The sequence below is a fragment of the Gymnoscopelus microlampas genome (assembly GCF_963454915.1).
Source record: "Gymnoscopelus microlampas genome assembly, chromosome: 3".
Lineage (NCBI taxonomy): Eukaryota > Metazoa > Chordata > Actinopteri > Myctophiformes > Myctophidae > Gymnoscopelus > Gymnoscopelus microlampas.
In genome coordinates this window covers 8,350,721-8,422,809 of record NC_139940.1, presented here as the reverse complement: position 1 = coordinate 8,422,809, position 72,089 = coordinate 8,350,721, and the positions used below count along the sequence as shown (strand labels likewise).

Below are 72,089 nucleotides of genomic sequence, written 5' to 3'. Positions count from 1 at the left end.
TAAATAAATAATTCTGGCAGCCAATGTGTTGTTAAAGTAACACACAAGGACTAAAAGAGTTTTAAATGTGTTTATTGAGGCTGTTGACCCTGTGAGGAAGTTAAATGATGTGTGGGTCACGCGTCTCTCCTCTGCAGAGCTGGTAGGGTAATCCTGTTGATTGGGAAAGGGCTGTAGAGCGTTGGTTCTCAGAGTGGTGTCCGGGGACCCCCAGGGGTCCTTGGGGGGGTTCCAGGGGGTCCCCAGCAAAATGTGTTAATATAGAATCACAATCATTTCATTTGTAACCACTTTAACCTTTTATTATTTGGCTATTTTAGAAAAATCGTGAATATTTGTGCAAATCTTTGAATATAATATTTTTTAAAGCAAACATTTGTAACTCAATTCTTTGCTTCTGGGGGTCCCTGGAACAAAATATTTTGAGATGGGGGTCCGCGGCCAAATACATATCATTTTGGGGGTCCTTGACATGAAAAAGTTTGAGAACCACTGCTGTAGAGAAGGAGGAGGGATGTTCATATTTGTATCATGTTTTGTCTTTTTATAATGTGTGAATGAACTGGGCCTGTGTGTGACATATAGTGGGATTTGTTTGGAAATTCCTTTATGATTAAGAGTCATTGTGTTGATAACATAATAGTTGAGTTAACCCATTCAATCCGGGAACGCATCTGTGTCATTTTAAGATTTCTTTGGCTATTCAAAAACAGCAGATGTACAAGGTCATAGCGTGGCACCGAGTGCCGCGCTATGACCTTGTAGATCTGCTATTTTTGAAAAAGAAATTGTGAAAAATTTTCAAATCTTTGAATGATTATGTATTTTTTTGAAAAGCGAAAAGTCAAATCTTTGCTTCTGGGGGGTCCCTGGAACAACACGTTTTGAGATGGGGGTCCGCGGCCAAATACATATAATCTTGCGGGTCCTTGAGAACCACTGATATAGAAACATAGATTTTTCAAAAAACTGTTAGGATTTAGAAGACATTTGTAGAATCCGCCAGAAGCAAAGATTTGAGTTACACATGTTTGCTTAAAGAAATATATATATACATTCAAAGATTTGCTCAAATTTTCAAGATTTTTTAAAAACAGCAGATCTACAAGCTCGTAGTGCGCACTCGGTGCCGCGCTATGAGCTTGTAGATCTGACCCATAAGGGACCATTTGGTTACATTTGTACACTCTCAGAGTTACAGACCCATAAGGGTCCATTTGGTTACATTTGTACACTCAGTTACAGACCCATAAGGGTTCATTTGTTTACATTTGTACACTCAGTTACAGACCCATAAGGGTCCATTTGGTTACATTTGTACGCTGTCAGAGTTACAGACCCATAAGGGTCCATTTGTTCCTAATCTAACATTTAGCTGGGGACCCCCTGGAACTCCCTCAAGGACTCCTGGGGGACCCCTGACCCCACTTTGAGAACCAATACACTAGGCTGTGTATGTTCGCTCACTTGAATTAATTAATTCTTTCTTTCTTTCTTTCTTTCTTTCTTTCTTTCTTTCTTTCTTTCTTTCTTTCTTTCTTTCTTTCTTTCTTTCTGTCTTTCTTTCTCTCTTTCTTTGTTTCTCAGAGTGGAGACACAGACTGTGCTGAGGTCGTTCTTGTGTACTAAATGCCCAGAAGACTGAGGTTCGATTGCTGCTCGATCAGATTTCTGTCGACTACGGTGGTCTCCACTGGTGGTCTCCGCCAAAGACCTCGGCCCGGCGGGGGTTTCCTCTGAAGACACCTCATAGTAGGACCTAATAGTAGGACCTAATTTTAGGAACTAATGTTTCCTTTTCCTTTGCTGGATGCTGCAGTTGCTTCATGCTGCAGTCTGTTGGATGGTGCTTGTGGCGTATGCATGTTGGATGCTGATTGAGTCGTATGTGTGCTGATGTGGTTAAAGATGTTGCTCTGCTGTTTTTTTTTCCAGGTTGTGGAATCGACAATTGTATATGTATTTATTGTTTTCAGGTTGAATCTACAAGGTAGTTTTTTTCAGGGTGTAGTACGACTATGTTGGTAGTGTAACCCTAACACGCTTCTTTCAGGTTGTAGTACGACTATGTTGGTAGTGTTGTGGCTGTTATTTTGTGTGTGTGTGTGTGTGTGAGAGAGAGAATTTGCATTCAATATATTTTTAGACATAAGCCTCTGTAAATCCAGGCCTGGACCTGGTCATTTCGTTCCGTTCACACTAATCACATGACGCTGCTACATTTTAATCAAGACAATCTACGTTTTTCATTTAAAAGTTTAATTTCTTGCCCGAAGAAGAACAAGATCAAGATCACCATGTTGATGTATTTCATCAACATGGTGATCTTGATCAACAACGAGATGCACATTTTGAATGAAAAATTTCTACCCAATGGAGCAACTATTTTTGATTGCTCGCCCACATTTGGAGTTACATCATGGCAAGGTAACTATACAATCCAAAATCAGAATGTGGTTGAATCTGAAACACAATTTTATACAATATATAATAATAGAGGGGGTCCTGCTTCATCTTTCTCTCAGCTAGGGGGTCCTTGGCCTGAAAACGTTGAAGACCCCTGCCTTAAACAATAGCCTCAACCTGGCTGTTATTTCTCTCACAATGAGAGACAACAGTCTCTGCACTGTAGTAGAGAGTGTCCAACACACACACACACACACACACACACACACACACACACACACACACACACACACACACACACACACACACACACACACACACACACACACACACACAGTTGGACCACTAGCTGCATGGACCGGAATCACTTGCACAATTTACGCATATAAAAAAAACCTTAAACAAACACATGACCCTGTGTAAAGATGTTCTGTGCCGCATATGAGTGTTGTGTTGCTAAGCACAAGGGGTTAAATCTTACTCTCACATTGTCAGTGGTGGGAAAAATACTCACATGTTAAAAGTATCAATACTGCAATGTAGAAATACTACATATATACTACTGTTAGGACACGGTCACACCAAACTTTGTCAATTCAAGGTAATAATAATAAAAATCTACAAAGTAACTAGTAACTAAAGTTGTCAAATAATCGTAGTGGAGTAAATGTACAATATTTGCCTCTGAGATGTAGTGGGTAGAAGTAAAAGTACTGATAATTGGAAATAATCCAGTAAAGTGAAAAAAATACTACAAAATTGTTAGTTACTTTCCACCCCAGCACGTTGCTTTTACAGTGCAAATAGATAGGCATACTGTTGTAGTAGCCCATTGTTTTGTGTCTGTGTGTCTTCAATTCTTCAATTGAGATCAAATTATTAAATTACAGAAACTAAACTGCTTGTCTGCACATTCATACGAATAGAGGTGTCAGAGCCCCATCTAGTGGAGAAATAGAAGGACTACACCAGGGCGTCAGACTCATTCCAGTAGTGTTTCACTTTATGGATTTTGTTTCTTATGAAACTATTGCTTGATCTAGCAACTGAAATGAAGACATACATTGGCAACAATGGAATAGTCAGAGAATACACACAAATCACAAGATTATGACCCTCAATATTTAATGTGCATGGGTTGTAGCCAGGCCTATAGGCCTGAAACAGGGGAAATCTATTACACATGCATCTGACAGCATCCAGACAGCTGACCATTCTTGGCTTTAACCAGCCTATCAACATTAGGTGATATTTCTGGACAGTTCCGGATACCTCTTCTCAGAGGCCGGTCTAATGTCATGGAACTCCATATGTGGGCACCGATCCATATTTGGTCAAGATTTACACAGAACTCCATATATGGGAGTAGTGATGACGCAAGGATCAAAGCAGCTCAGCTTAAAACCAGCCTGCTTACACAGTGTTACTGAGTACGGTACAAGCAAGGTCAGGTTTTTATCTCTATGAGAGAACTATTAGAGTAGACATTGAAAGGAAAGCCTGAAAACCATTATTCCACTTGGTAGTTACGCTATAGCCAGTTAACAGTTAACCAGTTTTAAGTATTCTTTCTACAATTATGATGTTAATAATATTTAAAATTGTAATATTTTCACTATGTACGAGTTGCTTCATTTGGACATTGCTGGCTAAGAGTTCTAACACTAGGACACTGGTCACGGCTTTTTTCACAACGCCACCAAGCCGTCTTTCAGTGGCCTGCAACAACTTTTCTTTGTCTCTGTTCAAACAGCTGACAAAAAATAACAAAAAAGGTAATGTTTTCTACTCTCCTCTCAGCATCTCCTCCTCTCTGGCCATGGTGTTGCTGGGAGCCCGCGGCAACACAGCCACCGAGATGACAGAGGTCCTGCACTTCCACAAGTCTGTGGATGACGTCCACCTGGACTTCTCTAACCTTATGAGTGACCTAAACAAGCCAGGGAAGTCCTATGCCCTCAGCCTGGCCAACCGCCTGTATGGAGAGCAGACCTACCAGTTTGTCGAGGAGTTCTTAAAAGCAACCAGACAACACTATGATGCACAGTTGGAGTCTGTGGACTTCAAGCGCAATGCAAAGGGAGCCACGCTGAAAATCAACAGCTGGGTGAAGAAGCAGACACAAGGTAAAATCAAGGACGTGCTTGCCTTGGGTGCGGTGGATGAATCGACCAAAATGGTCTTGATCAATGCCATCTACTTCAAAGCCAAGTGGGTCAAGTCATTCCATGAGGACAGCACGGTGAATGCTCGGTTCAGACTCAATAGGATTGAAAGCAAGCTGATCAAGATGATGCACCAGATATCCGAGTTCCCTCTTGCTTTCATCCCTGAGGTCAACTGTCAGGTCCTGGAGCTGCCCTACATGGGGAAGGACCTCAGCATGCTCATCTTTCTGCCCAATAAGATGGAGGACGATACGACAGGCCTGGAGAAGCTAGAAAAGGAGCTAACCTATGAAAAGTTTGTGGACTGGACCAATCCAGGCATGATGAATATGATGAAGGTTTTCCTGGGCCTGCCTCGTTTCAAGATGGAGAAGACATATGACATGACAAAAGTCTTGATCAAGATGGGCATGGTGGACGCCTTTTCCGATGGACAGAGTAACTTCTCTGGGATGTCTCCATTCAACGACCTGGTGCTTTCTCAGGTGATGCACAAGGCTTTTGTGGAAGTGAACGAAGAGGGCACTGAGGCAGCGGCTGCCACTGCTGGCATTTGTGTCAACATGTCATTGAACCATTTTGCAGAGACCCCTGCTCGCTTTGTGGCTGACCACCCCTTTCTCTTCTTCATCCGGCACAACCCCACCATGAGCATCCTCTTTGCAGGCCGATACTGCTCTCCTTGAGCTGGTTCTCAAAACTCAACTCTGGTCCTAAAAGAAAAAATCACACCCTGTATGAAGAGAGTGGTGCCTTTGATGAGCCCCGTGTTGATGTTGTCATCAATGTTTGTTTATTGGACAGACATACATACATACGGACACACGGACAAAGTCAGATATAGGAGTGGTTGGCACCACTCAAAAATCACACCCTGTGTGAAGAGAGTGGTGCCTTTGATGAGCCCCGTATTGATGTTGTCATCAATGTTTGTTTATTGGACATACATACATACGGACACACGGACAAAGTCGGATATAGGAGTGGTTGGCACCACTCAAAAAAAACCCTCAAAATGGTATCAAAGGCGCCGCTACCTTCACACAGGGTGTGATTTTTTTAACTGCCAGTCTTGACTGAGGGGTCGATGTGACTTTAAAACTATTTTTTGCACTATTTAACTTTTTTTTGACCGATTAGTCAGATTAGTTCTTTTTTCATCTAAGAACGAGCAACAATGAACAAGCAAAGTACAAAGAAGTCCCGTTGTCAACTCACCGACCGTGCTAAGTCCCAAACGCCAACTTCTCCTGGGGAGAGTGGGGGTACAAGTACAGTACTTGAGTAAATGTACGGGGAGGATTAAATATGCTATGGAGAAAATATATTTCTATTTATTAAAAGTGACGGCTGTGGATGGTAACGCAATGGAAATTAGTCTTACCAGTTTCTCCACAGCAACTAGTTGGTTGTGTGCCAACACACGACACAACAGCTTTCATATATTTGAAGGCAAGCGACCGAGTGTAATGACTATCCTAGCAAAGAAAACCTGTGCACCTTCAACTCCAGATAAGACGTCTCCACTGTTCCAGTCACGATGAGCACCAGACACCGTTGGCTTGAGTGATACATAACGTTTTACAATACATCTGTGTCTACAACCCACAATAAACTGCACTGATCTGCATGAAACTTGTACGCACGCACACTCCCTAAAGGCTAAGGAAAAACCTTTGCCCTGCATTTTTCACATCTGCCATTTAGAGCGCCACTTGACTTTTGTCAAACAAATGTTTTCCTCTTACTCCTCCTCCTCGGCAAATCGGTACACAGTATCTCTATAGTCATGTGATCAAGATGGATGTGTCCGAGATTTCATATTCCATCCTACTTGCCTAACATTGGCTTCCAAAATGTGCATGATAGGTCAGTTTTGAACAAAATTCCTCAGATCATGAACGCAGTGTGCAATTTCCGTGAACTTTTGTATACACATTCCCACTAGGCCGAGGAAGAAATGTCCCCCCTTTCACATTGGCCTGTTATAGCGCCACCAGCAGGTCTAATTTAGCAAACCACATTTTTGGAACAAGATGCCTCAAATCATGAATGCAGTGTCCGATTGCTGTGAAAGGCCTAAGAAGAAATGGCACCCTTTTCACATTGGCCTATTATAGCGCCACCAGGAGGCCAAAATAACCTACCTGACCTGGCGGAGAAGTGTGCTCCGAGGAGCACTTTTTCTAGTTCACCTTCAGGTACACCAAATAAAAGGCAGTGCAACAAACAAAGAAACTGGCCAAAAATAAGAAGGAACACTCAAAAGTTGACTAAGGAAACACAACAAACCAAGAACTCAAGATAACTATCTTTTACCATCAAAATCAATTCCAATCTGACCCATACATTCAAAGACACTCAAAACCAACATTTACCTTAACCCATGAAACCAAACACCCCTCCTCCTCTACAGTACTTGGCACCTTCCAATTAACATTTTTGAAAAATATTTGCAGTACTTCAACAATTAACAATGCAATGAATGCATGCAGTATGTACAAATGATAATGTCTATGGGGCACAGGCTGCCCTGTGACAGTTTCCATTGTGAAGAAGCACTGTGGAACCTTGGGCTTACAATCTGCTGAACAAATAAACAGAAACTTGACAGAGAAATTATGAAGCTACAATTTGTATTTTTTTTTACCCATACAGCCTTGCCATATCCTCATCATGCATCACTGTGTTTCAACAAAGAATGATAAGAGTGGATTATAATTGTCCAAATTATAATTTGATTATCTTGTCTTTCAGTGAATTGTTACTTGGAATGAGGGGGGGGGGGGCAAGAGTAGACACCGTGTGTGTAGCCAATAACTGAGCATCCTCAGATGCACATTATAAAACCCTCTATACATTTATTAACAGGGAATGACTATAAAACAACTATCATCTGACAATCATGAATATGTGTTCTACATGAAGAGTCTTGTTTTTATTAATGTAGCTTATTATCTTTTATTATCATCTAGTTGGTTTAGAATGTTTATACTGCAATACTGGCTTCAGAATTGGACCAGTATGTGATAATTCTCAAGTCTATTTAGCTTTTCATATGGCGAAGTCCATTGTGCCATATCCTTTCATGATTGATAGATTTATGTTTTTATGAACAACAAAAGCATACATGACCATGTAGCCAAACATGTATGACAGCACTCACCAAATAACTTGGAAAAAAAGGACAGAGACAATGCTTCAGTTTCACCAGTTTATTTTTGGAAACATACAACTTGTTTTGCTTTGATGTAATAATAAAGAAACCTTGAACATTGGAAAGCCTTGAAAATAGCACACACATGTTCAATTTGGCCCACAAATATATAAACTTTGCCAGTGCAATGGATGGAGGAGTTGGATTCACCTTTTTGTAAAGTAAAAACCTATTTGGTACTAAACCCATACTTTAAAAAAACATTTTTTTGTAAAAAAAAAAAAACAACCAAAAACTCAATACAATTATTTGGTTAAAAAAACAGTCTTAGTGTGAAACTTGAGCTTGTTTTGCTGAACACAGAGTTTGTATCCTGGCTGAGACTGATGACAAGCAGACACGGAGCTCCTGGTCAACTGCTCTCAGGTTCCCTCTGTGTTTATTTTTTATGTAAGTCAGGCTTGAAATGCTGTGCTCACACAGGTAGGCTGTAGAAAAGGGGAGCAACACTGCCATTGCACTGTCTGAGATGGCTGGAAATTCTTTTCCAACAGCCAACCAAAAACTGTCCAAGCTTAGATTGCTGAATTTCATTTTCAATCCACGGTTCACCCTTATTTCCACTAGCTGCTCTTGCTCCTCAAATGGGCTGTTCTCGTTTTCAGCAGACTCGTTGAATGGGTCACGGACCCAGTCCAAGTCTTTGGTGGAAGCTGCATCCAACACAGCTGACAGGTCTTTTGGTAAAGTCTTTGCAACCAGCGCATCACAGTGTAAAAAACAATGTGTACCCATGACGTCAGGATTATTCTCTTTCACTAGGCATACAAATCCCTTGTATCGCCCGGTCTTAGATGCGACCCCATCAGTGCACACACTGACACACTTTTCCCAGCTTAAGTTCCATTGCTCGAAATACTCTGATGTCACCCGGAAAACCTCCTCTCCTGTTGTTTTCCCAGGCAGTTGTTTGTAAAACAGATAATTCTCTCTGATGGCGTCACCATCAATGAATCTCACGTTTGTCAACAGCTGTGTGTGTCCACTTGCATCTGTTGATTCATGAAGCTGCAGTGCAAACTTTCCACTAGTCACAATCTTTTGTATGACAGCACTCTCAATGTCTGCAGACATGTCTTCAATGCGTCGGCCAATTGTCATGTTTGAGAGCGGCACCTTATCGAATTCCGCTGCAACATCTGGTCCCAACATTACGTTAGCCAGGATTTTGGCTCCTGCCAACATACATGTTGCTGCTGTATGTGGCAATTTTAACTTCGCCACAAGCTCTGCAATTTGGTAGCTAGCTTCCAGAGCTCTGTCATTCACCTTGGTGCTGGTGGTACTGCGTAACAATGCAGTTGTCTGTTTTGCGTTCTGTCTCGCCTTAGTAGCTTTCAAACTCACAAAATAGTCTTTGTCCTTTGTGGCGATTTCTCCATGGTGGGTCTCAAGGTGACGTTTCATCTTACTGGGAACCATACCACTGTTTGCGAGCTTGTCTCCGCACACGATGCACAGTGGAATAGCATTAGATGGGTCCCCCATAAAAGTGAAGCCAAACTTCATGTAGTCATCACGGTACAGTCTGGCTTTAGTCGTCTTGCTTGTCGCCGTTGCTGTTCCCGGCGGCACGGCAAGGACGCTGGCGGCGGCGGTGCTGTTGTGTGTGCTGCTGATGCTGCCCAGTGTGGCCAGCTCGTCGGCAGGTCCAGGTGGCCCGGATACACCGGCACCGCTGCTTGCAGGAGGATCTGGCGGCGGCAATGTCTTGCTGATGACGGCGAAATTTAGCGTCTTCTGGCCCTGAGTGCATCTCTTCTTTGCTGGTGGAGCTCTCGTCATCTTGTAGTAATAATACTGAGTGCCAATGCATGTACCCTGTGCCCCTTTTATACAGTACCAGGTAGGACAACATATTTGCATTCCCATGGCTGATGGTCGCTACACTGAATGGACTCGGGCGTGGCTGTGTGTAAAACGGATGATGGCCGTATCGATTGACGGACGATCACCGCTATTGTTCTCGAGGGGCTGGGTTCACACCTTCTTCAAACGGAACACCCCAGCAGTACTCCCGGCACAAAATTGGGCCGTTTGCCGCTACAGTGATAAATAAAAACAATGCATCACATTCTAATGATGTTGCTCATTTTATTGTCTTTGCTGCAAGTATGGACATTGCATTTTTTGTATTCAATTACATTCCCTAGCCAAAATAATATGAATATTACTTGTGTTTTGTCAGCTGCAGGTGATCACCACATTACATTAACCAAAGCCTGCAGGCATTGTAAATGCACATTGTAGAACAAACCAAATGGCCCAATGCACTTCATCATATGATACTAAATGGTTTGGAAATTCACTTATATTGTGTATATGACTTTTGAAAAGCTCATTTCGGTTTATTATCATTAGGTGTTGATCATAATGTAGTGGGTTCAGCTATACCCCCTAGTGCTACTACCGCTAATCAACCCTATTCTGTATACAGACAACCAAAATACAACCGTGACATTCAAGTAAAACTACAGCAGCATCAGCTATAGTGATAAAGAAGAACAATGCATCATGATATTGATTATTTTATTGGCTTGGTGGCAAGTTCGCAAGTTCCAGGGAATTGAATATGCCAAATTCAGTAAGGAATAGTCTTCCAAGTAATCCATGTGTGGATAGTGCATTTTTTGTATTCAATTAAAATTTCCTAGCCAAAATAATAAAGATAAATGTGACTTGTTTTGTCCAAAGCAAAGTGTAGCAGCTTGTTGTCTGATTTCAATGGTTGAAGACAAATGTGGGGGGAAAATAATCATTTGAATGCAAAGTGAAATGACCTGAGACAAAGCTGGATGCAGAGGTGATCTTCACATTACAGAGAACAATTAGCACAGACATTGTAAGAAAAACAAACTATTAGGAAATGGCACACTTGACTTCTCCATATGAAAAGCTAAATAGACTTGACAATTGTCACCTACTGGTCCAATTCTGAAGCCAGACAATTACACATTAGCAACCTTATTGAAACTATTTTCACACACCTGAGTGCTGCAAATTCCTTCAGAGCAATAGAATGTTCCTTCATTGTCTTGTTTTCCATTTCAATGACTCAATGTCTTGAATTATAGACCACATTTGTTTGTTTGGCTGATTTGTATCTTCTCACTGGAATTGATTAAAAAATAAAACGTGTACTTACTTAGCTTAAGCTCTGGTGACATCTGCTGGACACGTTACGATCTTACACAGAACTCAGTGGAACTTCACTGTGTGAAATAAAGATAAACCAAATAAAGAAAAACAGAACAACAGTACCACAGTTTTTAATGATTACATATAGTATTGCAGATACAAATAAAATGACCAGGACACAAAAGAAAAAAACAATTTATATGTATCTAATTATATAATTCACTCTTTAAATGCCATAATTATTATTTGTCATTCTTTTGTGTTGTATTTTCATTAATGTCAATATTATTTGTTTCATGGATGTTGTTTTGTTTTGTGGCAGACATGGAAACTTTATAAGATTTTTCTTTACACTCTTTACAAGAGAACGTGAAGCAGGAGATAAGGTTTGTTTGTTCTAACTTTAAATGTTATATTCTATTGTTATTGAATGAAGGGGGATATAATTTCATGGATACTCGGCTTAGGCTTTATCACGAAAAGTGGACCATTGTGATGTTTGTATGTGTTGTTCTTTTTGTGCCTATAGGTTTATGAAGTTGTGTGTTGTGTAGCATTAAACCCATTTATATGTTGACTGTTTTGTTTCTTTCTACCATAATATTTAATATAAATGCTTTATTTTGTATATTTGTAAGTATTAACAGTTCGACCGTGTATTGATAATAAGGAAGATATGATTGAGCCAAAATAAATCCATCATAGATGAAGAACAATAAATTGTGTTGTTTCCCCTGGAATGTGGTGATACACTATCTCACCTGTCTGAGTGCTGCACCCTGCTTACGTAACAATAGAGCAGGGACACAGGAGGGGGGTGAACATACTCAATTACATTGGGGGGGGTATCCTCCCCACTTTCAGCTCTAAAATGCCCTCTGCGTCCCTGCAATAGAGGATAACCACACCCACCCGCTTTGCATAAAGACCATTAGGTCCTCAACTACGTCCTCACACACAATATAAATAACACACAGTGTAGTACTAGGCCCACACTACACTGTAGCTACTTACAATGAGTGAGCCTCCGAAAAAGAAGATGTTTGTCCAAAGCAAACTTAGCTTTGTGAAGAGGCCAAGGCCTCCACCAGTATCCCTGCCAGTGGAAGCTCTGCTGTCAGTTGTGGAGGAGAAACCACCACCACTGGAGGACAGACATGATGATGACAACACAACCAGAAAAAGAAAAATAGCATCAGTTTTTCAGCTGTCTGAGGAAACAGTCAGCAGCAGCACAGAGGCAAGTAAAACTACTGATAAGTCATTGTGTGTGGTAATACTTCCTATGAAGCTGTTATGCATATATGTATAATGCACTATAACATTGTATAACTGTTATACTCATAAATACTCATAATGCTTATAACAAGCAAAAATAATGACTTAAACACTCAATCACCACTTATAGTGACATATACTCAAATAACATCTAAATCTCTAAATGACAGTGATTATAACGCATATAAAATAAGATAACACTATGATCCTCTGCATAAGAAAGTCTGTGAGTGACCAGTAATTATGAAGTAATCGGTATTGTGATACTTGACCTTAAATGTCATTACAGCTTTACAAAAACTCACTTAATGCAATATGTCGATCTGCAGCGCCTGCTAAATGCCTTAATGTTGCTGAAGCAATAGCCTATATTGTGCAGCCCCAGTTTCTAATGGTATCGAATGTTTATGTATTTTTTTCAGCAGAGAGATGGTAGCTGTACACCTGAAGTGAGCATTCCTCTACCCTCGTCCTCCACTAAGAATCCTGCCTCTAGCACAGAGGAGGGAAGCTCACCATTTGCTATATGGACTGAGGAGATGTGGGCCAGAAAAAAGGAGGCATACCCCTGGATCGACTGTAAGGATGGGAAACTGGGGTGCAAAGTTTGCTCAGCCATTACGGATCTGTCTGCCTTCAAAAAAGAAGGTTCACGAGTGGGATATGAATGGCATCTCTACACCATCACACCCAGCGGAAAAGACAAGAGAGCATCTCTTAGGAAAAAAATAATTAGACACCAACAGTCAGATGGTCACATTGCTGCACAACGTAAGGACTGTGACAATAAGAATGCCTCATTCAAGGCCACATGTAACGTGTTCAGATCAGTACACTACTTGGCATATAATAACATGCCATTTTCAGAACTTGACACTTTACTGAATTTTCTAGACTTACTAGCTGGGTCTGAGATTGACACAGGCTTGCGCCCAGAATACAACGGAGCACAAATGGCCAACTACATAGGTTTAGAAATGCGTAAAAAAATCTGCCAAAGAATCCAAGCCATAGAAGGTAACATTTCAATTCTCATAGATGAAACAAATAGCCTGGGACCTGGAACTACACTGATTGTGTACCTCAAGGCTGAAGCTTACAAGACCTGTGACCCAGAGTTTCTGTTTCTAGATTTGATTGACCTTCCCAACCAAAGAGCTGACACCATAATGGAGTATCTGTTAAAATGTCTCAGTGTACATGGCTTTGATGATGCATATTTGAGGCAGCACTTAGTTTCATTTGCAAGTGATGGCGCCAGTGTCATGTTGGGACGGAAATCTGGAGTAGCTAAAAGAATGTCTGAACTGTATCCTGATATAGTGACCTGGCATTGCTTAGATCACCGATTAGAGCTAGCCATGGAAGACACTCTGTCTGATATCAGTGGTGTGAAGAATTTTGACAACTTCACGTATACTATATACGACCATGACCATGAGTATGCTGACGAATGGAAACAAGTGGGGAAAAGTGGCCATTTCTTGATCAAGAGCTATGATGACATTTCCTTTCGCACAGTGTCTGCAGTTTGGGATGATTTTGAGTCACTGTGTGCTCACTTCAGCTTCGCAAAGACAGATGAGAAACGATCAGCACACGAAAGGAATGTCTTCGAAAGTCTGTTAAAGCAGCTGGCTTCAAGGCAGTTTATGTTAGATTTAGCGCTCATGTATGACACGCTAAACGAGTTAGACACGCTATCAAAACGTTTGAAAAGTGTAAAATCAGTCACCTGTGCAGACAAACTGATCAACTGTAGCTTTCAGGTCATTGCTGGAATGGGAGAACGACCAGGACCCAAAGTACGTGCAGTTGAAACTGCAGTATCAGAAGGCAGGTTTGGCACGGTTGTGCTGACAGACAACCCAGAAATAGTCTCCCTCAATCGTCAACAGTTTCTCAGAAGTCTCAGCAATAATCTAAGCCATAGAATGTTCACTGCATCGTTTACAGAGTCATCAGCCACCTCACAGACTGAGTCAGACTCACAATGTGTCGATTTGATTTCACAACTGAAAGTTCTAGAGCCTGAAAATTGGCCACCAGCACAGAAGAATCTTGGATTTGGAGAGGTGGAAATAAGGGAACTTTGCAAAAGATTCAGGCTATCAATTAAGGAAACTTCACGTGTAATTGATGCATTCTGGGCATTTATTGAGTGCAATGGAGAAATCACACCCGATGATCTCAGGCCTTTACTGAACTGCATACAACTCATCCCATGCAGCACTGCAGTGTGTGAAGAAGCATTGAATGAAATTATCACCTCTGATTATAACTTACGGATTGAACAGCTGTCAGCCTTGATGTTCATCAAGTTAAACGGGCCACCTCAAGATGTGTTCGATCCAACAGGTTATGTGACAACTTGGCTCAGATCCCATCACTCGGCTGAGGAGAATGAGACCTGCAACTGAATCTCCGAAAATCTGTTTTTCCGGAAGTTGACGTGACTGTTCTTTTGATTGTTTTGAAACCACTCGCGGTGATGTGGTTGTTCTTGAAACGTTTTCCTTTTTTTCAAGTAAACACAAGTTGATTATCATTCATGCTGGCCGTTATCTAACTGCCGTTTTGACTGTTGCTGTTTTTGAATTGTTGTAATTGTATTGAGATACATTTGAATCTAGCTTTTTTTCAATAAAGTGGTCCAAGCAAACACAAGGTGTCTGATTTTTTTCTTTTCTAAAGTGTGTGTATGTCAGGGCTATTATAGTTAACTAAAAGTAAGAAGAAACAAGTTAAAATGCAAAACAAACTTAAGACTAAAATAAATATATATATATATGTATATATAAAACCATCTCCATTCTTGTTCCTCCACCATTACAACTGGCATGCAGTCTAATTGTCCTACCCTTTTCAGCTCTATAAATTATGGCATTCTGTGAAAACATCTAAATAAAAACAAATCAATTTCAACCTAAAACATACTTATCTTAAGCTACTAAACTAAAAGTTATGTCTGTCGGTTGGAAACCTCATATATCCAAAACTGCAAAAGTAGTAGACCTACAAGCTATTATGATTTTTTGAAGTGCAGTGTGGCCAAAACGACGGGCAATGGTGGTCATGAAATTCCTGCGCTGGTGGTGTGTAACCCACTTTAGGTTGTGAGAGTCTTATGAAATGCATCCCCACCACAACTACTGCACTGCAAAGCCTGAGTGCTGAGTGTAACTACATTTTGGTTGACATTGTTTAGCTGTTTATTTGGGTCAACGGTAAAATCAGCCATCATGATTCTTTTGGAGATTTGGAGACATTTACCACATGAATACATGTACACTTGGTGACAGGGGTTATACATCTGCCGGGTAACACTTGCTATGCATCCCATGTCATAATGCGTTATTAACATACTTATAATGCATTCTAATCCTCTTATAACAATACATCATTTTGGCTATAAGCACTCATAATAAATGATACTCAATAAACAATAATCATAACACATGGCATTTTATTGTCTCCGCCAGGCCGTAGGAACAGCTAATCTCCGGCACCGTTGGCTTGATTGAAGCGAAACTGTGCACACACACTCCACTGCCCTAAATCTTTCACACGGGTCTGCTATAGCGTCACCAGGAGGCCATTTTTTTGTGTAACACACATTATTACATTATGCAAAAATCTGTTTTTACGTTATGATCTTCTTATATTATGAGCTGATTATTACATTATGAGCTTTTATTACATTTAGAGTATTACATTTTTAACCGTTATTAGATTATGAGCAGTTATTACATTATGAGTTGCTACAGGCCTTCAAAAATAATGCTGTTAGACAATAATATCTAAAGGGTACATATGCCAATTTTAAACTTATACACCTCTTACATACCTGCAGTACTTGGACCCACATAGAATGAAGAGGTGCAATTATTTCTTGTCTATATGCTTTTTTATAGTAGATAATATATCTTTGTATCTCTGACTGGATCTAGTTTAATCTGGTAGAAAACTGAATCTATTACTAAAGGTGATCAAGTAATTAAAAATATCCATATTCGTATTGTTATAAAATACGTCTACGTCTTGGTGGCACCGCGACCCATGATGGACTTCTTAGTGTTTCTCTCAGGTTTCAAAAGGATTATGTAACACTTAAGTCCAAACAGTGCCACCAAAAGGCCAAAACTGGATGCTAAAATAGCAAATACTTCCACTACATCTGCATATTTGCCTGGAGAGCTGATATATGCTGGGATGAAGGCTATCCACACGGCACAGAAGATCAGCATGCTGAAAGTGATTAACTTGGCTTCATTGAAGTTGTCTGGAAGGTTCCTTGCCATGAATGCTAATATGAAGCTGAGGAGTGCCAGTAATCCAATGTAACCTAGTAACACTGCAAAACCAACTGTTGACCCCACATTACACTCATAGACTATTTTATCACTGTGGTATTGTGTGTTTTTATGAGGAGTTGGCGAGGCAGACACAAGCCACACTATGCAGATTATTACCTGAATTGAAGTAAGAGCCAGAACTGTTCCGCGCTGCTGCATAGCACCAAAAAACTTCATAATGTCTGCTCCCCCAGGCTTGGAGGATTTGAACACAGCCAACACCACCATAGTCTTTACCAGGATACATGAGACACACAGCACAAAGCTGATCCCAAATACTGCATGCCTCAGCTGACAAGTCCAGAGCATGGGATGGCCAATGAATAGAAGTGAGCACAGGAAACATAGTTTGAGTGACAATAAAAGTTGGAAGCTGAGTTCTGAGTTGTTGGCGCGTACCATGGGCGTGTCTCGATGATAGATGAATATTCCCAGTACAATGGCACAGATAACTGTGCCCAGCAATGAGATGGTTGTCAAGGAGATACCCAGGGCCTCGTGGTAGGAGAGAAACTCCACGCTCTTAGGGACACAGTGGTCACGCTGGGGACTGGACCAGAAGTCCTCTGGACAAATTGTGCACTCTGTAGAGTCTACCAAAGAGGGAAGTGTTAAAGGGACAGACAAGTACAGTATCAGCCTAGAGATAACCTATACTGCTACATGATGTGAACCTACCAGTCTGATTGCTGATCTCTCCACCAGAACAAGCAATGCAGTCAAAGCAGCAGACAGGTTCCCCTTTCCTTCTGGCCACGCGGGTTCCAGGGGAACAGCTCTCACTGCACACTGACCGAGAAGGCTACACAGGAAAGTAACAATGTTCATTTTCAGTCTAAACTAAATTACATTCACTTCCACATCATGAGCTCAACATTAATTATTTTAGAAAGCCGAAGTGACCTTTTTGGTTTCAAAGTTCCAGAAGATTCTCTCTTCATCAAGGATGAGTTCTTCACCTGCGGAGGCTGACTTCTTGAACATACCTACATACTGATTCTTTGTGCTTCCATCAGGAAGCCACACCCAGTTCATGATATCACAGATTGGTAAGGCATCACTATTCTCATCAAATAATACTTGATCACCAAATGATGTGGTGAAGTTGATATTTTCCAGGTAATACACTAGCTATAAAGGGTGATGAGGAAGAGAAAGAAAGAAACTACAGTGTACAAGATACACAATAGGGACACTGACATAGACTGTTTACAACACAATTTATATTTATATTTTGTCCCAACCTTCTGTGCCTTGGAGAATGGGAGGGCTTCCACTTAGTACAATACAACACATAAGTCCTCATCCCATGTACAATTTCATCCCAGTTTGTAAGTTTGTTACTTTCATGCCATATTTACATATATCATGCCATATTTACATATCATGCCATATTTACATATATCATGTCATATTTACATATCATGCCATATTTACATATGTATGTTTCTAGTAAACTGTTAATTAATAAAAAATAAAAAAACACCTGCCATGGCTGTATTGTCTGCAAACTGGCACAGCTGTGCCCACTGAAAGGCCCTCTTCCTGGCACACATTGCAACATGTCATTGAGGGCATGGGCCACAGCATACACAGCCTTGTACACATTATACTCTGGCCTGAGGTTAGACACATCCAACAGGGTAGTTTCTGTTGTTCCAAGGTCCTCTTGTCCAGTACACACCCCTCCACCAGCATCCACCCACTCTGATGGAAGGGGAGCAAATTTACACTGAAATGTGTTCTCCCAAAACTGCTTCACCTGAAGAAACACATTGAAGACTTAAACATAAATGTAATACCTTGTGAATATTTAGAAACAGAAATCGGAATGAAATTGCAGCTTAAATGCTAAATTGATCTCGCAGACATCCGAACGCATCAGCGGATGTGATCTTCCCTCCGACCAAGACTTATACAACGAACGCTGTGTCAGCAAAGCTCACAGAATCCTCAAAGATCATGGTCACCCCAACAACCACGGATTGTTTCAGAAGATGCCAAAAGTAAGGTGGCTCCACAGTAACGAGGCCACTGGCAGTGGCCTGTTAAAGAGCTTCTTCCCCAATCTCACACTGGAACAAACTAGCTTGAGAAAAACAAATCTCTCCAGACAGATTCTGCTAACAGTAGAATGTGACGGCGCTGACGCCCTAAACATGTAATGTTGTCGTTAGTAGGAATAAACACACTACTGCCTTAAGCATGTAATGTTGTTAGTAGGAATAGGTTAATTGGTTCGGGATTTACAGTTATTACACTGGGCCGGTGCGGAGTCCGTAGAAAAAGAGAAAAGAAAGAGACGAGAAAAACATAGGAGAGGACAAACAAGACTAGATAGGACAACAAGAACTCAGTTCTTGGGAGAGAATTGTAGTCTCTCCCTGGTGAAGGCATTGCATACAGTCAAAAAAGCATTAGCCTATGTTCACCTTTGTAAGTAGAAACAACATACAACACACAACACACAAGCGCATGCGCGCGTGTGTGGAGTCTTCATGTGCAACTGATTGTTAGATCTGAATGACCTGGTTCAGGGAGATTGGTTTGGCCAAACAACATCATTTTTTACTCTTAGTACCTGCACTCACTATGATGTTTTCATGGCTGTTGTCACGGTCATTGTCAGGATGTATTTTCAACAAAAAGTCCCTGAGGCCTGGTATCTCTCCACGACGGACTGCAATGCCCAGGGTGCCTCTCAGGTAGGGCATGTAGCGAGGAGTCTGGAGGTTTAACTGTTCTATGAAGCTCACATCAGCGATCCACTGCAGTCCTGTCACATCCTGCTTTACCACCTGTTGATTGTGATCAACAACAACAACAACAACAACAACAGCAATAATAATAACAGAATGAAAATGGCTTTGCAATTAAACAAAATGCTCTCAATTAAATATCAACCTATATTTGTCTTGTCTTCGCTTCAATATAACACATTTCAGATTCCTTATAATTATGAGTTCCTAAATCAGCATGGATCAGAACCCCAACCTCGTCCATGAGTTTAATCGTACGGATCCCATATTCAATTACAACAACCACATGAGCTGTGGATTTCTTCATCAAAGAGACAATCCTCTGGAGTTCAGCCGGGTCGCTGTCCCAGGGCAAAACCTCCACATACGCCAGGCAACCCCAACCGGACTGGGCCAGCTCAGACTGGAAGATTTGGGCCGCATCGCGGCCATAGGCATCATAACTGAACAGCAATCCTGCCCAGGTCCACTCGAACCGTCTCATAATCTGGAGCATAGCTCTCACCTGATTGGATAAAGAATGGAGGGATAAGTGCTTAGACTAGATTATTCAATCTAAATCAGTGAATCTCCTACGCACATTCTACAATGAAAAGGTCTAATCATTTTCTTTTGATACTGTCAACAGAGACCGTAAGCTCCAGCAGTAATACACAAGCAAATGAGAGGTTATATGCAATATAAATTCCACTCACTAGAGGGAATGTCAAGTGTGTGGAACACTACTACTCAGAAGTTCACCTGGATAGTATTACTTATGACTGTTCTGAAGAAGGAAGGGTGCTGATTCCGGTCACTCAGACAGGAGCACATGGCATAGTAACTTATCTGAAAAAGACATAAAACATCTGTTCTTTAATATAAAACAGTTCTTCTTTTTTTTGGCTAATTTTCCCTGTAAGCAAACCATGTGAGTGGAGTGAGGACTGACCAGGCTCATGTTCCACTCAACCGCCACTAATCAATAAATCAATCAATCAATCAACCAACCAACCAACCAACCAACCAACCAACCAATCAATCAATCAATCAATCAATCAATCAATCAATCAATCAATCAATCTCTCAGTGATCTCTCTCTCTCTCTCTCTCTCTCCTTCGGATTCTTACTCTCAGGTCCAGGTGAATCAAACTTCAAACACAGATGTATTGTGCTCTGACCTTATGAAAACCTACCTCATCTGCCTGTTCCGCTCACATGCTCTGAGTAAATATGTTCCATGTATTTCAAGCTTTAAAATATAATACCATACATGTTTTGGTAAAAGGGGGTTCACTTAAGAAACTCACCTGGGGCACTCTGTACAAACCTAATACACTAGATATGGCAATGTTATGAGCTGAGGAACCGTCACCCACAATTCCGAGCACTGGAGGAGACCCAACACAGCTCTCATCCACATGAAACTGCTCCTCTCTCCCACTGACCAATGACAACGCTGCACGGAATCCAACTCCCAGCACAGCACAGGTATCATAGAAACTATATCCCAGAGTCACATTGGGTAGCAGGCTGGGGTTTCTGTTGATCTCTGTGACGGCAAAAGCCATGGTCTGGGCCATCCTGAATGCGTCAATGTTGAAACTAACACACAAAATGTTTTTTTTGTTCTTTTAAGTTTGTAGAAAACATTCAACATCAACAAATCCCCAAGTCCCTGTTCTCTTGCTTGCTATTGTATTTGTGATGCTCACTTGGGCTGTGAATCGTCTGCTATCTCATGATTCGATTCCGATTCGAATTGGAATCGCTTTGGATAAAAGCGCCTGCTAAATGACTGTAATGTAATGTAATGTAATGTAATGATTCTCGGGGTCACGATTCAATTAAAGATAGATTTTTTAAAAACAAAACGATTCTCGATTTAACTCGGATTCTTGGGGTCACGATTTGATAAAAAAATCGATTCTCAATAAAAAATATATTCACGATCAGTTTAATCCAAATTATTATATTGTTTTCATCTTGACTTTAACAACCAAGCGTAGCCTAGTTATTTCCGAAAGCTCAAACAAAAACATATATAATACCAGAGACGGTCATGTAAAGATTCTTGGCTTTGATGGAATCTTAGATTAGGTGTAGTTCTATTTGATGCAGAAACACAACATAATTGCTTTGGACAGTGACACACACACCTCAGCTGTGCTGAACTGAAAGTGACTGGAGTTAAAAAGCCCTTGAATATGATTGAAGACATGATCATGTTTACTGTGATTATGGTAAGCTTACATTGCATATCACAAACACCATACAGTAAAAAAAAAAACTCCTAACTTTAACCATTTTTCCCCCAAAAATAAATATAGATTTTTTTTAATCGTTTTTCCGAAATTGTGAATAAGAATCGCGATTCTTATATGAACAATTTTTTTCCAACACCCCAATGCTCAGGGACGTGCACAGATAGACTCTAGGTGGTGCTAGAGCACCTGCCCTTTGCCCTCTTGACCAGAAGTGCCCTTTTGAAAGTGCCCCTTTTTTCAGTTTACAGCAGGGGTCTTCAACAGGGGGTCCGGGACCCCTAGGGGGTCCTCAGAGTTACTACAGGGGGTCCGCCAAATCTTTATGTGATATGATTTTTCTTTTTACCACTCGTACTATCGAAACCTAGCATCCCTTTTCTGAGGAGAACTTTAGCCAAAAATAGCCGATCTACAAGCTCACAACGCCTCGCGCTGCGAGGCGTTGTGGGCTTGTAGATCGGCTATTTTTGGCAAAGAGGTATAGGTGTAGAGGGAAAAAAAAGAGCAGACCAAGTCAACAAAAAAAAGTATAATTTACTTGAGCACCTGCCCCTCAAAATGTCTGTGCACGCCACTGCCAATGCTCACCCATAGCAAATGGGGTCCCGTTGCTCGGAGATGAAAGACAGATCAGGGAAGACAGTGGAGAGGTGGATCTCAAACAGGCCACCCAGAACCAAGTCCCCAGGCTTGTAAATTCTGTTGAGATTAAACAGTGCCTGCAACTCACAAGAAGAGGAAGGTGAGGAAGACAAAGGAGAGAATGAAAAGAACAATATCAAGTACGAAAGCAGGGGTATGTCTAGAGAAACCCTCATGACTGTCCTCCTCTGTATAACACCCCCCCTCCCTTCTCTAAATCTATTGTCCAGTCGTTACGTTTTATACACAGTGCTGTGCCATCCCCTGTGCCACCTTATGGCATTACGTAATCTTTCACATGTACAAAACACCCATCTGAGCAGTGACAGAAGTCGAGGCAGGGCTTAACGTACACTAGTAACACTTTCATAATGTCATATGTAAATGTTTTGTGTGTCCTGCATGTCAATGACACTATCTCACCAGGGCCACAAAAAAAGGAGAAGAAGAAATATACACTTACTGTAGGTCATGAAATGCATTGCGGATTTTAGAAAACAATTTACTTATAATGAAATAAAGCTGCAAGCAGAAATGCACAAATGAATCCCAGTTCTAAGGTCGTAAAGATGCAAAACAGCCGCTTTCACTACCTTTCACAGCGGTCGCAAGTCCTGGGAAGAGCTCTGTCCATACCATATGGTCATGCTCCCTGACAGGATGCTCAGGGTTTTGGCGAGGTAGAGAGATTTTGGATTTTTTCATGTGGGACAGGCATTGCCTCGCTTTCTTTACCGCAGCCTCAGTGTGCATGCTCCACGCCCGGTCTTTGGTGATGAGCATGCCGAGGTACTTGGAGCTGTCCACCCTCTCCACTGGCCCTCCGTTGATCAGAGGACACGCGTAGGACTTGGTCTTGCCGACATTCAGAAAGGGGCTGTTATCCTCACACCATTTTGTCAGACCTGCTACCTCCTCCAGGTGGGCCCTCTAATCGTCGCTAGTGATAGGGTCCACCACCACTGTGTCGTCAGCAAACTTAACAATGGTGTTTGGGCTGTTCTTGGCCACACAGTCATGGGTGTACAGGGAATACAGCAGTGGGCTCAGTACAGAGCTCTGGGGGGCTCCAGTGTTTAGGGCGAGGTCAATGGAGGTGCCCACCCTGACCACTTGGGGTCTGGCAGTCAGGAAGTCCAGTACCCAGCCGCACACTAGTAGGGCTCAGACCCAGGTCTGCCATCTTGCTGGCTAGCTTGGTGGGGATTATGATGTTAAAGGCAGAGCTGTAATCAGTGAATGGCAGACTTTGACATATTTCCCCTCTGTTGTTGTCAAGGTGGGAGAGGATGGCAGGTAGGACCTGGGAGATGGCGTCGTCGTGGATCTGTTTGGGCGGTAGGCAAACTGCAGTGGGTCTAAGGTGCTGGGGAGAGAGTAGTATTTTACTAGCCTCTCAAAGCACTTCATGACCACTGAGGTCAGTGCAGTTGTGTTGATGCTGTATTGATGTTGTGTAGTTTTGTTCATTTTGTGTTGGGATTGAATAATTGTGATGTTATTTTCATTGTGTGTTGTCTTGATGTTGTGTATTTGTGTTGGCTAGTGAGTAGCATTGATGCACCCCAGGGCGCAGTGCTATCACCCTTCCTGTTCACCCTTCCTACCCTAAATAAAGGAACATGTTTTCTTTTTGTGAACTTGTAGATCTGTAAATATTTAGAAAAATGTATCCTTTAGACGGTCTGCAGACAAATACATACAAAAGGTGCATATCTCTGCTGTCCAAATATATAAACTTTTCAGGAAATGAAAAAACAACAACACTATAAAAATACTGCCTAATCAAAGTTGGTATGGTAACTTACATCAGATCCTTGAATAAGTCCTTATATTATCATCATTTTACGTAGAGTTTTAAGTAGAGTTAGGAGCTTTTTGATCATTAAGATTTTTATTTTATTTTTTAAGTTGAAAAATTGAGATAGCTGATTTCTGCCCAACAGCGACGATATACGTATATATACACTACATGTATTTGTACATATCTGTCAAAAACATAAAACACACACCAAAAAAAAGATGTTGTGGTCCTTTGTAAATTTGTATTGATTTATTGATTGATTGGATACTTTATCATTCAGTTGTGGTCCTGTGTATTCAATTCATCAAGACGTATAAAGACATACAATACTATTCAAGAGATCATGACTAGGAGCAGTAAATGTGTATTTACAGAAAAACATTGGGGGGTAATTTCATTTGGCAGGCTAGGAGACTTGTCTAGGTCCAGTTAAATGCAGACATATGCTCTTTTATGGCGGTTTTGATGGCAGATGGTAGGGAATTCAAAATTGTGGTGGCATACTAGTAGAATTAATTCATCCCTATGTTTTTGCTGAATCTGGGGGGAATGAGATCAGTGCAGTTGTGCCCGTGGGTATTAGTCACTCTTTTGAAGTAGTATGCGTACCTTAGTTCTGGACTTTTCTTATTCAGATCATGTGCCAACAGCAGACTATACCCAGGTGTGTGTGTGTGTGTGTGTGTGTGTGTGTGTGTGTGTGTGTGTGTGTGTGTGTGTGTGTGTGTGTGTGTGTGTGTGTGTGTGTGTGTGTGTGTGTGTGTGTGTGTGTGTGTGTGTGTGTGTGTGTGTGCGTGCGTGCGTGCGTGTGTGTTTACCACTGATGACATATGGCCCAGGGCTGAAGAAATACTGTCTCAGCAGGTGCAATGTTGGAAGTTAATTAATTGTCACGTCTAATGCGGGAAATGGGTCTCTGGAGATCTTTTCAAAACATGCTCCAATTAATTAAGATGCGAGTGCCATATAGGGATGGGCAACAATACAGTACATCACAATGGTTAATACAATATACCCCAAATGTAAATATCTTCACTGTCGGGGGAAACCTTGTATGTCCAAAACTGTTACTTCTCAGGATAACCTCATGTGCTCCAATGGATTCAATGTAGTTATTTAGTCACAATCTCTAATACTTTTCATTGGTTCAATGTTTATAAAACTCACAGACACTGTAAACATGACCAATTGGCCGAAGTCCAGAGATGCAAAGTTTGGGGGTTTTATTTGTTCCCAACCAAATCATCCACCAACAGTTATAGTGCAGCAAATAAGGGAAAGCCTTGAATAACAAAAATCAAAAATAAGACTTTACAAAAATATAGAAAATGAACATACTTGACAGCAAACTATAAAGAAAACAACCCAGGAACTTAAGAAACTTAAACAGGCGACACTCTTAAACCTGGTAACTCTCCCCCATGTGCTTACAGCTTGTTGCTCCAAGTCTAACTGAACTCTCCATACCTGTTGGGATAAACCAAGCACCATAACAGTAATTTGTATCCATTTTCTCAAACCAGGCAACCCAAGGCCCATGAGTTAATCTACAATTACATAAATGCTTCTTAAACATATTGTCAATGAATACCCTTCAATACATATTCCAGGCACCAAACACATACCAGCAAAATGCTAAATAACATTAACAAACACCCCTCCTCCTCTACAGTACATAGCACGTTCCACCCCTTCTTAAACTAAATGGACTGGCCCTGCTCTGTTTCGGCAGTTACAAGTCAGATTCAGAGGGTGCCAGTACTGCAGAGGAAAGACCAGGTGACAAACAAACATTTCAGATCAGTTCTAATAAACAGTGTTAAAACAAACATAACGTTTGAACCCCTTAGACACAGGTGTCACACTTAACTTTACTTTCACATCCACGTTTTTGGCATGTTGCTGTGGATTGATTGTGCGTGCGTGCATCTTCAAGTTCTCCAAGCAGCTGGGGTTGGCTGTCTTTCGCATCCAGTTCCATTTTCAGCTTCAACATCTCCTGCTTCTGTTGTGCCAATCTGTCCTTTAGATGTTTTTGTTCCTCTTCATGTGAGATGGTGTGCCTCTTTAATAGTCAAAATGACCCAAAAGAGGAGCAGCAAAAGAAGTTTTTCATAATATGTTTAATGTACTATAGATAAGACTTTAGACAAAAGAAATGAACCATGGCAATGAAAATAGGGCTAGACCTTGAGTCCACTGCAGCAATGCAGTACTCTGAGGTCATAGGCAATTTAGTTTTCCCATGTGGCTTTGTGGTAATCCTCATGTTCCACACCTTGGCACTTCACCAGACAGGAAATTCATAGAGAGGGGTGGTAGTGCAAGCTATGGACTTTTGGAGATCAAGAGACACCATCACAGTGTCTATCTCAAGAGGCAGGCAGATGGTAGCTACACGCTCAAGGAGAGTCACACATATCACTACCAAATTGTGGGGCGGCTGTGACTCACAGGCATCGCCTTGACAACTTGTAGACAGGCATGCAATGCTCATTTGGTATGTTCTTGCACTCTATTTCAATGACGTGACGCGCACGTCGCTTAACACCTACACTGCAAGTCACACAATGGACAATTGATATGCATCTAGGCTTATTCCTATGTTAATTCGCTAGGTGTGAGTCGGGAACCTTTGTAAACTTTGTTGAGGTGCGAATTTAAAGTAGTGTTAAATCTATGCGTGTGCCTGCGTGTACTCCTGGTCAAATAGGTTCCGGCACGGCGGGCAAGGCCGTCCAGTGAGCATTGCAACCCTGCTTGTAGATCAGCTTATTTTGGCAAGCGAGTCCCTCACGCGATGGATCGTTATAAGTAATAGCGTGTAATGATGTGGTCAATATGCTATTATAGGCACGACATTGGAGTTGGCATGAAATGTAAAGCCCAATAGCGAAACTGTGGCCACACTTGCAGAAACGGCGGTTGAATTTGCATCCTGTCATGTCTATAATATGCATAGAAGCAATAGATTGTTGACATATTTTTTCTTTCTTTTTTATGTGTTGACAAATGTTGGACACATATATATTTTATTTGAGGTTTGGCACTGTTGTAATTGATTTTGCATGAAGAATAAAGCAATCTAAAGACATACGCAAGCTTTGATTCCATGTAAGTCAGCCTCGGAGCAGACTTAGAATATGCGGACCCCCCCGCAAAATTAACCGACAGAAAGAGATTAATGAATCAGACTCGTAAGGGAAGTTGCGTAAATTCCTTTACGTTCAAAATATGGGCGTAAACAATAGTGAATCAGGCCTATTGTCTCCCCTAAAGTAATACAGTCAAGCCCCTCGCAGGGACCGCCTTAGTCTATACATTTATGGAAGGATGATTGTTATTGCTTAAACATGTAACTTTATAATGTTGTGGGACATATGCTATATAGTTGTTAAAAAGTAAGATAGTGCTGCTTTAAGTTTTCACACACACACACACACACACACACACACACACACACAGACAGACAGACAGACAGACAGACAGACAGACAGACAGACAGACAGACAGACAGACAGACAGACAGACAGACAGACAGACAGACAGACGGAGACACACACACACACACACACACACACACACACACACACACACACACACACACACACACACACACACACACACACACACTAAGTAGACTTACAATAAAAACTTGAGTTTACTTAAACTACTTTATTTAAAGAAACAAAAACAAAAAAACAAGATTCAAGTTTCAGCAACAACCACATTACATCATCTAAGTGGTTTCAAATCAATCACATGAACTACCAGCATGGTAATAAGACAATTGAACTGCATTACAACGTCAAAACAGTTTAAAGTCTGAAAATGGGTCAATTGTGGGCAGGTGCTCTTTTATGATGGTATTGAATAAAGATCTTGGATCATCTGATTGATAGGATTTCACCCAAGTTTCCCAAATCCAAGTTTTCACATATTCTGTTGGATCCCACATGGCTAGAGTTGGTCCATTTAACTTAATAAACATCAAGACTGATACCTGTTCAATCAGTAAGTGTTTATCCGAGGTGATAATTTGGTTCATCTGCCTGAATACCCTTTCACACTCTGCAGTGTTCCATGGGATGAGTTTTATGCAATTCAATAAAGACCGGAAATCATCGGGTGTAGTACGTTCTCCATTGCACCTCTTGAAGTCCCTGAATGCAATAATTACACCAAAGCTTTCCTTGTGTGGCAGCCTGAATCTTCCGTCACACAGTTCAAACAATCCCTCCTCTCCAAAGTTGAGCCGCCTATTCTGTGCTGGTGGCAAATGTTCAGGTTCTAGAACTTTCAATTGTGAAATCAAATTGACACATTGTGAGTCTGACAGTCTATGGCTTAGATTATTGCTGAGACTTCTGAGAAACTGTTGCCGATCGAGGGAGACTATTTTTGGGTTGTCTGTCAACACAACGGTGCCAAACCTGCCTTCTGATACTGCAGTTTCAGCTGCACGTACTTTAGGTCCTGGTCGTTCTCCCATTCCAGCAATGACCTGAAAGCTACAATTGATCAGTTTGTCTGCACAGGTTACTGAATTGACTTTTTCTAAACGTGTGGATAGCATGGCTAACTCGTTTAGCGTGTCATACATGAGTGCTAAATCTAACACAAACTGCTTTGAAGTCAGCTGCTTTAACAGACCTTCAAAGCGTTTCCTATCGTACACCGGTCGTTTCTCATCTGTCTTTGCAAAGCTGAAGTAAGCACATAGTGACTCAAAATCATCCCAAACTGCAGACACTGTGCGAAAAGAACTGCCTACATATCTGGTGCTCAGCAAACTGCCAATTTTCCCCACTTTTTGCAATTCAGCATACTTAAATGTAATGTTGTACACCATATACAATTTGTCCATGAAGTTGTCAAAATTGTTCACACCACTGACATCAGACACAGAGTCATCCACAGCTTGCTCCAGTTTGTGATTTAAGCAATGCCAGGTCACTATATCAGGATACAGTTCAGACATTTTTTCAGATACTCCAGATTTTCGCCCCAACATGACACTGGCGCCATCACTTGCAAATGCAATTAAGTGCTGCTTCAAATATGCATCATCAAAGCCATATACACCGAGACATTTCAACAGATGTTCTATAATGGTGTCAGCTCTCTGGTTTGGCAGCTCAATCAAATCTAGGAACAGTAACTGTGGTTCACAGCTCTTGTCTGTTTCACACCATTTGAGGTACACCATCAGTGTAGTTCCAGGTCCCAGGCTAGTTGTTTCATCTACAAGAATGGAAAGTTTACCTCCTTTGTCTTGGATTCTATAGCAGATTTCCTTTCGCATTTCTGAACCTATATGGTTGGTTATTTGTTTAACCCCATTTTTGTTTGGTAAATACTGTAATCCACGTTTATCTGAAAATGGCATGTTGTTTTGTGCCGAGCAGTATATTGAGCGGAAAACGTTACACATGGCCTTCTCAAGTAGATTGTCTGTTGGATCATTCTTTGGATTGTCTTGTATGCGTTGTGCAGAAATGTGACCATCTGACTGTTTGTGTCTCATTATTTTTCTCATAAGAGATGCCAGCATTGCACTCTTGTATTTTCCTCTAGGTGTGATGGTGTAGAAACGCCATTCATGTTCTGTTATTTGTTTTCGCGCTTGTTCTTTGAAGGTAGAGAAATCCATAATGGATGAGCAAACTTTGCAGCCCAGTTTCCCATCCTTACAGTCGATCCAGGGGTATGCCTCCTTTTTTCTGGCCCACATCTCCTCTGTCCATATAGCAAATGGTGAGCTTCCCTCCCTTGTGCTAGAGGCAGGAATTGTAGAGGAGGATGGGGGTTGGGGACTGCTAATTTCAGGTGTGCAGCTACCATCTCTCTGCTGAAATAAACACAAAAAAACATTAGATACCATTAAAAACTGGGGCTGCACAATATAAGCTTCAGCATCAACATCACAATGACTGTACATGTGAAACACTACCATGATGCTAACTGTCCATGAAGCCCATGACGCATTCTTGTATTTATCATTTACTTATAACAATGTATATTTATAATTGCGTCTACTAACACACTTAGATAATGCTTTATCTAATTCATAACAACTTATAAACCATTGTATAATGACACACAGTCAAGTATGAACATCGTATAATAATTTAGCAGACAGTCTTACCCAGAATGACTTAACTGTGTTTTTATAAAACTGTAAAATTTGAGTTATGAGCACTCATACGTCCCTTATAATTACTATAATTACTAATAATTACTAAGTTCATACAATGAGAATTATAATACTATGAATCTTGCAAAAAAACATATCGTGGAGACAAGTATTATATAATACTTGAAGTCATTATAATTAATGCTTTATAATGTTATCCTTGTTATAAAGAATTTAAACAGTGTTATAGGCAGATTATAATGCATTCTACTTATATGTATAATGCATTGCAGACATGGGCTTCATAGGAAGTGTTAACAAACAACATGATGACTTAACTTAATAACAGTATATAGTGTTACTTGCCTCTGTGCTGCTGCTGACTGTTTCCTCAGACAGCTGAAGAACTGATGCTATTTTTCTTTTTCTGGTTGTGTTGTCATCATCATGTCTGTCCTCCAGTGGTGGTGGTTTCTCCTCCACACCTGACAGCAGAGCTTCCACTGGCAGGGATACTGGTGGAGGCCTTGGCCTCTTCACGAAGCTAAGCTTGGTTTGGACAAACCTCTTCTTTTTCGGTGGCTCACTCATTGTAAGTTGCTACAGTGTAGTGTGGGCCTAGTACTACAGTGCGTGTTATTTATACTGTGTGTGAGGACGTAGTTGAGGACTGGTCTTTATGCAAAGCAGGTGGGTGTGGTTGTCCTCTATTGATATGTAAGCAGGGTGCAGCACTCACAGAAGTGAGAGAGTGTATCATTCCTTCCAGGCAAAACAACACCTTGTTCTTCATTTGCTGATGGATTTATTTTTGGAACAATCATATCATCCTTATCAATACACGGTCAAACTGTTCATACATACAAATATACAAAATAAATGAGCATTAATATCATGGTAGAAAGACTGTCGACATGTAAATAGGTTAAAACCCTATATGCACAATAAGAACTACATTTCAAAACATCTTATTGTTGGCTGAGCTGATACAACTGTAAGGTATTGTCCTACATTCAAGTGTCCATGAAACAGACAATAATGCAATGTATTCTCCTTTATGCAATAACAATAGAACATAATAGAACATTTAAACTTAGAACAAACAAACCTTATAGTTTTCTCCCATTTCACTTCTCTTCAAAAGGAGTGTAACCACCTAACTGGTCCTCCTGACAACACATCTTATAGAGATTTCCGGGCTGGCCACAAAACAAACCAACATCCATGAAAATAATAGCCTAATATATACAATAATGCAAATAAAACACACAATAATGATGGAAGTGTTATTTGTGTGCAGTCCTGGTATTTTCTGTGTACTGGTTTGAAACTGACATATTGTATTCTATTGTTTTTATTTGGTTTATCTTTATTTCACACCGTAAGTGCCCGTTTTTAAATCGATTTCAGTGAGAAGATACACATCAGCCAAACAAACAAATATGGAAATATGGAAAACCAGGATAATTCTGAAAGAATTTGGAGCACTTGTGTGAAACTAGTTTCAATAAGGTTGTGATTGTGTAATTAAACTCTTCATAGTGTTGTTGTTATATCAATTTATGAGTTTCTGTTAGTAATAATATATTCGTATTAATGAGTTATAATTATTCATTATTAATTCATTATATTGATATATGCACATTATAATGCCTTATAACATGTTGATAATATGCTACATTATAGACACAGGATGAGGTGCTACCAAACTCTTTATTATCAGTAACTTCCAATACTGGCTGCAATGCTGCTTCCGAATTGGACCAGTAAGTGATAATAGTAAAATCAAAAGATGAACTGCTATACTTTGCTTTGGACAAAACAAGTCACATTTTATCATATCATTTGTCAATTGAATTGAATATAACATCCATACATGATTACATGGAAGGCAAATATGTACTGTATATCACTGGAACTTGCCACCAAGCCAATACAATGAGCAATATTGTTAGAATGCGATGCATTGGTCTTCTTTATCACTATAGCTGATGCTGTCGTTTTGTTTGAATGTCAGTGTTGTATTTTGATTTGTTTGTATTTGTTTTGTATATTTTATATATCTCGGTTTAATGTATAATAATGTGTTTGGTACATTGCCTTGTGTTGTATTGTTACCATTGTGAAGAAGCACTGTGGAACCTTGGGCTTACACTCTGCTGAACTGATAAAGATTCACTTAATCATACTAATATAGAAACCACAGTGATAAACTTGACATAGAAATGATGATGCTACGATTTTTATTTAGAAGAAAAAATGCACTTTGTAGGTTTAAAAACAAAACAAAAAAACATACAGCCTTATCTTCATCATACTGTACATGGCCGTGTGTTTAATTTTACAAATTAACATTAGATTAGCTTGTCTTTCAGTTAATGGTTGCTTGTAATGGGGGGGGGGGGGGCAAGATAAAACAAGAGATGAATAGGAAGTGTTTACATACACAGTGTAGCCAATAACTGAGCATCCTCAGATGCACATTATAAAACCCTTTACACATTTATTAACAGGGAATGACTATAAAACAATTATCATCTGACATCATAAATATGTGTTCTATATATCTACGTTTTTATTAATGTAGCTTATTATCCTTGTCCATTGTGCCATATCCTTTGATTTACTGATACATTTATGTTTTTATTAACAAAAAATGCATAAATTACCATATATTTTATTTCCTTTGAGTGCAAAATGTGTGTGTAAAGTCAGTTTCATGGTCTTCAACACAGGTGAAGGCATTTTCTTGCACCTACGACCCAACAAACCGTCAGGCAAACAACAGGCCAGACAGATACTCTAATGGCCGGGTGTGGCTCCTTTTTATTCAGCCATCAGCCAGGTGTCTCAGCAGTCCTGAATATGTGTGATGAGAGGGCTTCGCATGACTAAGAAAGCTCAACCCTACAGGCTCAACCCTACAGGCTGTAGGGGTTAAATAAATAAAAACTTCTAAATAAAAAATACATCTTCATAATTTCTCTGTCAAGTTTTTCACTGTGCTTTCTTACATTAATATAATATTGAGATGTGTACGAACGCTTCTTTTATTGTTGTATTGTTTATTGGATCTTGTTTAGTCGATACACTTATTTGTTTTAGCTCCTGCTCATTTGATCTAGCTATTTTGTCTCATCTGTTTAAGGAAATAGGTAGCTGATATATTGCACTTTTACCTTAGCGCTAGGTATACTCTTGGTTGCTTGTTTTTGCAGAAAATGCACTTAGGACTTCTGGTGATTAGTAGTTTTCGTTCCCCACCTATGTTGAATGCACTTATTGTAAGTCGCTTATTTAGCAGATTTGAAGCCCAATGTTCCAGAGGGATTCTTCAAAATGGATACAATAAAACAAAAGGCAATATACCGAACACATTGTTACATTACGTTATATAAAACAAGACATATGTTATAATGTATAAAATATAGATACAAACAAATAAAAAAACAACAGTGACAATCAAACATAATGACAGTGATAAACAAGAACAATGAATGCATTACATTCTAATCAATTTATTGTCTTTGCTGCAAGTATGGACATGGTAGTTGTTTTGTATTTACATGTCCTAGCCAAAATAATATGATTGAATATGACTTGTGCTTTGTCAGCTGCAGGTGATCACCACATTACATTAACCAAAGCATGCAGGCATTGTAAATGCACATTGTAGAACAAACCATTAGGAAATGGCCCAATTGTTAACCTAAATGGTTAACCTTTATGGTGTATTTAACTTTTGAAAAGCTCATTTCAGTTTAGTTTATCATTGGGCTTGATTATAATGCTATCCCCTAGTGGCACTACACCACCCTATAATGAACCCTGTATTCTGTATACAGACAAACCAAAATACAACAGTGACATTAAAACAAAGTGACAGCATCATCAGCTATAGTGATAAGAAGAACAATGCATCACATTATGATATTGCTTATTTTATTGGCTTTAGTGTTCCAAGTAATCCATGTGTGGGCAGTGCAGTTTTTGTATTCAATTACATTTTCCAAGCCAAAATAATAAAGACAAAATGTGACTTGTTGTGTCCAAAGCAAAGTGTTGCAGCTCATTGTCTGATTTCAATGGTTGAAGAGAAATGGGAAAGAGCATTTGCATGCTAAGTGAGATGACCTGAGACAAAGCTGGATGCAGAGGTGATCATCACATTACAGAGAAATGGAACAATGGACTTCTCCATATGAAAAGCTACTTGACAATGGTCCAATTCTGAAGCCAGACAATAGCAACCTTATTGAAACTAATTTCACACACCTGCATGCTGCAAATTCCTTCAGAGCAATAGAGTGTTCCTTCATTGTCTGGTTTTCCACTTTTGCATATGTGTTTGTTTGGCTGATTTGTGTCTTCTGTTTTATTTTATTTTATGTGTAGCGTACTTACTTAGCTTGAGCTCTGTTGACATCTGCTGGACACATTACGATTCTACACAGAACTCGTAGGACTTCACTGTGTAAAATAAAGATAAACCAAATCAGAACAATATAATACAACAGTAGGCAGTTTTAAACGATTACACATCGACATCGTACTACAGATACAAATAAAATAACCAGGACTGCACAGAAACACAAACAAATAAATACATACAGTCAAAACGAAAAAACAAATAAAATTCAGTGCAACACACATTTTATCCTTATATTATTTGTTTCATGGATGTTTTGTGGCCTGCCTGGAAAGCACTCCTTTCGAAGAGAAATGAAGCGGGAGAAAACCATGAGCGGGAAACTAAGGTTTGTTTGTTCTATTCAAGTTAAAAAAAATCTATGATGCTGTATAGTTATTGCATAAATGGGAACATATGTATTATTGTCTGGTTCATGGACACTTGGTTTAGGCTTTAATACCTTACAGTTGTACTGCTATGCAACGGTTTGCAGCCAATGAGATGTGTTGTTGTTTATGTGCATACCTGTAGGGTTGTGAAGTTGTTAAATCCATTTATACTGTATATGTTAACAGTTATGTTTTTTTCTACCATAATATTAATGCTCATTTATTTTGTATATTTGTATGTAGTAACAGTTTGACCGTGTATTGATAAGGGTGATATGACTGTGGCAAAATAAATCCATCAGCACATGAAGAACTAGAGTGTTGTTCACTCTCTCACCTCTCTGAGTGCTGCACCCTGCTTACATAACAATAGAGGATAACCACACCCACCTGCTTTGCATAAAGACCATTAGGTCCTGGTCCTCACACACAGTATAAATAACACACAGTGTAGTACTAGGCCCACACTACACTGTAGCCACCTACAATGAGTGAACCACCGAAAAAGAAGAGGTTTGTCCAAAGCAAACTTAGCTTTGTGAAGAGGCCAAGGCCTCCACCAGTATCCTTTCCAGTGGAAGCTCTGCTGTCAGATGTGGAGGAGAAACCACCACTACTGGAGGACAGACATGATGATGACAACACAACCAGAAAAAGAAAAATAGCATCAGTTCTTCAGCTGTCTGATGAAACCGTCAGCAGCAGCACAGAGGCAAGTAACACTATATACTGTTAAAGTTAAGTTGCTGTGTTGTTTGTTAACACTTCTTATGAAGCCCATGACTGTAGTCCATTATAAATATACGTAGAAAGAATGCATTATAATCTGCTTATAACACTGTGTGGAAACATTCAGAAGCACAGAGGCAAGTAACATTACTGTTAAGTCATTGTGTTTGGTAATACATATACGTATAATGCACTAATACTCACGATACTTTTAACAAGTATAACACATTATAACAAATGTTCTATTATAATGACTTAAAACACCAGTTATAGTGACATATAATCACACAATATGTCTCTAAATTAAGAGTGATTACAATGCATACAAAATAATGCAATTATGAGAAATATAACAATATGATCCTCACCATAAAAGTCATTACAGCTTTATACTAATTGCACTTAGGCTATAAGTAGCTCTGCAGCGCCTGCTAAATGCCTTAATTGTAATAATGTAACAATGCATTGTGTCATTATATACTTTTTTTAATAAGTTCTTCTGATTGCTAGTTTTATTATTTATTCTAATAAATGAATACATTAAGCAAATGATAATACAAGTTGTAGACGTTTTAGCATCATAGCAGTTGTGATGTTGATGCTGAAGCAATAGCCTATATTGTGCAGCCCCAGTTTCTAATGATATCGGATGTTTATTATTTTTTTCAGCAGAGAGGTGGTAGCTGTACACCTGAAGTGAGCATTCCTCTACCCTCATCCTCCACTAAGAATCCTGCCTCTAGCACAGGGGAGGAAAGCTCACCATTTGCTATATGGACAGAGGAGATGTGGGCCAGGAAAAAGGAGGCATACCCCTGGATCGACTGTAAGGATGGGAAACTGGGGTGCAAAGCTTGCTCGTCCATTACGGATCTGTCTGCCTTCGAAAAACAAGGTTCACAAGTGGGATATGAATGGCATTTCTACACCATCACACCCAGCGGAGAAGACAAGAGAGCATCTCTTAGGAAAAAGATAATTAGACACCAACAGTCAGATGGTCATATTGCTGCACAACGCAAATACTTTGACAAAAAGAATGCCCCATTCAAGGCCACATGTAACGTGTTCCGATCAGTGCACTACTTGGCATATAACAACATGCCATTTTCGGAACATGACGATTTAGTGGATTTATTTGACGAAGTTGGGTCTGACATTGACACCGGCTTGCACTCAGAATACAGCGGAGCGCAAATGGCCAACTACATAGGTTTAGAAATGCGCAGAACAATCTGCCAATCTATCCAAGCCATAGGAGGTAACATTTCAATTCTCCTAGATGAAACAACTAGCCTGGGACCTGGAACTACACTGATTGTGTACCTCAAAGCTGAAGCTTTCAAGATCTGTGACCCAGAGTTTCTGTTTCTAGATTTGATAGACCTTCCCAACCAAAGAGCTGACACCATTATGCAACATCTGTTAAAATGTCTCGGTTCACATGGCTTTGATGATGCATATCTGAAGCAGCACTTAATTTCATTTGCAAGTGATGGCGCCAGTGTCATGTTGGGGCGGAAAGCTGGAATAGCTAAAAAAATGTCTGAACTGTATCCTGATATAGTGACCTGGCATTGCTTAAATCACAAACTGGAACATGCTGTGGATGACACTGTGTCTGATGTCAGTGGTGTGAACAATTTTGACAACTTCATGGACATATTTTACACTGTGTACAACAGTACACATTATGCTGACAGATTTAAACGACAGGGAAAATTCGACAAGTTGCTGAGCAAGAGATATGAAGGCAGTTCCTTTCGCACAGTGTCTGCAGTTTGGGATGATTTTGAGTCACTATGTGCTTACTTCAGCTTTGCAAAGACAGATGAGAAACGACCGGTGTACGATAGGAAATGCTTTGCCGGTCTGTTAAAGCAGCTGACTTCAAGGCAGTTTGTGTTAGATTTAGCACTCATGTATGACACTCTAAACGAGTTAGCCATGCTATCAAAACGTTTACAAGAAGTCAAGTCAGTAACCTGTGCAGACAAACTGATCAAGAGTAGCTTTCAGGTCATAGCTGGAATGGGAGAACAACCAGGACCATTTTCAGCAGTACGTGCTGCTGAAACTGCAGTATCAGAAGGCAGGTTTGGCACAATTGTGCTGATAGACAACCCAGAAATAGTCTCCCTCAATCGTCAACAGTTTCTCATCGGTCTCAGCAATATTCTTAGCCACAGAATGTTTACAGAGTCATCAGCCACCTCACAGACTGAGTCAGACTCACAATGTGTCGATTTGATTTCACAATTGAAAGTTCTAGACCCTGAAAATTGGCCAGGATATTACGAGAATATGGATGTGGATGATGTTGTATTTGGAGGGGTGGAAATAAGGAAACTTTGCCAAAGATTCAGGCTGCAGAAGGAACGTTCATTTGATGAACTAAACCTACTTGATACGTTCGGGGACTTTATTGAGTGCAATGGAGAAATCACACCCGATGATCTCAGGCCCTTACTGAACTGCACGAAACTCATCCCATGCAGCACTGCAGTGTGTGAAGAGGCATTGAATGAAATTATCACCTCTGATAAAAACTTACGGATTGAACAGCTATCAGCCTTGATGTTCATCAAGTTAACTGGGCCACCTCAAGACATGTTCAATCCAACAGGTTATGTGACAACTTGGCTCAGATCCCACTCAGCTGTCCACTCAGCTTGGGCCAGTATAATGAGACATGCAACTGAATCTTATCCTGGTTCTGATTCTGATTCTGATTTTGATTCTGATTCTGAGTCTGAATCTCCGAAAATCCGTAGTGGATTTTGGAATTTGACGTGACTGTTCATTAGATTGTTTTGAATCCACTTACGATGATGTGGTTGTTCTTGAAACTTTTTTAAAATCTTTTTTTCTAAATACAGTAGTTCAAGTAAACACAAGTTGATTATCATTCATGCTGTTTTGACTGTTGCTGTTTTGAAATGTGGTTGTGTTTGAGAGTTTGCATCTTGCTTTTTTTCAATAAAGTAGTTCAAGTAAAAACAAGCTGTCTATTTTTATATAAATAAAACTAGACAAATGTCTAATACAAAAACGATGAAGAGTGGATGCGCTCAATACTATGGTTCCATATAGCATCTGGGATCTCTATGCCTATGTCCTGCTCCCATGCTGACTTTACACCCACCCAGGATAGGGGGTTCAGGTTTTGAATCGCATTATATATACTTGAGATGGTGGCTTTCTGTGAAGGATTCCAAATTAAACATTCATCAAACTTTGACTTAGCCGTAAGATGTGGAAATGAGGTGAAGTGCTGTATCGCAAAGCTGCGAATTTGAAAATATCTGAAAAAATGGGTATTAGGAATATTATAATTTTCTGTAAGTGTAGAGCAGGCAACAAAAGTATTATCCACAAAAAGGTCACATAAGAAGTTCAGACCGTTTCTCCTCCAGAGCTGGAATGCAAAGTCAGACTGTGATGCAGGAAAAAGATGGTTGGAAACCAATGGAAAGAGATAACTTATCTGAGTGAGATTAAATTTTTTCCTAAATTGAAACCACATTTTTATGGACTGTTTAACAATGGTATTAAAAATCTGAGACTGTGGAATCCCATAATGTTGATTCACTTCCACGTTCACTCTTAAACGCTGTAATTCCGTTTCCAGCACTGCTATCTTTTGAAGCAGTTTTTGGTAGTCCTCTGTTGAAATAGTCGGGCACATCCTGATGCTAATTAGCTTTGGCTATATGCCACGTACCCAGTCACTGGAGGTCGAAAAATAGTATATTGAAATATGGCAAAAGCTTGTATCTATAGAAGAAATAGAGTCCCATGGGTTTATAAATATACAGGATCCATTCGTATAGTTTCTCAAAGAAAAATAAAACATGTATATCAGCAGAAGAATGTAAGCATAGGGCAGAGTGAGCAGCAAAGACGTCCTCACTGTACGACAGCAAGCAAGCAAACATCTGCGACAGAAAATGATCATTTGCGTTAGCAACGGCTAAAGAAGAAGGATTACACACACATCTAAAGAAATGTGGATTTATTTTAATTTACAAACTGTCTGCATTGATTGACTGGGATTATAGGCCTACATCATGTGACCAGGGGCGCTGCCAGCTGCAGCTGCAACCAGCGGGCTATGTTTAGGTATAAAGTAAGAAACACAAGTCTTATTTAACGCTAGACAACTCTTAATAATAACGTTACCAATTGGCAAACAACTTTGGCATTTGGGCATTTCGGAGCCTCTGGTTTTGTACGGGTCTGGTTCTGGTATAGTAACGGTTCTATATGGGTACGGGTCCGACAGCTATCAGTACTGTCTGGGTCCGGAATTCAGTTTCTCTAAAAATAACATGGGTCCATTCTGTTCCTAGTGTGTACCCCGCTTTAGGTTGTGAGTGTCTTATGAAATGCATCACCCCCACCACAACTACTGCACTACAAAGCCTGAGTGCTGAGTATAACTACATTTATGTTGAAATTATTTAATTTGTTTATTTGGGTCAACGGTCAAATCAGCCATCATGATTTTGGGGAGAAACATTTACCATATGAATACCTGTACACTTGGTGACAGGTGTTGAACATATGGATAACACTTGCTATTCATCCCATGACATAATGCATTAATAACATACTTATAATCCGCTTATAACAATATATAATTGTGGCTATAAGCACTCATAAATACTCAATAAATAATAATCATAATACATGGCATTTGCTTAATTTTTTGTTCTTATTTTACTACTATTATTATTATTATTATTATTATTACACTTATTATACTTTTGTGTTGTTAAAACAAACATTTTGTTAAAATGTTGTGACTTACCAGGATGGTTCATAACCATGCAGTTCTGATGTCCTCCACTGTTGTTAGCTTCTCCCTTCCTCCAGTCTGTGAAGGTCATTGGGCGACCGTCACTCCACATCCAAGCACCATTCTAGATGACAATACAACATCATAACATCACCCAGCGCACGTGTCCCCTTCGGTACTAAAATGCCCTCTGCGTCCCTGATCATTTGTCAGTTTAATATAAGGTAAGGTTTTATCAGACACAGTTTATAAGGGTTAATGTTCCTTACCGTGCCTGTTTCATCATAGCCACCGATCCACGCTTGAGTCATTGCACCAGTTTTGGAACGTATCAGGTCTTGAATGAACGTGTGTTCTCTTTTGTAGTGAATGGATGCTAGGTTTCCACCCTGAGACAAACAGGCTTTCTACAGAACAATATAATATTAGTTAAATAACATAATAACAAAGATGCATATAGAAATAAAGTACAAGATCCAATCATGTGTTTGTATATTTTACCTCTGCATCAGCCCAAGCCACCTTAGCCTCTTCAAATATATAAGAGTGTTGATTCCATTCAATCCAGTCATTTGGACACACACACCTCTTGACAACTGCATACTCTCCTGAAAATACAACAGACACTTGAAGTCAACCGTTTGAAAGCAACAGCAACAGCAACAGCAACAGCAACAACAACAACAACAACAACAAGGGACTGTGAAAAAGGAGACCACACAGATGATACAGTTTCACGCAAATAGCTGAAAAATCCTGGGTTTAAGTGTTTTTCAAACTGCTCAAAATTGCGGACAATCTAAGGGCGGAGCTTACTGGTCAAAGCGATAGATGTGTTCCTCATGAGTCAAGGCACAAGTGTAAGCAAGTTTCACGACTTTCGGCCAAACGAGGCATGACTTTTGCCTGTTTAAAGTTTGCATTTTCAAAAAATTGCTATAGCGCCCCCCTTTGGCCAATTGGAGTGAGATTGGTTTCAGTGATATTTGGAATGACTCTCTACATTACTGCAACGTTTCGTGTCATGTTGGGGCGGAAAAGCTGGAGTAGCTAAAAAAATGTCTGAACTGTATCCTGATATAGTGACCTGGCATTGCTTAAATCACAAACTGGAACATGCTGTGGATGACACTGTGTCTGATGTCAGTGGTGTGAACAATTTTGACAACTTCATGGACATATTTTACACTGTGTACAACAGTACACATTATGCTGACAGATTTAAACGACAGGGAAAATTTGACAAGTTGCTGAGCAAGAGATATGAAGGCAGTTCCTTTCGCACAGTGTCTGCAGTTTGGGATGATTTTGAGTCACTATGTGCTTACTTCAGCTTTGCAAAGACAGATGAGAAACGACCGGTGTACGATAGGAAATGCTTTGCCGGTCTGTTAAAGCAGCTGACTTCAAGGCAGTTTGTGTTAGATTTAGCACTCATGTATGACACTCTAAACGAGTTAGCCATGCTATCAAAACGTTTACAAGAAGTCAAGTCAGTAACCTGTGCAGACAAACTGATCAAGAGTAGCTTTCAGGTCATAGCTGGAATGGGAGAACAACCAGGACCATTTTCAGCAGTACGTGCTGCTGAAACTGCAGTATCAGAAGGCAGGTTTGGCACAATTGTGCTGATAGACAACCCATAAATAGTCTCCCTCAATCGTCAACAGTTTCTCATCGGTCTCAGCAATATTCTTAGCCACAGAATGTTTACAGAGTCATCAGCCACCTCACAGACTGAGTCAGACTCACAATGTGTCGATTTGATTTCACAATTGAAAGTTCTAGACCCTGAAAATTGGCCAGGATATTACGAGAATATGGATGTGGATGATGTTGTATTTGGAGGGGTGGAAATAAGGAAACTTTGCCAAAGATTCAGGCTGCAGAAGGAACGTTCATTTGATGAACTAAACCTACTTGATACGTTCGGGGACTTTATTGAGTGCAATGGAGAAATCACACCCGATGATCTCAGGCCCTTACTGAACTGCACGAAACTCATCCCATGCAGCACTGCAGTGTGTGAAGAGGCATTGAATGAAATTATCACCTCTGATAAAAACTTACGGATTGAACAGCTATCAGCCTTGATGTTCATCAAGTTAACTGGGCCACCTCAAGACATGTTCAATCCAACAGGTTATGTGACAACTTGGCTCAGATCCCACTCAGCTGTCCACTCAGCTTGGGCCAGTATAATGAGACCTGCAACTGAATCTTATCCTGGTTCTGATTCTGATTCTGATTCTGATTCTGATTTTGATTCTGATTCTGAGTCTGAATCTCCGAAAATCCGTAGTGGATTTTGGAATTTGACGTGACTGTTCATTAGATTGTTTTGAATCCACTTACGATGATGTGGTTGTTCTTGAAACTTTTTTAAAATCTTTTTTTCTAAATACAGTAGTTCAAGTAAACACAAGTTGATTATCATTCATGCTGTTTTGACTGTTGCTGTTTTGAAATGTGGTTGTGTTTGAGAGTTTGCATCTTGCTTTTTTTCAATAAAGTAGTTCAAGTAAAAACAAGCTGTCTATTTTTATATAAATAAAACTAGACAAATGTCTAATACAAAAACGATGAAGAGTGGATGCGCTCAATACTATGGTTCCATATAGCATCTGGGATCTCTATGCCTATGTCCTGCTCCCATGCTGACTTTACACCCACCCAGGATAGGGGGTTCAGGTTTTGAATCGCATTATATATACTTGAGATGGTGGCTTTCTGTGAAGGATTCAAAATTAAACATTCATCAAACTTTGACTTAGCCGTAAGATGTGGAAATGAGGTGAAGTGCTGTATCGCAAAGCTGCGAATTTGAAGATATCTGAAAAAATGGGTATTAGGAATATTATAATTTTCTGTAAGTGTAGAGCAGGCAACAAAAGTATTATCCACAAAAAGGTCACATAAGAAGTTCAGACCGTTTCTCCTCCAGAGCTGGAATGCAAAGTCAGACTGTGATGCAGGAAAAAGATGGTTGGAAACCAATGGAAAGAGATAACTTATCTGAGTGAGATTAAAATTTTTCCTAAATTGAAACCACATTTTTATGGACTGTTTAACAATGGTATTAAAAATCTGAGACTGTGGAATCCCATAATGTTGATTCACTTCCACGTTCACTCTTAAACGCTGTAATTCCGTTTCCAGCACTGCTATCTTTTGAAGCAGTTTTTGGTAGTCCTCTGTTGAAATAGTCGGGCACATCCTGATGCTAATTAGCTTTGGCTATATGCCACGTACCCAGTCACTGGAGGTCGAAAAATAGTATATTGAAATATGGCAAAAGCTTGTATCTATAGAAGAAATAGAGTCCCATGGGTTTATAAATATACAGGATCCATTCGTATAGTTTCTCAAAGAAAAATAAAACATGTATATCAGCAGAAGAATGTAAGCATAGGGCAGAGTGAGCAGCAAAGACGTCCTCACTGTACGACAGCAAGCAAGCAAACATCTGCGACAGAAAATGATCATTTGCGTTAGCAACGGCTAAAGAAGAAGGATTACACACACATCTAAAGAAATGTGGATTTATTTTAATTTACAAACTGTCTGCATTGATTGACTGGGATTATAGGCCTACATCATGTGACCAGGGGCGCTGCCAGCTGCAGCTGCAACCAGCGGGCTATGTTTAGGTATAAAGTAAGAAACACAAGTCTTATTTAACGCTAGACAACTCTTAATAATAACGTTACCAATTGGCAAACAACTTTGGCATTTGGGCATTTCGGAGCCTCTGGTTTTGTACGGGTCTGGTTCTGGTATAGTAACGGTTCTATATGGGTACGGGTCCGACAGCTATCAGTACTGTCTGGGTCCGGAACTCAGTTTCTCTAAAAAATAACATGGGTCCATTCTGTTCCTAGTGTGTACCCCGCTTTAGGTTGTGAGTGTCTTATGAAATGCATCACCCCCACCACAACTACTGCACTACAAAGCCTGAGTGCTGAGTATAACTACATTTATGTTGAAATTATTTAATTTGTTTATTTGGGTCAACGGTCAAATCAGCCATCATGATTTTGGGGAGAAACATTTACCATATGAATACCTGTACACTTGGTGACAGGTGTTGAACATATGGATAACACTTGCTATTCATCCCATGACATAATGCATTAATAACATACTTATAATCCGCTTATAACAATATATAATTGTGGCTATAAGCACTCATAAATACTCAATAAATAATAATCATAATACATGGCATTTGCTTAATTTTTTGTTCTTATTTTACTACTATTATTATTATTATTATTATTATTACACTTATTATACTTTTGTGTTGTTAAAACAAACATTTTGTTAAAATGTTGTGACTTACCAGGATGGTTCATAACCATGCAGTTCTGATGTCCTCCACTGTTGTTAGCTTCTCCCTTCCTCCAGTCTGTGAAGGTCATTGGGCGACCGTCACTCCACATCCAAGCACCATTCTAGATGACAATACAACATCATAACATCACCCAGCGCACGTGTCCCCTTCGGTACTAAAATGCCCTCTGCGTCCCTGATCATTTGTCAGTTTAATATAAGGTAAGGTTTTATCAGACACAGTTTATAAGGGTTAATGTTCCTTACCGTGCCTGTTTCATCATAGCCACCGATCCACGCTTGAGTCATTGCACCAGTTTTGGAACGTATCAGGTCTTGAATGAACGTGTGTTCTCTTTTGTAGTGAATGGATGCTAGGTTTCCACCCTGAGACAAACAGGCTTTCTACAGAACAATATAATATTAGTTAAATAACATAATAACAAAGATGCATATAGAAATAAAGTACAAGATCCAATCATGTGTTTGTATATTTTACCTCTGCATCAGCCCAAGCCACCTTAGCCTCTTCAAATATATAAGAGTGTTGATTCCATTCAATCCAGTCATTTGGACACACACACCTCTTGACAACTGCATACTCTCCTGAAAATACAACAGACACTTGAAGTCAACCGTTTGAAAGCAACAGCAACAGCAACAGCAACAACAACAACAACAACAAGGGACTGTGAAAAAGGAGACCACACAGATGATACAGTTTCACGCAAATAGCTGAAAAATCCTGGGTTTAAGTGTTTTTCAAACTGCTCAAAATTGCGGACAATCTAAGGGCGGAGCTTACTGGTCAAAGCGATACATGTGTTCCTCATGAGTCGAGGCACAAGTGTAACCAAGTTTCACGACTTTCGGCCAAACGAGGCATGACTTAAGCCTGTTTAAAGTTTGCATTTTCAAATAATTGCTATAGCGCCCCCCTTTGGCCAATTGGAGTAAGATTGGTTTCAGTGATATTTGGAATGACCCTGTACATTTCTGCAACGTTTCAAAGAAATGTGAGTCTGCATGTATGTTTTAGGTGCAGATGAATAATTTTCATAAAACTGTAATAGTTAAAATCTATCTCCTCCTGGGATTTTTGAGCAATCTGCACGAAACGTTTAACACTTCAACTTTGGACCTCTGCCTACAAAAATTTCCAACGGATTTTCCATAAGTGAAAAAATGCAGAAGTTAGGAGCCAATGACTGTTTTTCAATATAATTCAAAATGGTGGGAGATCTAAAGGTCAGAGGTCAAAAGTCAGAGGGTGAAAGTTGTTCAGCATGAGGAGACGCATATGTGTATCCAAGTTTCATGGCTGTAGGTCAAACAGGGCATGAGTTGTACCTGTTCAAAGTTGCCATTTTCAATTGAGTGCTATAGCGCCACCTTTGGACAAAAGATTGTGAGAATTATTTCTTGATAGTTTTTCATGACCATCTACCATATGGCCGAGTTTCGTAAAAAGCGACTGCTAGGTTCAGCCTGAACTGCGAAAAGTGGCAGAAGAAGAAGTGACAGAATACTGCCAATAACAAAACAGGTCCAGAGCTGAGCTCTGGCCCCGTAACAAACGGATGGATGGGCAGATTTATTAATTACGGGGCCAGAAAAGTAAAAAGGCAAAAGTCATGCCTCGTTTGGCCGAAAGTCGTGAAACTTGCTTACACTTGTGCCTTGACTCATGAGGAACACATCTATCGCTTTGACCAGTAAGCTCCGCCCTTAGATTGTCCGCAATTTTGAGCAGTTTGAAAAACACTTAAACCCAGGATTTTTCAGCTATTTGCGTGAAACTGTATTATCTGTTTGATCTCCTTTTTCACAGTTACTTGTCTGTTGGGCCAATGGCGTCTCCCTTAAATGAATGCCTCACAATCTCAAGGTTGCCAGTTCAAGCCTCACTTGATGCAGACTTAATTTAAGTTGAATTGCAAACAACATGACTGTATCAATGAATACATGTGCAAATGGTAAAGATAACCTGAAATGCTTATTTGAGAGTACGTTTTTTCAACGTATGACATACTTCATTCTGAAAATAGCTGATCTACAATCTCACAACTTTTCATGGTTTGTGAGCTTGTAGATCGGCTACTTTCACTAGTTTTGGTTCTGAGGAGATGTACAATTTCTTCATTGGTAAATGGTTTGTGAACGAGTGATCTTAGTGTTAGTGAAACAGGGGCTTGGTTCATGAAAGAAGGCAAGAGTTTATCATCTTCAACAGACAATATCAGCCTGGACAAAGCTATAGCACTATAGGTAGTGTTGCAGCCTATTAGTCTGAAGGTTGAGAGTTCGAATCCTGTTAATGGCAGTAGGTTGAGATGTCCAATCAAACCATTATGTTTCCATCTCTCTCTCTCATCAATCTATTGTTTCCATGTCACTCTCTCTCTCTTCAATCTATTCCGTTTCCATGTCTCTCTCTCTCTCTATTCACTGGCCCCGTATTATCGCTGCTTGCAGCTATATTTTTATATTAGAATTTAAAAAGAGAAAAAGATAACTTAATTTTAAACAAACTGGTATAGCTACACAACTCAGTAATACCCTTGCAGGCACGCACGCGCACACACACACACACACACACACACACACACACACACACACACACACACACACACACACACACACACACACACACACACACACCTGCAGTAGGAGCAGCAGCAGTTGTCCAGGCCATCACAGCGCAGAGAAGTAGAGGCACACTCAGCATCCTCATGGTCATGATGATGATGATGATGGAGATGAAGATGATTTCCTTCTAGAAAGAAACAGACATGTTAGAGATACCTCTGAAAGTCAGAGAAGTAACAACAAGGACAGAGGAGACGAGGAGTCTCTCAGGAGTCATGCCAAACCTTCAGTGGAATGATGTTGTGGTTCTTCCTGTGTTGAAGTGTTGAATATCAGAAACAGCAGCTCTTATACTGTATGTGGGTGTGGAAATGTACACACTTTCACATTACACTTTACGTGTACTTTATGTGTAGGCAAAAAAATATATGTGTAGGCAAAAAACATACAAACATAATCAGTCCTTTTTAATTGTATCACTGGCAAAAAAAATCATACTGCCATGCTGTATCTCTGGGAAATACATTGATGTTTGCAGTTCTTGTCTTTATCCACTTGATGTCAGCAGATACACACAGAATTACACTGCAGCCTGCAATTATTTTATTCATTAACTTGAGTTAGCAGATACAGAATGAGTTACTCTGCTGTTTTTTTTGTTCAGCAACAGTGGTCCTGTTAAACACACTCATGGGGGCAATGGGCTTTACGAAGAGTATCATAAAGATTTGTTTGTAGGCTACAAGTAAAGTACAATTTTGAGGTATGTTTTACTCAACTGGAGTATTCAGTACTTTTACTTACTCCACTACATCTCGGAGGCAAATGTTGTACTTTTAATCCACTACAATTATTTGAAAAGTCAAGTCACTAGTTACTTTGTAGATTTAGATTATTATTACAAAACATACATTAACCACTTCAGCCCTATGTAATACATTGGCTATTTGAAAATAGCCGATGTACAAGCTCACACCACTTCGCAAAGCGACTCGTTATGAGCTTGTAGATCTGCTATTTTCAAAAGATTTGTATACATTTTATACATCTGAAAACTTGTGAAATGGAACATTCAGCATAGTGAGTACTTTTGCTTTTAGTACTGTAAGTATATTTTGATGCCAATACTTTTATACTTTTACTCAAGTAAATTCAGAATACCGGACTAAATGGTATACTGTATATTGTTGTAGGTGGACATGACAGTGGAGCAGCATAAAAGCAGAGGTTCTCTCTGAATGACTCACACTGAATTATTTAAATGTTTTTTTTATTATTTTTTTGATGCAAGTAAAGACATTGAAGCAAGTTATGTGCTGCTTAAATCAAACCATCCATTCCATTCATGTTCCTCTCATTATCATCACAACACCTGAGAGTCACTGTCCATCTGCTGTTAATGTCACTTGTCTCTTCATTCCTTCAGTAGCGTTACAATTTGTAAAGCCAAAGTGCAGTAACTATATTTTTGGACACATTGACAGATTGACATATTTATTTTTCTCAAAGGTCAAATCAGTCTTCATACTTTTGGGGGATAAACAATTACCTGATGAACGGATATACAATTAGTGCAATATCACTTTATATACAGATAACCCATTTGACTGACCAATTGAAGACTTTTTATTAGTTAGATTATTTTGTGTAGTTACTGCACTTTGGCTTTGCAGGGCATAGATATTAGGAGTCACACACACACACACACACACACACACACACACACACACACACACACACACACACAAAGATTTTGTGTGGTTACAGTGTGTGTGTGTGCGTGCCTGCGTGCGTTCATAATCTCCACGTTATTCAGCGCTCTCAGCTGTTTTTTTGCAGACGAAGGCATACTTGTTATGGCATAACTCATCATCCCACAGGACACCTGTTGTATAAAGAGAAAGAAGATGTTGAGCATAAAGACGACATTAAGTCTCATACTATGTTATTACTTAAAGGAGCTGTTAGTGATTATTATACTTTTTTGTTGTTAAAACAAACATTTTGGTAAAAGGTTGTGATTTACCATGGTTCAGATCCATGCAGTTCTGTAGTCTTCCTCCACTATTGTTGGGTTCTCCCTTCCCCCAGTCTGTGAAGGTCATTGGGGTACCGTCACTCCACAGCCAAGCACCATTCTAGATGACAATACAACATCATAATTGTCAATACATTATAATATGTTACCATTTAACAACTCACTGTATGTTGACATACAGGTACAGTGTGTAGTGTATCATGTGTCAGTGTAATATAAGGTAATGTTTTATCAGTCACAGTTTATAAGGGTTAATGTTCCTTACCTCGCCTGTTACATCATAGCCACCGATCCACGCTTTAGTATTTGCACCAGTTTTGGAACGTATCAGGTCTTGAATGAATGTGTGTTCTTTTTTGCTGTGAATGGATGCTAGGTTTCCACCCTGAGACAGACAGGTTTTCTACAGAACAATATAAACAGAAGAATTTGAATATTATTCAAATAACATAATACATAGATGCATATAGAAATACAATACAAGATGCAAGCATGTGTTTGTTTATTCTACCTCTGCATCAGCCCAAGCCACCTTAGCCTCTTCAAATATGTAACAGTGTCCATTCCATTCATTTGGACATTTTGCACACCTCTTGACAACTGCATGCTCTCCTGAAAATACAACATAGACATTGAAGACATTGAACACAAAAACTAACAAAATCAGGAAATCCTAAAACAAACATAATCTGCAGGGTGGTAGCCGGTTTCAACAGTTACTGTAAACAGAAACGCATCTGTTATCAATGTGGCTTTTTTTCCAATGTTTTTTTGTTGTTGTTGTACCATTCCATGATTCCATGAAAAGTCATTGTGCAAGCTCAGATTGATTGGTCATCTTACTAAGGAGAAAAAAGGATGAGGATGGACAGACCGAAGGATAGACAGACGGATGGATGGGCAGCTTTGTTTCATTTTCATTTTATTTTCTAATTTTCTTGATTTAAAACAAACTGGTTTAGCTATATAACTCAGTAATACCGTCACAGGCACAGGCACACACACGCACGCACGCACGCACGCACACACACACACACACACACACACACACACACACACACACACACACACACACACACACACACACACACACACACACACACACACACACACACACACACACACACACACACACACACACACACACACACACACACACACACACACACACACACACACACACACACACACGCACCTGCAGTAGGAGCAGCAGTAGTCCAGGCCATCACAGAGCAGAGAAGTAGAGGCACACTCAGCATCCTCATGGTCATGATGATGATGGTGATGAAGATGAAGATGATTTCCTTCTAGAAGGAAACAGACGTGTTAGAGATACCTCTGAAAGTCAGAGAAGTAACAACAAGGACAGAGACGAGGAGTCATGTCAAACCTTCAGTAGAATGATGTGTTGTGGTTCGTCCTGTGTTGAAGTGTTGGATATCAGAAACAGCAGCTCTTATATACACTTAATATGGGTGTGGAAATGAACACACTTTCACAATGCAGATTACAGAGACAATGCCGATGACCAGGAAATGTCAATGTTCTTCCTTGTGTTTCTAAACATTTAAACGTATATGCGAAACCTGTATATCCGAAACCTTTTATTACCATAGAGGTGTTTTGTTTTCCCATGACATCCCCACGGAGCGTCTTGATTACTTGACTATCAAGATAAGATATGTAGTCATAGTTACTTGCAACACACCACACACTATGCAGAGTTAACAGTTTAACATTATTCAGATAGATAGCATCTAGCCTTGATACAAGACTGTCATATATTATCCATGCTTAATGTTGGATAAGGAAGGCATATCACCTCCTAAACTTGCCTTCCGCAAGTATGGGCCAGCCAGAGAGAGCCAGAGAGAGAGAGAGAGAGAGAGGGAGGGAGGGAGGGAGGGAGGGAGGGAGGGCCTGCTGGTGGCGCTGGTGGCGCCAATGTGAAAAGGGGGGCATTTCATCCTCAGCCTAGTGGGAATGTGCGTACAAAATTTCACGGAAATCGCACACTGCGTTCATGATTTGAGGAATTTTGTTCAAAACGGACCTATCCTGCAAGCTTTGTAAGCCAATGTTAGGCAAGTAGGATGGAATATGAAATATCGGACACATCCCTCTTGATCACATGACTATAGAGATACTGTGACCGATTTGCGTGTTTTTTGGACAGAACCTGAAGGAGTAAGAGGAAAACATTTGTTTTACAAAAGTCAGCCTCCTGGTGGCTCTCTAAAAAGGCAGATGTAAAAAAAAACATGAAACATGAGTTACTCCTCGCCCAGTTTGTGTACAATAAATTATAAAGGCAGAAACATGAATCAATGCAAATGATAATCAGTTTTATTCACAATATAGATAGGCCTCCAAAAGGCAATACCAGGTCAGAGTATTTAACAATGACGCAGTAACAGGTTAAAATGTATCACTGTAGTTCAGCAAGATCCATGTACTTCTACAGGGCTCAGTGCCGAGGCTTACCAAGGGACAGGGGGGGGACTGGCTAACCAGCCCAGGGCAGTGGCACCCCAAGCCACAGCACACAAAAATGAAAAGGGTAAAATAATCTAAATAGAACACATAAAGGAATGGGGATACCACCACCTCTGGAGCGGGCGTCGCCTGGTCCGGACTTGGGGCCTCAGCACCAGATCCCTAGGCAAAGAGAGAACAATAGTGAGGACCAGGGACGTGCACAGATAGACTCTAGGTGGTGCTAGAGAACCTGCCCTTTGCCCTCTTGACCAGAAGTGCCCTTTTGAAAAAAAGGGGGGAAAAAGTATTTTTTTCCCAGTTAACAGCAGGGGTCTTCAACAGGGGGTCCGGGACCCCTAGGGGGTCCTCAGAGTTACTACAGGGGGTCCGCCAAAAGAGAGAGAGAGAGAGAGAGAGAGAGAGAGAGACCACAATGAAAAACGGTGCATAGGAAAAAAAAACAAAAACATGTCATGTCATCTGTTCAGAAGGACTTGCTTGCTACTAAGCCAAAGGTCAAAGGAGGGCAGAACTGAAAAGCAGATTATCAAAGTGTCCAATAATTAAAATATCAACTATAATAAACACAATCACAATCCACGGTAACCCTCCATCTACCTCTGATCAAAGTCAGGCACCTTTGCATCAAACTATTGTGACACTGCAGTCCTGTCATGCCCTTCGTTGTCTGTTTTGACTCTCACGTTTCTTTTCCCATTGTTCTACTTACGACTTTCTCATCGACATAGAATACCTTGACAAACAACAAACTAGTTTAGCTGGAAGAAGTCACTGCCATCGACACCAGGAGCTTCCAGACAGTTCAAGAGTTCAAACTTGTACTTTATTGTTACATCTTGTGTACAGGTACTTAAAGAGGTAAACGTGTTATTGTTAGACTTCCTTCAGACAATCCAGCAGCATAGATAATAACAACAACAATAATGATAAAACCCTAAAAAGATTTCAACAAAGTGGCGCTGCAGTGGAGCTTATACGGATACGTATATAAAAGCTGCATTGTATGAGAGGAGCACAAGACAAAGCAGCGGTACGGTACGTGGCGCCATCTTGGATCGTAAACTGGTGTGTGGGAGCCAACATATGGACACTGTTCAAGAGGCCGTCCCACACCTACAGTACACTACCTACGTACTATAGACCAGTGGTTTTCAACCTTTTTCATGCCAGGCCCAGGGACCCCTAAATTGATATACATTTGGCCGCGGACCGCCATCTGAAAATGTTTTGTGCCAGGGACCCCCAGAAGCAAAGATTTGAGTTAATGTTCTCTTTGAAAAGAGAGACTAATGAGGAGTGAGTGAGGGCAGGTGTGATTATGGATTGAGAGGGAATGACAGCAGGTGAGGTGGGTAGATCCGATCCATGGGAATAGGCCAGGTGGACTGTTGCTGTTGCTCACTTTCTACAAGAACATGATTATGTTTAAAAAAGGCTTTTGATACTTTGAATCACTCTATTTTGATGTCTAAGCTATATACATATGGTGTGAGAGGAATGGTGCTTGACTGGATGAGAAGTTATTTAGATAAAAGACAACAGTATGTGCAGTATGCTGGTAAAACATCTGAGTATATGAATATTGAATGTGGGGTTCCACAAGGTTCCGTCTTAGGACCAAAACCTTTTAATTTGTACATTAATGACATTTGTGACGTGTCAAAAATTGTTACAATTTCTTTTGTTCGCAGATGACACAAATTTCCATTGCTCTGGCTGGATATAATTTAAAAGAATTAGCTGAAAGCATTGTATATGAAATGACAAAACTGAAAAAATGGTTTGATGAAAACAAGTTATCGTTAAATCTGGAAAAAACGAAGTTTATGATTTTTGGTAATCGGGAAAAGGATGACGAGGTGTTATTATCAATAGATGGAGTGGCAATTGAAAGAGTATCAGAATTTAGATTTTTGGGAGTAATAATGGATGACGAATTAACATGGAAACCCCATATAGCACATGCTTAAAAAAGATTTCTAAGAGCATTTTTGTTTTAAATAAAGTAAGACATGTGTTAGATTACGTGTCAATGCGAACACTACTGTATATTGTTCACTTATTTCACCATACCTCAGTTATTGTTCTGAAGTATGGGAATACGTATGTGACAACCATAAAACCATTATACATACTACAGAAGAGAGCGGTAAGAATCATGCATAATGTCAATTATAGAGAACACACAAACAGACTATTTATACATTCGAGAGTTTTGAAACTTGAAGAGTTAGTGAAGCTACAGACATTATTAATCATGTTTAGGGCAAAAAGCAAAACGCTGCCAGCTAATGTACAAAAGCTGTTTGTATGTAGTTCAGAAAGTGGGGACAGTAGGAGGAAATATGATTTTAAGTATCAGTTTGCGCGAACCACTCAAAGGCAAATGTGTCCTTCAGTTGTAGGAATCAGAATGTGGAATTCGCTCCACACTGACTTAAAATGTTGTACAAATATTTATCAATTTAAAAAATTGTATAAAAAAAATGTATTCGACAATAGGAAAGGATTTGACTTTGGAGTTATCTTTTGTTATTGTTGTTTGTTTACTATATATGTTTGTTCATTTGTTGCTTGTTTTGTTGCTTGTTTTTGCTTTTTTTTTTTTTTTGGTTATGTTTAACCGTGCATGTTAGTGCACAGGTACTGGTGGTATGCGCCGATCATCAAGGATATATATATTTTTTTTTAATGGGATAGGGGGCAGGTATTAATAAGAATTTATTCTTCTTCCTGCTCCTTTTCGCTTATGGGTGTATGTGACTTAATGAACTATTGAAATTATGAATTGTGTGAACTGTAATACACTATCATATGCGAAACAAAATGAAATGAAATGAAATGTCAGAAAATTGACAAACAAATATTGCTAAGCATTTCATGTTATATTTAACAATTGCACATGTATTAATAGACACAATCATGTTGTGTACAATGCAACTTTAATGAAGTCTGTATCAAGTGAGTCTTGAACTGGCGACCCTCAGGTTGTGAGACACATGTTTATGCGAGAAGCCATTGGACCAACAGACAAGAAGCTGTGAAAAAGGAGATGAAACAGATGATACAGTTTCACGCAAATAGCTTAAAATCCTGTGTTTAAGTGTTTTTCAAACTGCTCAAAATTGCGGACAATCTAAGGGCGGACCTTACTGGTCAACGTGATACATGTGTTCCTCATGAGTCAAGGCACATGTGTAAGCAGGTTTAATGGCTGTCGGCCAAACGAGGCATGACTTTTGCCTGTTTAAAGTTTGCATTTTCAAAAAATTGCTATAGCGCCCCCCTTTGACTAATTGGAGTAAGATTGGTTTCAGTGATATTTGGAATGACCCTCAACATTCCCGCAAAGTTTCAAAGAAATGTGAGTCTGCATGTATGTGTTAGGGGCAGATGAATAATTGTCATAAAACTGCAATATTCATTGGCTCATTAAAGCTTCATTTTTTCACTTATGGAAAATCCGCTGCATCGTTGAGTCGGCATAGGTCCGAAGTTCATGTGTAAAACGTTTCGTGCAGATTACTCAAAAATCCCAGGAGGAGATAGGTTTTAACTGTTTTTCATATAATTCAAAATGGTGGGAGATCTAAAGGTCAGAGGTCAAAAGTCAGAGTGTGAAAGTTGTTCATCATGAGGAGACGCATGTGTGTATCGAAGTTTTATGGCTGTAGGTCAAACAAGGCATGAGTTGTACCTGTTCAAAGTTGGCATTTTCAATTAAGTGCTATAGCGCCACCTTTCGACGAAAGATTGTGAGATTTATTTCTTGATAGTTTTTCATGACCATCTATCATATGGCCGAGTTTCGTAAAAAGCGTATGCACGGTTCAGCCAGAACTGCGAAAAGTGGCAGAAGAAATGGAATAATGCCAATATCAAAACGGGTCCATGCTGGAAGTCTGGCCCCGTAATAAGCCATTGTTTTAAAAGCCAATCTACAAGCTCACAACACAATACACCATGACATGTTGAGATATTGTAAATCTGGTATTTTCAAAACATTTCAGAAATGTTTCTAATTATTTATTTATTTACTTAGCCTATAATGATTAATGACATGCCCAAAATGGGGATGCCAGGGTTAAAGAGGTTACCTATTCTGAAGAAAACCTTAAGACTGCCAGGAGGCTAAGACAGGTATTAAATGTGGTCTATTCCGTATTTGGGATTTCAATAATTGGTTCTTATCAGTACAGTTAGTGCTTCCATCACACATTACATGAGCAAAGGGCCATTTGGGTGCGGGTCATATGGTTATTATCGGAGGACAGTGTTACTTGAGGTCAGGTGCAGATCAAGTTCTACCAGTTCTACCATAGCAATCGTAGATTCGATAGTTGTGGTTTCTTTCCATTCGGCGCTGCGCGCGGCCTCAGCTCTATTGCCCACGCCCACTTGGCAGCGCATATCACTGGCGTAGCCAGTGGGGCCATGGCTCGGTGAGTAAAGACCCTGTAGCGCGTCTGATATGTGGCATAGAGGGGCGGATTTTAAATCTCCAGAGAAAACATCCGTGGGCTACCATTGGTTCAGCGATCTGTGCGCCCGCCCTGCACCCCTCCTCCTACCCCAATGTGCAGTATTGAGAGCCCTGACGTCACAACATTTGGAGTGATGGCCACTGCACTGTGGTTGGTTGGAATACACCAAGGGCCCAGGTAGAACCCACTTATAGGCCACATGGGCATCCCAGTTAAGAACCACCTCGGCACGAGTCCGTTTGGTTCCATTTGTAAACTCTCAGAGTTACACACCTTTTAAAGGTGCCATTTGGAACCCCCTGAAGGAACCATGAGGGTCCTGGACCACACTTTGAAACCAACTGGTGTAGCAGAGTGTTTCCAGTGAGCCAACATGAAAAATATCAGCACCCTGACTCTGTTTGACCAGAATGGAACATAGCCTTCATTAATATCATTGGTAACACCTGTGAAGGAAGTAAGAAGAGGCCCAATTTCTCTCCAAAATGGCTCCTGTGCATAGAGCCTATTGTTTGTAGTTAACCAGCCTATCCATTCCAAGTAACACAAGTGTAATCGAGTGGGACATTTTGATCAAGGGCGCATGGGCTACGGACATGTATGACATTCTTTTGAGAGCAGGGTATAAAGACCATTTTTATAATAAAGAAAAAAGTAGAGTGTATGGTAATAAAAGAAAATATTTTTCAACAAGTAAAGGACAGATGGGCTCTGGATATACAGTATGGTGTAAACCAAAGCTCCGCACTTATTGTGAGATAAGCATGTCTACTGGCCAGAAAATGATGTATTGTATCATTTGTAAAAAAAAAAAGAAACAAAGCATATGTGCTCAAATCAGGGCTGGCATACTTGGTCTTCATATTGAGACGGGTATATGTAGGCACGATTGAGGAGGATAGATTATGTGGTTTGTATGATCTTAATGAAATTGAAACGCATTTTGTTTTGTCCATTCTACAGGTAGTATAATAAGGTAGATCCTAAGTATGAATTTGTGTGGTTGGATGACTCAGAGAAACTGAAACGTCTATTTCAACGAGACATTTTTTCATTTGCTTCATTTCTTGACAAGGCCTGGTCAATGAGGAGGAGGGCCATTTATGTACATGTAAAATGGCATTGTCTTGTTTTTGTTCTTATAGGTACTGTATGCATGTTTTATTTATTTGTTATGTTATAAGGAAGGACGTATGAACAGGAAGGACTGTTAATGTTGTTTTCTTTCTGTGTAATGTGTCATATAATCCAATATGGGATAGGCCAAAATGGTGGCATGACACGAAAATAAAGCTTTCATTCAACACATTCCAAAGAAACAAGCACACATTGTCTTTCGAAAACCTGTCCTTTGTTTCTTCCTTCTTGGAAAAACTAAAATAAGTACTGCTTGACATACTGTAATAACCTTACCGGTGGTTTACAGGGGAATTTAAAAGCAAAGCCAAAGTCATATTAATTTCATGAATATACTGGTTCACCAGAGGGTTGGGTGGGAGGGTTTGTGTTTGTCTTGTGCGTTTGTTTGTTTAGACAACTTGAAGAGTTTCTTTATCCTTTTCTGTAAAGCTGTGACAATTCTTCAATAAAATTATGAATGTTACCCCGCTACATAAATGTAAGGCAGACCAAAGTGAAGGGTATAAAAATAGCAATTATTCTATTATAGAAAAGCTTACAAAAATGGTACTTTAATTTATGTGCATATATAGAAATGGTTAAAAGTGTTTGAGCAAATATAAAACGGAAGAAAACTGGTACAAAAAGTAAAGTAAATCAAACATAAATCAAAAGGAATAGCGGTCCCTAGTGTGCCGCTTGTTCCACATGGACCTACAGATCAATGACAAAGCAGACATTTCACAATATGCACAAAGCATGTAATACATAAACACAATATGTCACATGAGATACAATGGGCAAACCAATAAAAGGATTACCTTAGCTCTTATTATATACACACACATCAGAAGCCTCTCAATGTTTTCACACATCACGCTCCCCTGTCTGCACCAGTTATACAATGACAACAGATATAAGTTAAACCAAAATGTCATACAAAATCATGAACAACAAAGCCTATATAGACATTTGTTCTCGAGTGGGACATTTTGATCAAGGGCGCATGGGCTACGGACATGTATGACATTCTTTTGAGAGCAGGGTATAAAGACCATTTTTATAATAAAGAAAAAGTAGAGTGTATGGTAATAAAAGAAAATATTTTTCAACAAGTAAAGGACAGATGGGCTCTGGATATACAGTATGGTGTAAACCAAAGCTCCGCACTTATTGTGAGATAAGCATGTCTACTGGCCAGAAAATGATGTATTGTATCATTTGTAAAAAAAAAAAGAAACAAAGCATATGTGCTCAAATCAGGGCTGGCATACTTGGTCTTCATATTGAGACGGGTATATGTAGGCACGATTGAGGAGGATAGATTATGTGGTTTGTATGATCTTAATGAAATTGAAACGCATTTTGTTTTGTCCATTCTACAGGTAGTATAATAAGGTAGATCCTAAGTATGAATTTGTGTGGTTGGATGACTCAGAGAAACTGAAACGTCTATTTCAACGAGACATTTTTTCATTTGCTTCATTTCTTGACAAGGCCTGGTCAATGAGGAGGAGGGCCATTTATGTACATGTAAAATGGCATTGTCTTGTTTTTGTTCTTATAGGTACTGTATGCATGTTTTATTTATTTGTTATGTTATAAGGAAGGACGTATGAACAGGAAGGACTGTTAATGTTGTTTTCTTTCTGTGTAATGTGTCATATAATCCAATATGGGATGGGCCAAAATGGTGGCATGACACGAAAATAAAGCTTTCATTCAACACATTCCAAAGAAACAAGCACACATTGTCTTTCGAAAACCTGTCCTTTGTTTCTTCCTTCTTGGAAAAACTAAAATAAGTACTGCTTGACATACTGTAATAACCTAACCGGTGGTTTACAGGGGAATTTAAAAGCAAAGCCAAAGTCATATTAATTTCATGAATATACTGGTTCACCAGAGGGTTGGGTGGGAGGGTTTGTGTTTGTCTTGTGCGTTTGTTTGTTTAGACAACTTGAAGAGTTTCTTTATCCTTTTCTGTAAAGCTGTGACAATTCTTCAATAAAATTATGAATGTTACCCCGCTACATAAATGTAAGGCAGACCAAAGTGAAGGGTATAAAAATAGCAATTATTCTATTATAGAAAAGCTTACAAAAATGGTACTTTAATTTATGTGCATATATAGAAATGGTTAAAAGTGTTTGAGCAAATATAAAACGGAAGAAAACTCACAATATGCACAAAGCATGTAATACATAAACACAATATGTCACATGAGATACAATGGGCAAACCAATAAAAGGATTACCTTAGCTCTTATTATATACACACACATCAGAAGCCTCTCAATGTTTTCACACATCACGCTCCCCTGTCTGCACCAGTTATACAATGACAACAGATATAAGTTAAACCAAAATGTCATACAAAATCATGAACAACAAAGCCTACATAGACATTTGTTCTCCTTTGCACATACATAATCTGATACTCACATATCTCCAGTTTAAAGGGTTACATGCCTATTTCACAGAGACTAGGCCACACCCCAAACAATTGCTGAACACTGGACAGGCACCACAAAGCACCAACAGTGAGTATCAAAGACCTGATGATATAAAAACATTCATTGTATCATATAGAATACAACAATAAAAGCGAGGATACAAAAAAACAAACACAGGCTTACCAAGTTAACAGGTCAACACTCAAACATCCTCCTCTCAACATGCTACCAGCATTGTTGAGGACCCACAGATTACTGACCTGTTAGCTGCCTGTTCAGAAGGCCTTAAATACCTGTGTCTATTATGACATCACCTTCTCTGCCTACATTAAAACAAATAATGTACTGGTTCACAGCAATGGAGCCTACACCAGTTCAATATACTGAGTTAACCCTTTAATTTGTGTTTCTTTTGCAGTTGCAATTTGTGATCAATGGGGGCCGCTTCTTATCAGTAGGCCAGCCCACTGGCTATTCCTTCAACTTCTGCCCAAAGCACCCTGACGCTAAACTGCTGTTCATCAGCGGACGCCACAACGGCAGCGGAAAAACCTCCATCGGAGCTCACTGGGGCGTGATCGGCTCTGACTCCAAGAAGAGGTTCTAGATGTTGTATCATGTCAGTATCATCTCAGTATTGTGTCAGTATTGTGGTCAGTATCATGGTCAGTATCATGGTCAGTATCATGGTCAGTATCGTGTCAGCATTGTGGTCAGTATCACGGTATCATGGTCAGTATCATGGTCAGTATCATGGTCAGTATCATGATTCGTATAGCAGTATCATATTCAGTATCATGGTCAGTATAGCAGTATCATGGTCAGTATCATTGTCAGTATAGCAGTATCATGGTCAGTATAGTAGTATCATGGTCAGTATCATGGTCAGTATTATGGTCAGTCTTCTTCTTCTGTCGTATGTCCTTAGACCTTCAGCTCCGTTGCAGCAAGCCAGTCCAGTGTGTCATTGTCTAGGTCAATTAAACCACGATCACCATTAGGTGGCCGGAATTTGGGGCAGCTGGTCATAACGTGTTCCACAGTCTGTTCTGGATCCCCACATTCGCAATGGGCATTGTCTGTGAGACCCCACTTGTGCATTGATGCATTGAAACGTCCAACACCTGTCCTCAGGCGATTGAGGGTTGTCCACTCCTTGCATGGGAGGTGCTGGCCAGGAACATCTGCTGGGTCCTCGATGTATTTGTGGAGCCTGGATGGTTCTGCTGCCTTCCACTGGTCCCTCCATCTTGCCTTCACCCAGGAAGCCTCGGAGGTGTCCGCTGGTGTTGTGCGGAGCAGTTCCTGGGCCTGTGTGGCAAATGGGCGCCGGGACTTGAGGCGCACGCGATGTGGTGTCTCCGTGACGACCTTGTGGAGGAGGTGGGATTCACTCATCTGTGCCTTCCGAGCGAGGGCCAGCGTGGCGGCTTCTCGTCTGACCTCTGCTGGAGCGATTCCAGCGAGGACAGGTAGTTGGTATGATGGGGTGGCTCGTAGACATCCGGAGACGGTCCGTAGGGCGGTGTTGAGGGCAGCATCCAGCTTTTTCACATGAGGGCTACGGCTCCAGACTGGGGCACAGTACTCAGCGGCGGGGAACACCAGAGCCTCGGTGGAGATGCGCAGTGTTTTTGTGGTGGCTCCCCACGTAGTACCGGCTAGACGGCGTATCAATGCGGCACGGGCGGTGGTCTTTCCCTTGACACTGTCCAGGTGTTGTTTGAATGACAGTGTTCTGTCCAGCTTCACCCCAAGGTATGTCGGGGAGGACTGAGACTGTAGCCGGGCATCTTCAACCATGATGTTAATTTCACGGGTTGCTTCCTTGTTGTAAAGGTGGAACATTGTTGATACGGTCTTCTCAACACTGAGCTTCAGGCGCCAGTTCTTCAGGTATGAGGACAGAATGTTCATGTCCTCAGAGAGGCCCTCTTCTACTGCTTCCCAGGATGGCTTGCTGAGCAAAATGGCCAGGTCGTCTGCATAGCCGTACTTCCTTGATGTTGTTGTGGGTAAGTCGTGGATGTAGATGTTGAATAACATCGGTGCTAGCACTGAGCCCTGCGGGACACCGTTCTTGAGCTTTCTCACCCTGCTGCTTTGGCCGTTACTGGTGTGTAGCCGAAAGCTGCGGTTGCTCAGCAACTCCATTATGAAGCTCACCATGTGCTTGTCTGGGATGGTCTCCAGAAGCTTCATATGTAGCCCACGCAGCCAGACAGTGTCGTAGGCAGCCGTGAGGTTTAGGAAGACGGCACCCGCCTTCTCTCCTGCCTGGAAGCTGTCTTCTATGTCGTGGCACAGAAGGGTCACCTGGTCTGTTGTTGACATACCGCTTCGAAAGCCAGCCTGTTCTTTGGGCAGCTGGGGGTCGATCACTGGGGTGAGGCGTGCCAGGATGAGGCGTTCAAGGAGCTTGAAGGGTACGCACAGCAGTGAGATGGGCCGGTATCCCTTTGGGTCATTGCTCGGCTTGTTTGGCTTTGGCAGGGCGATCACTTTAGCACAACGCCAGATCTTTGGCAGCTTTGAGTACTGGAGGCATGCAGAAAGGAAGGAACAGAGCCAGTCAGTTGCCTTCTTGCCTTGATGTTTCATGTACTCTGGGTGGATGCCGTCTATGCCTGGTGCCTTACCAGTCTTCAGGCGTTGTGTGGCCAGATCGATCTCTTTCGCCAAGTTGATGGATAGGTTGGAATCGCATCCTGGGGCCCTGAGCAGCTCGTGGACTCTTGCTGATGTTGTTCTATTGAAGTCCTTGTCTGCGTTAGGGAAGCGGCCATTACTCAGCAGGAGCGACGCGATGGAGTTTGCAGTGATGGGGCACTGCGGAGGAGTTGTTGACCTTCCAGTCAGCTTGTGGTCAGTAATAGTATCATGGTCAGTATAGCAGTATCATGGTCAGTATCATGGTCAGTATCATGGTCAGTATACCAGTATCATGGTCAGTATAGCAGTATCATGGTCAGTATCATGGTCAGTATAGCAGTATCATGGTCAGCCGACAAAGGCAGGCTTTGGTTGTTCTCAAAAAGGCTGACTATATCAGAACGTACAAGACAGTTACAGGACAACACCTTCTATAGTCGTCTATCAGGTGATGCTACACTCCAATTCAAAACAACTATTTCTGAAAGAGTTTGAATTTCTATCAGTACCCCTGAATTCTGGTCTTTTACACTGTCCCCAAGGTCCATAAGAATGTTTGATTGATTGATTGATGTACTTTATTAGTAAGACATGAGAACAGTACATGACAGTACATAACAGTACATGGAAGTACAAATTCACAATACAAGGTCTACTAAACTGGAAACTCATTAAGCACTAAGCTTGTTTAAGATGAGATCCCCATGCACACAAATCATGATGAATCATCCTCCTGGACGCCCCATAGTGTCAGGCATTGGTTACCTAACCTCCAACATTTCTACTTTTGTAGATTATTTGTATTGGACCTATAGCTGAAGAGCTCCCCTCTTTTGTGAAGGATACTGGTCATTTAATTTCAATGTCGGAGTCCCTGACCTCACAACCGCCAGACTGTATATGAATCACTTTTGATGTGGAAGCACTGTATACACTGTTCCCCATGATGGACGCATTCAGGCCCTTGAGCATTTTTTAGACTGTATTGCAAATTCAATACAGTCAAATCATAGCGTCAGCACCCTTGCTCAGTTGGTGCTGCGAACCCATAACTTTGTTTCAGGACAAGTTTTTCCTACAGAGAAAAGGTGTGGCTATGGGCTCTAACATGTCATGCAACTTTGCCTGTCTATTTGTGGATTACCTGGAAAAAAGAAAAAATCTTAACAGTGTTGTCAATCCTGTCTTTTCCAACTTGTTGATTTATAGAAGGTACACGTATGTGGACGATATTTTTTGCCTCTTCAAGAGGCTCTGTTGACCCTTTACAATCTTTCTGTAATTTCCTAAACTCTTCCTCAGAACATTTAAAGTTCACTGTGAACCTCGATTTTCATAGAGTTAGTTTGTTGGATACCTGGATAATCCGTAAAGACGGCGTCCTGCTGTAAACAGATGATTTAGCAGAAACTGTTAAATCAGCTGAGGGCAGTGTGGATGGGGCATCAAGGCCACTGTGGCCTCAGGGCAGATAATGTTTTGAAGGGCAGAAGGCCAAACTGAGGGGCAATGGCGGCCATGGCCTTCATGGCCTCCCTGAAATTCCTGCCCTGCCAGGGAGTAGGTTTTTTGGATGTATTCTTGCTGTTTTTTGTACCTATATTTGTATATCTGTCAATAATGGCAACCAATTACCCACTCTGAGTGAGGACACTCCCTGATGAGTGCACGTTTGTCCCAGTCTCAATAAACGTAGTAAGTAGTCCTTCTGTGCCTGTCAAACCCTGAAAAATACCTTTTATTGTCGAAACGTTGGTAAAATAAAATAAAAGTTATTGCATCGTGGCTACGAGCTGTGCGACCTCCTTTCTTTGCAATAGTATCATGTCAGTATCATGGACTGTATCATGTGAACAGTATCCAAGAAATGTACTTGAATAAAAGTTAAATATGTGTCTGGAAATGTACTCAAGTAAGTATTTAAAAAAAAGCTAATACTCAAGTAAAGTACAGATCCTCAGAATCTGTACTTATGTGCATTTACTCCGTTACTGTCCACTACTGAAAGTATTCAATCAATATCATGGTCAGTACTGTGGTTAGTATCATGTCAATATCGTATCATCCTCAATTAACACATTAACAGGGTTTTACTGGGCATGTAATGCTGTCATCATAGAACACTTTAATTACAGCTATGACTACATATTTTGATGTGTTTCAAAAACATAAAGGAAAACCGCATGGCAGAAAAAGACTCACTCACGCATAAACTTTAAAGGAAGACTTCCTTAATCGTTCATGCAGCGAGCGAGTATTTTTCTACCAGTTTTACATATTGTATCGACCAGGCTATGCACCACAGCAGTAATTCATCATCACAGCAGTAATGCTCCGACATTAAACAGTAAACCCGAACCAAACCCGCACCCTAACCCTAACCGCACGCGGATGCCACATAGTCAGAGAAAAGGTCTGTCGGATTAACGCATGCCATGCCTCCCCTTCTAAACGCCTACCAGGAAACGTCAGCACATATGAGAGCATATACAGTACTAGATAAAGTGCTCCTCGGAGCACAGGTCTCCGCCAGGTCAGATACGTTATTGTGGCCTCCTGGTGGCGCTATAATAGGCCAATGTGAAAAGGGTGCCATTTATTCTTAGGTCGTTCACGGCAATCGGACACTGCATTCATGATTTGAAGCATTTTGTTCCAAAAATGTGTTTTGCTAAATTAGACCTGCTGGTGGCGCTATAACAGGCCAATATGAAAAGGGTGGCATTTCTTCCTCGGCCTAGTGGGAATGTGCGTGTGAAATTTCACGGAAATCGCACGCTGCGTTCATGGTTTGAGGCAGTTTGTTCAAAACGGACCAATCCTGCAAACTTTGGATGGCAACCTTAACCCATAAGGATGGAATATGGGAAATCGGACAGATCAGGGTTGATCACATGACTATAGAGATACTGTGTACCGATTTGCATGACGTTTGGTTAAAAACTGTAGGAATAATGTGAAAAAATGGGTTTTGCACAAATCGGCCTCCTGGTGGCGCTATAACAGGCCCATGTGAAAAATTTGAGGCAGAGGTTCTGAATTGGCATCCAGGGAGTTAGTCCTTGGGCCAAACCCCAAAATCTCACATATCGCTACCACCTGGGATGGCAAATTCTAGTTAGGATTTTTTTATTCCTATACATCCCTAGATATTATTTTTGTATGATAGACCTTCCTGAGGCCCAGCTAAATTGGGGTTATCAGCTGCTAAAGTTACCACCCCCCATTGAAAAATGGCATTTTAGACACATGTGCATATCTTGGTATTGGCTCACGTTCAGGGCATATTACAATGTTTTATATTTTATGTTTGGTATCATTTTTAAGGGGACACTTTGAGCTTTCATTCGAGCCCTTTGGTGACTATGTATGATAAGTACAGTGGTCACTGGAGCTCTTCAAACCTTTAAAAACCTTTTTTTTCTCACAATTTCCGCCTAAACCATATATTTTCTTTTAGTTCTGTGGCATCAAGAAACATCAGAGACACAAAACACAACAACTGGAATACTGACATGACCCTAATGATTCAGGAAATGTATAATTTACCCATAGTATTTCATTCTGGGGTGGTAATTTTCAGCCTTATCTTAAACAAGCACTTTTTATGAGAAATAGACCGGTCAATAGGCATATAAGAAAGAGTACCACTAAACCTCCCTAAACATTGATACAAAAGGGTTTTCAATTGATTCTGGTACCTTTAGGCATGCTTGAGAACATCCCAAATATCCAGGAAAATATACTTAGCAGAAAGGCATAATTTTCAAGATGCCATCCAAGATGGTCATGCAGTTCTGGGCAAGAACCATGCAGTGTTTTGCATTCAGTACAAATATGTAATTTCTGCCTATTGTAAAAAGGAGACCACTTCTAGGAGAGGAGACTGCATCTATAGCTGTATGAGACCACTGTACTGTATCTAGAAACCACTGTACTGTACTGAATATATTGGAAGTGGTCTGTAGACCACTCTACTGCATCTGTAGACCACTGTAGTGCATCTGTAGACCACTCTACTGCATCTGTAGACCACTCTAGTGCATCTGTAGACCACTGTAGTGCATCTGTAGACCCCTCTACTGCATCTGTAGACCCCTATACTGCATCTGTAGACCCCTCTACTGCATCTGTAGACCCCTATACTGCATCTGTAGACCCCTATACTGCATCTGTAGACCCCTATACTGCATCTGTAGACCACTGTAGTGCATCTGTAGACCACTCTACTGCATCTGTAGACCCCTCTACTGCATCTGTAGACCGCTCTACTGCATCTGTAGACCCCTCTACTGCATCTGTAGACCCCTCTACTGCATCTGTAGACCACTCTACTGCATCTGTAGACCACTGTAGTGCATCTGTAGACCACTCTACTGCATCTGTAGACCCCTCTACTGCACCTGTAGACCCCTCTACTGCACCTGTAGACCACTCTAGTGCATCTGTAGACCCCTCTACTGCATCTGTAGACCACTCTACTGCATCTGTAGACCACTGTAGTGCATCTGTAGACCACTCTACTGCATCTGTAGATCACTCTACTGCATCTGTAGATCACTCTAGTGCATCTGTAGATCACTGTACTGCATCTACCGAGCCTTTGTTAGCGACATAGTCATGTTAAATGTGCTTTATATATACATGTTTAAAGCTGTGTTGAGTTTAGATGCAGTATAGTGGTCTATAGATACAGTACAGTGATCAATGTATGTGGTCTATAAATGCAGTACAATGGTCTATACATGCAGTACAGTAGTTTATAGATTCAGTACAGTGGGATTGGATGCAGCACAGTGGTTTATAGATTCAGTACAGTGGGATATAGATGCAGCACAGTGGTCTAGATGCAATACAGTGGTCTCATATATGCAGTACAGTGGTCTCATGTAGCAATAGATGCAGTACAGTGGTATATATACAATACAGTGGTCTCTAGATACAGTAAAGTGGTCTCATATAGCAATAGATACAGTGCGGTGGTATATATACAATACAGTGGTCTCTAGATACATTAAAGTGGTCTCATATAGCAATAGATACAGTGTGGTGGTCTAGATACAGTACAGTGGTTTCTAGATACAGTACAGTGGTCTCATACAGCTATAGATGCAGTCTCCTCTCCTAGAAGTGGTCTCCTTTTTACAATAGGCAGAAATTACATATTTGTACTGCATGCAAAACACTGCATGGTTCTTGCCCAGAACTGCATGAGATAGGCATACATTTGGCATGTCTGTACAGGAGAGGCTTGTAGGTATCCATGTAACCCATTTTCATTCACATATATTGAGGTGACAGCTCAAGGGACCATTTGGAAAATGGTGATGGTCGTTTTTCCCTCGCCAAAATGTTGTCTTAACTTTGAATCATTAGGTATTTAGCCCCCTTCCCGACAAGGTAGCATGACAAGGTTGGTCCCATTGGAAACCTGAGGTTGTCTGGAATCAAATGGTATCTCTATCTTTGGGCTACGTCTAAATTTGAGTGTTCCACAGTCTCCGAAAGACAGTCTCGCCGGCGTTCCAGCCAGACATCCCGCAGGTCTCATAGGGTTAATAAAACATTGAAAAAAACACACTTGGGACCACTTTTTTTCTTGGGATCATCAAAATCCCAATATTAGAGGTCCTATGGATGCCAAAAATCAAAACTAGAAAAAAAAATAAGCAGTCGCGCGTGGACCCCTCCTAGGGCCTCTACTACTTCAGCTTTGATTCCTGAAAAAACTGCTCCACCACCAAATAGGCCACACCCACTTCATCAACTACTTTAATTGGACACAGGTTTGTTTAATTTATAAAAAAAAGGAGCAGTGTGATGTCCAAAAAGTGTGTTATATAACTTTTAATATGTTGTTGGCTATGAATGAAAATCCGCCTATAGAGAAAAATAACAACATGTCAAAAAATATAAAAAGCTGCTCCTATGGAAAGTCTATCATATTTTTATTTACTTATATTGGCCCAAAAAACAATTTAGTATAGGTAAGGTTTTGCCAACTTTGTGGTAGCGATATCTCGTCTGGCCCAAGGACTATAGTACACATTACTTGACACAATGTCACATGAAATCATTGTGTGTGTGTGTGTGTGTGTGTGTGTGTGTGTGTGTGTGTGTGTGTGTGTGTGTGTGTGTGTGTGCGTGCGCGTGCGTGCGCTTGTGCGTGTGCGTGTGTGTGTGTCCTCTTTGGCCCTGCTGTAGGTGGTGCTTCAAATTACAGGAAGCCAAATTAATCAATCAAGTACAAGTAAGAAGATTAAAATAGCAGGTGAGTCTGAGGATGGAAAAATAGGAATTGAGTCAGGACACTGAATGCCTCCGCTGGCAGCTGAGGAGGGCCTATAAAAGGAAGAGTCTATCTTAGTTTTATGTCTGTACAAAAATATTATGCAGTGTATGTTATTGAGGTAACTTCCTGTTTGTGTATAATTAATACTTGCGATTTTGACAGCCGAACAGGTGGAGAAAGACGTGATTCTCTATTTTCTTATCTCTGCATGTGGCTGGCAATGGGTTGTGCAACCACTTGGTAGCCTTGCTGTACCAGACAGCCCATTATTCAGAGTGTGGTATGTCCTCCTGTCCTTGCATGCACAGAGACTGAACAATGGCATACACCTGAATGGCATAAGCCTGAAACAATGGTTTGTATTATCTAAATATAACATTTTTGATTGTTTTAATCTGTTTATTAATAGCCCTACACATTTACTGCCAAGGAAAATATTGTTCACCCCGTCCGCTACAATGTTTATAATTGTTATAAAACTATATCTCGGATTTCTTTTTCCAGATTGCGTTTCTGGTGAAAACTAACTATATTCATCTGCCGATAACTACAGAACGGACGATCACCAGGGGTCATCAACAAGTCCGTACACGGACAAACGTGTCCGTGGCAAGATTTTATGTTCGTGGCCCATTTTATTTTATTTCTTTTGAAAACATGAAAAAAACATATTCTAAATATTCAAAATCTAATCTTTGAATTCAAATTTGTTTGAATAATTTGGTGACTCGTAAAGTGTCGGGATAACATGCTCAATAATGTATTGCAGGAGATTTGTGGTATTGTACATGGTATACCTCAGTGTTTATCAACCCTGGTACGCGGAACACTTCTGTACCGCGAAGTAATGGTAGGTGTTCCGTGTAAAATTTTGAATGAAAAAGAAAGAAGTCAACCCCCTCCACCCAGAACAATAGATGCGTCGTGGACTGCTGCTGCCTTGAGCCATTGGCTCATCGTCCGTCGCGGACACACATCCAGTGAATCGACCCTCGCACATATAAATGCAAATGTATGGCTTTGTCTTCACGGGGCCATCACTGTACTCGCCTGGCAGGTACTCAGGGGTGAAAGTGGGTCGGAACGGGCCGATACGAAGAGGGGCTGTTAAAAGCCCATATTATAATCTGCCATGTTGAATGTCCAACAATAAAACACATGTACTAACGTTAAATCAACATACTGTACGTGTTAGATTTCTTATAAAGTGCTTCTAAATGGCTCCAGGGTGTTAGTGTGAACGTAATCCGTGGTTTGTTGTGTTTAATTACTCCACGGCTGCTGCGAGCCTGCGACGTTGACTGACTGGGGTAAGCGGAAGTCTCGCCCCAATGCACGCTACCCCCATTTGTTTTCATGGACCTGCGGTTCTTGTATTTGTTTTACTGAGGATAAGGTTAGAAATAAGTTTAGGATTAAGCATAGTTTTACTGATGTTACTTTTAGGAATAAGGTTAGGTTTAGATATAGTTTACTGAAGTTACGTTTAGGAATACCAGGTGGGGTGTTTTGGGGCGAGTGTTTTAGTATCAGTCTGCAGCGGGCAACTGGGAGCTCCGTGTGTGCTTGTCATCATTCTCAGCCAGGATACAAACTCTGCGTTCAGCGAAACAAGCTCAAGTTTCACACTAAGACTTTTGTAGAGTTGTATTGTGGCCTAATTTTTTATTTTATTTTTACAAATCTTTTTATTGAGTTTTAAAGTATTTTTCTAAAAAAGGACTGAAGTTTCAAACAAAGACACTGTCTCTTTCCTTTTTTTTTCTTTTTAAAGTTATTTGTTGAGTGAGTGCTGTCATAAATGTTTGGATGTTGTGTTTTAGAAGTATATTGGGTTTAGTACAAAGAAGTTTTACGCTGGTAAGGTGAAATCAAACTCCTCAGGTCAGCACTGACCCACGTTTAATGTTCAAGGTTTCTTTATTACATCTTGTGTACATGAGAGTAAATATTTTGTAGCAGCATATATATATATATATATATATATAATATGTGTGTGTGTGTGTATATATATATATATATATATATATATATATATATATATATATATATATATATATATATATATATATATATATATATATATATATATATATATATATATATATATATATATATGTGTGTTCACACCTTATATCTAGGTGTGCCCTTGGATCTTTTGGCTATGCCAGGTGTGCCTTGGCACCAAAAAGGTTGGGAAACACTGGTATACCTTACATGATTGCATCAGGTGAGGACAAGAAAGCTAGAAGTTTTTTTTTCTTATAACAGAAAAAAACATCACATGGATGCACCTGGGACGTATCATCAGTGTTGTAGCATGGGGTCAACAGGTGCTTCGGGTCTCGCAACATACACCCTCGTCCAGGTGACCCAGCCGGGGTTGATCAAGCCCCGACTTACATTCCAGGGACCCACGGTCAGTCCTCTTAGGGCAAGACAGTGCCACTCAATCCACTTGTCCGGAACTACTGTGTAACTACAGTGGAGAAGAGAAAACAACCTAAAAGCAATATCAGTCCTTTTTATTTGTTTTGTATTTTTAATTGTATCACTGGTAAAAATTGTCATACTGCCATGCTGTATCTTTGGGAAATACATTGATGCTCGCAGTTCTTGTCTTAATCCACTTGATGTCAGCAGATACACACAGAATTACACTGTTGCATGCAGTTGTTTTCTTCATCCACTTGATGTTAGCAGATACAGAATGAGTTACTCTAATGTTTTCTCATTTATTCAGCATCAGTGGTCCTGCTAAACACACTCATGGGGGCAGTGGGTTCAGAAAATTATAAAGACTTGTTTGTAGGCTAAATGGCAGTGGTGGAAAGTAACTAAGTACATTTACTCAAGTACTCTACTTTGGTACAATCTTGTGTTATGTTTTACTTAACTGGAGTATTTCCAGTTTTCAATACTTTTACTTACTTCACTACATCTCTGAGGCAAATGTACTTTTGCTCCACTACAATTATTTGAAAACTTTAGTTGCTTGTTACTTTGTAGATTTTGATTAGGCTATAAAACATACATTAACCACTTCGACCCTATATACTGTACATTTCAGCCATTTGAAAATAGCCGATCCACAAGCTCATTGTGAGCTTGTAGATAGGCTATTTCCAAAAGATTTAGAGAACCTGACA

The 72,089-nt window shown here is 40.3% G+C and overlaps 3 protein-coding genes and 1 long non-coding RNA gene across 4 annotated transcripts; 1 reads left to right on the top strand and 3 right to left on the bottom strand.

Moving 5' to 3' along the window:
- Window positions 1–3,777: 3,777 nt before the first annotated feature.
- LOC311041705 (leukocyte elastase inhibitor-like) lies at window positions 3,778–5,260 on the top strand (the record flags this gene model as incomplete). Its single annotated transcript, XM_084052184.1, has 2 exons — window positions 3,778–3,841; window positions 4,122–5,260. 2 exons carry the CDS (start codon window positions 3,778–3,780, stop codon window positions 5,258–5,260), a joined length of 1,203 nt encoding a protein of 400 aa, XP_083908310.1.
- A 10,981-nt stretch (window positions 5,261–16,241) lies between these two features.
- On the bottom strand, window positions 16,242–30,741 carry LOC311041704 (extracellular calcium-sensing receptor-like; the record flags this gene model as incomplete). Its single annotated transcript, XM_084052183.1, has 10 exons — window positions 16,242–17,155; window positions 17,241–17,351; window positions 18,117–18,269; window positions 19,144–19,360; window positions 19,557–19,826; window positions 20,612–20,885; window positions 22,157–22,287; window positions 22,946–23,065; window positions 23,364–23,537; window positions 30,517–30,741. 10 exons carry the CDS (start codon window positions 30,739–30,741, stop codon window positions 16,242–16,244), a joined length of 2,589 nt encoding a protein of 862 aa, XP_083908309.1.
- Window positions 30,742–40,518: 9,777 nt separating this feature from the next.
- On the bottom strand, window positions 40,519–41,031 carry LOC311041990. Its single transcript, XR_014600447.1, has 3 exons — window positions 40,982–41,031; window positions 40,750–40,887; window positions 40,519–40,604 (listed from the first exon to the last, which is right to left on the bottom strand). It is a non-coding gene; the product is annotated as an uncharacterized lncRNA (long non-coding RNA).
- A 3,045-nt stretch (window positions 41,032–44,076) lies between these two features.
- On the bottom strand, window positions 44,077–52,987 carry LOC311041702 (ladderlectin-like; the record flags this gene model as incomplete). The annotated part of the gene is made up of 7 exons (XM_084052181.1): window positions 44,077–44,120; window positions 44,823–44,934; window positions 45,080–45,217; window positions 49,951–50,051; window positions 50,635–50,746; window positions 50,830–50,894; window positions 52,978–52,987. 7 exons carry the CDS (start codon window positions 52,985–52,987, stop codon window positions 44,077–44,079), a joined length of 582 nt encoding a protein of 193 aa, XP_083908307.1.
- Between the last annotated feature and the right edge of the window lie 19,102 nt (window positions 52,988–72,089).